This window comes from Gossypium raimondii, chromosome 13, assembly GCF_025698545.1.
Source record: "Gossypium raimondii isolate GPD5lz chromosome 13, ASM2569854v1, whole genome shotgun sequence".
Classification (NCBI taxonomy): Eukaryota; Viridiplantae; Streptophyta; class Magnoliopsida; order Malvales; family Malvaceae; genus Gossypium; species Gossypium raimondii.
In genome coordinates this window covers 10,044,821-10,116,909 of record NC_068577.1, presented here as the reverse complement: position 1 = coordinate 10,116,909, position 72,089 = coordinate 10,044,821, and the positions used below count along the sequence as shown (strand labels likewise).

At 33.9% G+C, this 72,089-nt stretch overlaps 1 protein-coding gene and 1 non-coding gene across 2 annotated transcripts; one reads left to right on the top strand and one right to left on the bottom strand.

Moving 5' to 3' along the window:
- The first annotated feature begins 20,370 nt into the window (after positions 1-20,370).
- On the top strand, positions 20,371-20,476 carry LOC128036353 (small nucleolar RNA R71). The gene has a single exon (XR_008193150.1). It is a non-coding gene; the product is annotated as a small nucleolar RNA R71 (small nucleolar RNA).
- A 26,995-nt stretch (positions 20,477-47,471) lies between these two features.
- LOC105784458 (probable pectate lyase P59) lies at positions 47,472-48,586 on the bottom strand. The gene is given in 4 exon segments (XM_012610346.2): positions 47,472-47,537; positions 47,627-47,931; positions 47,934-47,971; positions 47,973-48,586. Coding segments are annotated over 4 exon segments (906 nt in total). The 5' UTR covers positions 48,470-48,586.
- Between the last annotated feature and the right edge of the window lie 23,503 nt (positions 48,587-72,089).

Here is a 72,089-nt window from a genome sequence, read left to right as displayed (position 1 = left end):
TCGTTCCCATTTGAAATATGTTTATTTCGGTAACAGTTTTACTTTGCCTGTGATTTTTTCGGTAGAACTAATAGAACACCAAGCAGAGTAGCTGATCGAAGTCTTAAAGAAATTTAAGAAAGCGATCGGCTGGACCATAGCTGATATTCGAGGAATAAGCCTTTCTTTCTGTATGCATAAAATTATCTTAGAAGAGGGTGAGCGAGCTAGAATTGATGGGAAAAGAGACTCAATCCTATCATGAAGAAGGTAGTTCGAAAGTAAGTTATCAAATGGTTAGATGCGGGAATTATCTACCCTATAAGGCCCTGAAAATATGTTTAGTAGTTTCGAGTATGTTTACCGGGTTCCGAGTGAAAATTAAGAGTTAATCAGGTTTATTAGTGATTTTTAAAAAAATTTAGTTAGGTTAATTTCATTTAAAATAGGTAAATAATATTTCATAAAATAAAAATATTTTAGAAATTTTAATTTTATGGTTTTAAATAATTTTTGGTAAAATAAATATATTGGGTCTAATTAGAATTGAAAAATAAATTAAAATGAAGGTTTAATTGAGAGAATTTAAAATATTAACTAAATAAGACCATTTTGCAAAACAAGAGAAATATAAGAGTGGTTTTGTAGCAAATTATCCTTATTTTTAGAATTTTGGAGGGAAATGAGTATTTTGTAAAATAAGGGAAATGTGGGAGTGGCCTGATGGCAATTTTCCCAATTTTTGAAAATCAGGTGGGGGTTTTCTGTTTTAAAAACACTGCAACTACCTCACTTTGCACACCATTTTCACCCGAATTAAAAGCTTTTTCTCTCATTTTTTTTGCTCATTTTCATAGACCACATATCAAAGAATAGATCTAAACTTTTACTCTCTTAAAATTCTCTCTAAAATATCCATAAAAATTTTCCAAAGTTGAGCAAAAGTCATTCGAAATTTCTTCAAGGATCTTGATTCAATCATCTAAATTGATGATTTGAGATCAATTGAAGGTAGTTCTCAACTGTAAATTCATTTTATAGTTGTTTTCAATCATTATTTGCAATTTAAATTGATTAAACTGGATTTTCAAGTTTTAATTTCTTCTTTCTTGAACATGGAACTCAACAATGGTCAATCCATGATTTTGAGTTGGAATCCAAGTTTTAATGGATGTCTAATCTCAAAATATGTTTATTTTTTAATCATAAAACAAGAGATCAAACTCGTTTGGTTGATAAATTTTGATAAATTCATTTTTAATAAAGAAGATGAGTTGATTTTTCGAAAAATTAACACTTAGGTTTTATGTTAGTGGACTAGGAATGAAGTTTAGAAGTGGTTTATGGTGCTAAGAAGGTCGTTTAGTTGATGAATTTTATGTTTCGACTTAATTATGCAATTTTGGTTAGGTAGATTAGAGAAACAATTTAAATCCGTATAGTTTATGAAATTTTGACTTTCTTGATGTTAATGTTAGTTTGTAATGCATATTTTATCTCTGTTAAATCTTCTCACCGAGAGGAGGATGATGCTAATTGGATTTGAGGCTCAAACTTACCTACTTGAACACACTTTTGTTTTAAAAAACAAAGTGTGGAGGTGAGTGATTTTAAAGTCAATTGGTAAATTTTTCTAGTTATGTGTTAAATAGAAGTTTTAAATAGTGTTTTTAATGACTTAATTGCATCTTATTTGGGTGGATTTGCAAAAATTAATTTTCTTTTACAAGAGCATTATTGCAATTGGCTTTTGGAAAATTTTGTGTTAAGCTTTTGGCATGATTAAATTGGATTGAATGGATTGTTAATTAAATCACAAGTTACTAAATGTTTTAGCACTTGATGTTGGTGTTATGATTGGTTTAAGATTCATGGACAAAGGCATTTGTTGTGCTTAATTATATTAATGTTGAAATTGTTAATCTACATGCTTTTAATGGCATTTTTACATCTTAAATTAAGTGCTTAAACATAAGATTTTATGCCTTGTATGTATGATTATATTGGCAATATTGCATGGTGGATCCATTGGACATAGTTGGCATGCCATAGGATTTGTGAGTACTCACCATTATATGTGTTATTTGTGAACATATGGCTCAAGAAGTTCTGATTTTTTGAGTAAATAAGGGAATGTTAAGCTTGTGTCTCCACTCAACGGGACTGTGACAATATAAGGGGGCGTGTAGCTTCGACTTGCTCACTCGGGACTGTTTCTGATATGAAGGAGTTTAGAGATCTGTTTATCCAATGTATGATCACACGTTTAAATATTGCCGTGGATGTATTATGCCAATATAAGTGTATGATTTCATAAGTTAATTGGAATTTTATTCATGGAATAGAATCTGTTATTATGATTATAATATGTGACATTGTGACTGAAATTTTAAAGCTTATTTTTCCTAGATTTATGCATGAATTGGGTGCAATTTACTTATTGTTTTTACGATCATTTGTGCAGAGACTTTTCCAGCTTGAGGAGCCAACGCAAGGCCAATCCAAGATTAAGGCTTGGTAGTAGCTTAAGGATTCTTCTTTAAAAACAATAGGGGCATTGTGGCACTTATTTGGGACTAGTTTTAATTCAATTGTAATGGACATTGGACATTTATTTTGACTTTTATTTTGGTGATGTTATAATTACTTTAATGCTTGATTTTTTTTTGCTTAATTGTTGTGTGGTTTATGGTATGTTGGTGAGAGTTCATATGGGGATTGAAAATATGGTGTTTGAAGCATGTATTTAACACTAACTTAGTTTAGTTGTAGCTTGCCAAGGACTGGAATGCTTGTGGCTAAGGTATGTACCTTGTGTGATATAATTGATGGTTGCTAAGTATAATTTGGGTAATTAAATTGAATTTTTGACAAAAAAAACTATAGTTGTCTGCACACGGGTGTGTGCCATTAGACACGGGCGTGTTGGTGGTTCAACACGGGCGTGTTGAAATGGGACACAAGCGTAAGGAGGCTAGTGGTGGTCACACATGAGAATGTGGAAATTTGACATGGGCGTGTACGAACATCCTGAAAGTTTTTCGCGATTCGAACACGGACATTTAAGGACACATGGGCACCAAACATAGCCGTGTGGTTCTTTTGTGCCTATTTTTTTAGATTTTGTAATTTAGTATCCTAGTTTGTTTAAATTATGGTTTAGTCGTAAAACTTGATTAGATTAATCGAAGCCTTTAACGATAGGGAAACTCGATAATATTTTAGAATTAGACTGGTGAGTGTTAGAATTTGGTAGAAATATTCTTAGATAATATTTTGGGTAATGTATTAAAAGTTTATAAAATTTACATTTTAGTTCCTATTAATAAAATAATAATTAGACTTAGTAAATGAACTCGATTGAAACTGAAATTTTTAGGGCTCGTATAAATTGACTAAAAGAAGGTTGATAATCATTTAGAACTAAAAACGAGATTGTTTAACTTTAGATGGTAAAATAACCAAAATACCCTTATGGTTAAATAATTAGAAATAGTTTATAAATAGTTCACAAAATTGCTTCTGCATTAAAATTAGATAGTTAATTAGTTAGAATGGAGGTGCTATAAGGTTGGGGTGTGTTTTAGGTGGTCTTGAGCTGGAGAGTCACTTCGGTGGCTATTATGTTGCTTCGAGTTCGGGTCAGTCTGTCCCGGTCGAGTTTGGGGTGTCATATACCCCATCTGAGATAGTTCATGGGTAAATCCGATATAGTATGTAGAAGGAAAGGTGGGATCATGATTTTTGACAATGATCAAAATGAGTTTGTAACACCCCAAACCCGGCCTAGACGTTATGGCCGAATCTGGCGATATCACATTGAAGTGCCTTTCGAAAATTGAACTTGTTGGAAGAACATTCGTTTTTAAGTTTTAAAAACCCCTTACTTCTTATTTAACAATCATCTAGCTAAAACATTTGCCTTGTTGCCTCCTTTTGCTATAATAAGTTGATCTAAAATCGCGGAAGCTTTTAGAATCCTTTTGTTTAAAACTCATGTCTTTGAAAGCAGTAATTATTTTAAAAATTCTTCTTCCCCTAAACTAGCAGTTTAAAGTAAGTAAGCAAAAGCCCAATTAAAAATTTAAACAAACTTAAATGGCCTTATTATAAAAACAAAACCCAACATAAACTTCAAATTTAAATAAAAGCATGTGTAAAATAGCTGTAGTAGTGTGGCCACCTTAGAGTCCCTCACAGCACCAAATCGCCTATGGCTGAAGATTTCCTGTAAGTAAATAAACGAAAGGGTGAGTTTACGAAAACTCAGTGTGCAATCCCCTATCAGTCATTCAAGAACAACATGCGATAACGATTAAGCAGCGCCTAAACCCTATTCAAAGGGATGCAGTGTGGGCCTTAGCCTAATCTGATAATGATATGGGCCTTAGCCCAAGCAGTAATAGTGTGGGCCTTAGCCCAATACAGAATCAGTGCGAGCCTTAGCCCAATACAGTAACAGTGCAGTGCAATAATGCAACCCATCCCAATCTAGCCAACACACCACTCCGTACCACCAACACACCATGTGGGGATAAAATCGACCCACCCAACTAACACACCAATATCGCAGCAAAGCTGCCAATAATAGCATCGCAGCAGAGCTGCCAGCATCAGTATCGCAACAAAGTTGCCAGTAACAGTATATGTGACAAAGCCACCAGTAGGTCCACAGTCGTCTTGGGCGACCCGTGCGACCTTAAAAGTACAATACACTTCCTCCAAATATAACAACCCAACCCTATGCAACATGTCGTGACATAATATCATACGTGTATGCAAAATGTCATGCTCAATCATAGCCATACATATCATAGAGCAAATCAGTCATACATAACATAACGCCATAACATTCATTTTATCTCGTAGGGGTATAATAGTCATTTTACCCTATAGGGGTATTTCGGTCATTTTACCCTATGGGGGTCATTTCGGTCATTTCACCCTATTTGGGTATTTCGGTCATGTTACCCTATGGGGTATTTTGATCATTCTACCCTATAAGGGTATTGTCATTTTACCTTATGAGGGGTATTTCGGTCATTTTATCCTATAGGGGTATTTCGGTCATTTTACCCTATGGGGTTATTTCAATCATTTTACCCTATGAGGGTATTTTAGTTATTTTACCCTATGGGGGCATTTCAGTTATTCTACCCTATGGGGGTATTTCGGTCATTCTACCCTATGGGGGTATTCCGGTTATTTTACCCTATGGAGGGTATTTTGGTCATTTTACCCTATAAGTGTATTTCGGTCATTTTACCCTATGGGGTATTTCAATTATTTTACCCTATGGGGGTATTTCGGTGTATAAATCGACCTCTCGAAAGGTCCGCAGTCGCCTCGAGCGACTTAAGTAACCTAAATGGTCATAATAGTGTAAATGGGCCCAAAGCCTATTACTCAGCCCAAGCGGGCCCACAAGCTCGTGCGGCCCGTTCAGCCCAGATTTTGCCACGGCTATGAGATCTACATAGCCTAGTCCAGTATTTGCCACAAATCGTGGATTTCATCCATGTGGGGCCCACAAGCCCAAAGAGCCCACAGGGCCCATTTCGGCCCAACGTGGCCCATTACGGCCCATGGAAATGCTCATGGAGGTCTCTACCGTTTATCACCCATGATTCGTGGGTTTGGCTTACCATACAAGTGATTGCATGCTCGTGTGGTCTCAAACGTTGTATTATCGGCTTTTCGGCTTGTGCCGGTCTATAGTTACAGTGGGGTGTTTACACACCTGATGCAATTTACAGATTCCCTTTGTTCCGAACACTCTTATTTAGAAAATCAATGATCATCGCACCCTTGGTTCCCAGGCAATGTGCCAATCAACCTTGACCACCACCAGTTAGGAATGGAAGTAATGCAGGTTGGAGAAAGCCACGAAAACCTTGAAAGCCTCGCCGATCTCCCATCGAGAACAAGGAACAAATGAGATGATATATATCTCTCCACAACGACAGACTCTCCAAATCCCAATATTCTCTCCTCAAATCTCTCCAAATATCCCTCCTCAAATCTCTCTGGTCATCTCTCTATGACCAGTTCAAACTCCATTTAGCAGTATTTCAATCTAACTCTACCACCCACATGAATTAGGCAGCAAAATAAATACTCCCTTTTTGATGCGCCACCACTCGAACCTTAGACCCCATGTACACTCCACGCGCCCCTTACCACTAGACCAACAAGTCCTTTGTATCATATTTTAACCACAATAATTTAAGAACCTACAATCTAGATCCAAGGATTTTATTCACTTAAAATAAAAATTTTGCATAAGCCAAGGCTTGAACCCCTGACTTCTCAGACACTTCCAAACACTCCTAAATCACTTAACCACTGAAGCAGACATTCATTTATGTCACTTCCTTGCACAACTAAATATTTATGTGCAGTCTCCTAACTATTCCCTTATTCAAAACGTATTTCTTCTAGGCCCAAAATTTGCGGTGTTACAGATTTAATCCCGACGAGAATAGTCATGGGTTGGAGAATCTGTATAGACTACAGAAAATTGAACAAAGCCACTGGCAAGTAACAAATATTACTATTTCTTAGATCAGATATTAGACCAACTGGCAAGTAACAAATATTACTATTTCTTAGATGTTTAATCGGGATATAACCAAATAGTTGTAGCCCTAGAAGACTAACACGAAACCATTTTTACTTGCCCGTATGGTACATTTGCATAGCAAAGCATGAACTTGAAAGGTTAGTGGAGAATGTTGAATTATTTAACTAAGTTGAGCCAGATGGGACAAATGAACCAGAATCTAATGAGTTAACAACCAAATCTAAACCAAAAGTTGATTCAATAAATGAAATGGAAGAAGTAAAAACTGAAGAGGAACCAAACAACTCTAAACCTAGGGTGGTGCCAAATGCTGTTGAGCCAATGGAGCCAAGTTTTAATCCTAAGTTGACAATTCTTACTTCTTAAAACAATATGAAGAATTTAGAATGTTCAACTATAATGAATATGAGGAAATTCATGCATAATCAACAACAAGCTTACTAGAGATATGCAAAAGTTAGAGATGATACCATATGAAATACTTTTAAGAATATCTCTAACTGTTTTATTCCTAAATTTCCAGATCCTATTTTCGAGACATGGCAAGAAGAGCTTATGGTATCAAGTGAAAAAAAGAAGGGGAAAAGAAAAAGACATGAAGGATGACACAAGTTAAAAAGGGGGAAATTTATTTTTCTTAAGTATTTATTTTAGACATTTATATTTCTTTCTTTAGTTAGTCTTTTGTTTTCACACAATAAAATTGTAAACATGAATAAATTAAGCTCAATGCCTCTTCTCTAAAGCAAAGTAGTGTGGTAATGGGAATGAACATGTCTAGGATTGGATTGTTAAGAAAGACTTAGTACTTAAGTAGTCTTCATTACTCACATCTCTTTCCTTGCAATCCTACCTGGTGTTTAGTTTTCGTTAATTACTTTGTTTTCACAACCAGTCCATGGCTTCTTTTTAAAGGGGGGTAAGCTAATATTTTCATAAATTGTAATTTCTTTCTTAAGTATGATTCAATGTTTATACATAAGTATATCGAAATAAGATAATGTTCAGAAAAGATTTTTGTTCATAAGTTAGTTCAAATGCAAGTATGATTTCTTATTTTATCTGAGTTTTTTTATGTTATCTTGAGTTATGGAATGCTTGTATGTTCTTAGGTCTTATGTAGCAGTTTGCCATGAAAAATAAACTTTATTAGAAATAGCCATGTATGAAGGTTTAAGTCCTTAGAATTGACTTAGTAACTTTCTTGAAGCGAAATCCTAGGAGGCATAAGAATCTAAATATGATTTAGGTACATTTTTCTTTGAATCGTTCAAGCCTTCCAGGCCTACCATATGAATTTAACCCTTGAAACCTTAATTTGGGACTTTAAAGCCTATTTTATTATTATTCACCTACATCGTAAGCAATATTACCATTTTTTAAGTTTTATCCTCTTTTTGTACCTATCTTAACTATATTTGTCTTGGTGAGCAAAGATCGAGGAAAATTCAAAAAGATGTATATGTTCTATGTGTGTTTAAAAAGAAAGAGAGAGAGAGAGGAATCTTTGTTGAAATCTCTCAAAGTAAAAAGAGAAAATACTCAAAATATTGAGAAGTATTGTTAGGAACAAAGCTTCAAATTAAGTTTGGGGATGGTAAAACCCACTAGTAGGAAGGATGTACCTCGAAAAGATCCAAGGAAAAGTTTGGGTTAAGATTATTGAACCTAAAAATTCACTTCTCTGTATCCCTACCTTGAGCCTAACCCCATTACAACCTTATAAAAGACCTATTGATTTTGATGATTATGTCGACTACATTAGTGGAAAGGAATTTCTAAGTTCAAGATACGAGGATCACTTTGATTGAATGGTGAATATTATGTATGAACTTGAAAAGCATGCACTCTATGACTTATGTTAGCATTTTTCTTGCACTTAGTATAAAATTTTTGAAATAATGTTTACATATGACCTACATATCAATAAAAAGAGTTTGTGAGCATAATTCTGTTGATGTATGTGTATCTGCAAAAGTTGATTCTGCTTAAGGATTCTATTTAAACCTATTGCAAGATTGTCTTATCTAAATTTTTGCTTCACATTTCTTGGGACGAGCAATGGATTAAGTTTGGGGGTGTGTAAACTCTAATATATATATATTTTTAGTAGTTTATAATACCTTTTAACTTATAAATAATATTAATCCCGAGTATTTGATCACTAATTGAGTGAATTTTGTTTATATTATAATAACAAACATGATTTAAGGAAGAATGTAATTTTATGTTATTTTGTAATAAATTATTGCATAATTTATTGTTTTTGCTACATATTAATTTTTGAATTTATTTAATGCAGTTGGACCAAGTAAATTATGCATGATTTGTTTATAAAATAAGGTTACATGGATATGCCCAAATTCACTCTACATGGACGACACACACATGAAAAATGAGTCATGAGGTGGTTGCTTTTGATCCAATTGAAAATGGATCAAATTGATGGACAAGTCTGGTAAAAAATTAGGTCACCAAACTGTCCAAACAAGCCCAATTCGACATGACATTTGTTAGCAGCCTAAAAATCAATTTTGGGAGATTTATTGGAGGTCCTTATAATTGCAAATGACTTAGAAATCATCCCACAAGCTTTGGCCTTGAAACCATCCAACCCTTGCTTCATTCAAGCATGATTTCATGCTTGAATCATGCAACCAACATCCATTCCCTTCCACAAAATATGGCCGGCCAAGCAAAGGAGTGAATTGGGGGATTTTCACACTATTGTTATTCAACTCATCCACCAGACTTCACTATAAATAAGCACCTCCATTCCTCATTTCAATCATCCTTTCATCCCTTAATCATCCCTCATTTCATAATCATTTTTTTTCCTTTCTACCCACACATAAGCATCCATAATCCCCTTCTCCCTTAGCCAACAAAACCTCGAGAATATATTCTCTTGGCTGATCACCTTCAAAAGTAACTTGCAAAGGAGCAACACAGGGATTGGTGGAAGCCACTTCAATCAAATTCTACAAAATTTTTGAAACAATCAGAGTTTATCATTCCTTATCCTTATTACTTTTAATCATGTTTGCAATGTGTTTTGTTATCTTGTCATCAACGATGGTACCTTAGATTTGTTTAGTTAGAATGGTTGCATTAATTTAATAAATTTCATTTAAATTGTGTTTATGATGCTTTTTTCCTCAATCGTTCATGTTTTCAATTAAACTCAAGTATGTATTTCATTCATACGTGATTGAATGCATTAGAATTAGTTGAGCAATCCTAACTTGATGACGAGTAATGGGTACAATAATTGAAAAGTGCATGCTTAATTTAGATCCTAACCCGACTAAATTGAAGGTTCATAATAACTTGAAAGAGCTATATTATCTTTCATATTTTTTAGGTTTATATGATTAAAATATTTCAAACCTAACCCATCCCTATTACTTTACATAAATTCTAAGAAACCCTTAGTTGAATATGAACAGTAAAATGCATGTTTTTCTAAGTAGAATATTTTGAAAGGACTTAATTTTGGTTTCAAACTCATGAAAGATCGAGTAGCCTTGGATGTTATTGTTACCATGCATGAATTAAGTTGCTTCTCAGTTGCTATAGAAATAAGGTCATTCGTCATTAACCAACGCGCATGGTGTACCAAACTTAACGAATATGTTCTTTCTCAAGATTCTCACTATTGATTTTGTATCCTTTGTATGTAAAGAGACAACTTCAACCCATTTCAAAACATAATCTACAGCCAAGAGAATGTATTGATTCCGTGAAGAACTTGCAAAAGTCCCATGAAATAAATCCCCTACACATCAAATACTTCTACCTCAATTATCCCTTCTTGTGGCATTTTGTCCCTTTTTTATATATTCCTAGATCACTGACATCTATCACACCCCTATACGAATTCATAAGTGTCTCTATTCATAGTTGACCAATAAAATCCTGATTGTAGCACTTTTTAGGCTGTATTTTTTTCCACTGAAGTGCCCTCAACATGGAGATGTATCACATCGTTGTAAAATGTTGTCTTGACCACGTTCGGATGTACTAATGTCCAGAGTGTGAATACAACATTAAAATATAAATTTATGAGGTGGTATTCGCAAGTATACAGGTCTATTTGTAATATAGTTTTACAACGGAGTGCGTGAGTACTCTAAGAATTGTACCTAAGGGAGGGGAAGGCTAGATCAATCTTAACCTACACACTAAAAGATCTAATTAATACTTTAATCAAGTTATAGTACGAAAATATAAGTACGATATTTTTGGGATTTTTATAGTAATAACAATAAAAACAAAATAACATAAAAGAAAAATAAATTTCAAGAGATTGAAAAAGTAGAAGGAATCAAATCTTATGATGGATGATTATCTTGCTTCAACAATCCTAATCAACTATCATTTCGGGTTCCTCGTCAACCAACTAGTTGCTACCCTAGTAGAATTTTCAAATCTTCCACTAACAATGAGTCAATAAGGAGTACTTATCTTCTGACCTCATAGTCCAAACTGGCTTGGGGTGAAGCTGTTCACAGATGGGTAATACCAATTTTGGGTTAATTCCTACCTTGATAACTTCCCGGGGTTGTCAGCCCTAGGGTTTGTTTCACACACTTCCTTTCTCGAATAGTTGATCCGTTGAGTAACCCTACAAAGTTTAATAGATCATGCCTCTACTCGCTAATCCCCATAAAAGGATTAGTTCCTCATGAATTTCATAAACAACATGGAATAGATGGAAGAATAAAACATGGTGAATGAATTGAAGTGTAGAGTTTAAGAAAAGCCTGATTTATATAAATAATAACACGAATCCTTAGAAGTTGGTCGTCTTTACAAATTAGATCTCTTGAAAGAAAGCCACGAACAAATAAACTAAACTCTGAAAAACCTATGAAAGAAAGAAAATGAAACTAAATCTAAAGAGAGAATCTAGGTTAATGGAATGGTGTCCATATCATGTGCCAAAGGAGCCTCTTTATAGCTTTCAGGTGGCCATCATCCTTAACCCTAGGTTAGCTGACATTCCTGAGCTTTAAGTTTGATTTTCCAAACCAAAACGCCCCTGCTTCATATTTATTTTCCATCCTAGAGTCTATGTCGCAACACAACAGGGCGTGTGTCACGACATAGAAGTCATTATGCTCCTCATTGGGATGCCTTTAGGGGTATTCATGACACCTTTAGTCAATGTCACGACATTGAAGGCAACTTCCTATTTTCTCCATTATGCTCTCCTTGTTGTGACATCAGACTTCTCGTGTTGTAACATAGCATCCAGTATCAACCTAAAATGCCTTTTAATGGTCTCTTACACACCCACGAAGTACGTTAGCTCTCCCCTAGGCCTTATTCGACCCTTAAGATAAAAGACTTAATTTGCAAACTTTATTAGATATAAGTAAAACTAAAGAAACTTAACTAAAATGTAACAGAGTGCTAGTATTCAGGCTCCTTAAGTGGGAAAACTAGTTTAATTTGCTACACTGAATTACGACAGATCAAACTTCCCCACACTTAAGCCATTGCCTGTCCTCAAGCAACATAAAAAAAGACAATAAAATGAGGACTTTTGAGAAAATATGATACATGTATTCACTTTGGAGCATATGACATAGGCATTTCATATTTACAAACAATCTTAACATGATGAGTAGTTGACTTACCACTTCTAACCCAAACACCTAAGTTCAGTATGTTACAAAGTGTACAAGTATTAAGGGTCTCACTTGTAGGAATCCATTAACAGATCATACAAGTATTTTGATTATCCGAGCAGAATACAACTAGTCATTTATGCATATGTTAAATGTGATGTCCATCTATGTATAAGGATATTTTAGGTCACATAGGACTTTTCGGCTTGTAACCTATTGAGGCTTAGGACAAGGATGAAAGTAAAAAACAATAAGCATAAAAAATGGTTACAAACACAAAAATAGTTTGGCACGTTTTATCCGTCCCTATTCTTCCCCCCTTAGTGACCTTTACCCACTTACCTCCTTATTTCTCCTTCTCTCACCTTCCTTATGAATGAGTTATTTGTGCACTAATGAATGAGTTATTCTTTCTTTTATGACTTTATGACTTCTCTCTTTTTCAATACATCTCACTCAAGAATGCTTTTTAGCTTTTCACGTACTTATTCTACTCTTTTTTATTTTCTTTTTGCATTTTTCTCTTGTTTTGCTCATTCAGGCTAACCTATAGTTACCATATCACACTAATCCTTCCTTTTTCACTATATTTTTACAAACTCCGCCAAGATGTATCTACTTAACCCTTAATACATATGGCCAGGCATCTATAATCGTGCATTGCAGGACCAAAGAAAAAGGGAAAATACAAATTAACATTTTCAAGCTCGGGGCTTGTAATAGGGTTCATCAAGAAGTGTGAACAAGATTAAAAATTGGTACTAAATGTGAAATATAAATAGGACAACTTTTTGGCTCTGGATGTGTTTCAAACTGTAACAGCTGGTTTTTAGTGAAATTGGAACAGTGGTTTTGGGACCACAAATCTGATGAGTAAATTATTATTTTATTATTATTTTACTATCCATGGAATGTTAGTAAGTTAGTATAAAATTTTCGTTAAGGAATTTTGACGTTTGCATGCTTGATTAAGTAAAAAGGACTAAATTATAAAAGCTGCAAAAGTGGAGTTCTAGTAGCTAAAGGTGTTAAATAGCTATGAAACTTAAATTTAAGTGGAATTAGATGGTAATTAGACCATTTATAATGTTAGTGGACAAATATTGGCATGAATTAATTGTTTGATGTAGTTAATTAGCAAGGTTAATTTGGTAAATTAATAAATAAGTTAAAGTAAAATAATACAAACAAAGGTATCATCTTCTTTAGTTGATTTTTCAACTAAAATTTGAAGGAGAGAAAGCCATACCTTGGGTTAGACTTTTGGCCAAGCTCTTCCATTTCATGTAAGTGTAATTTTCTCCAGTTTTTAATGATTTTTATGTTTTTGGGATCGTTGTAGCTTAACCTAGCTAGCCCCAGGATCAATTTGCAAAATTGCTAAAAATATAGGGTTTTTCCATGAATTTTCTTGCCTAATTATTAATGTTTAATGAAATATTATGAGTCCTTGTTGATAAATAAATAAACCTAGCTAGCCCCAGTGATTTTTTGTGAAAATGTCATTTAGGGACTTATTTGCAAAAGTAGTAAAATCCTATAGTAAATTTGTGAAATTATAATTGTATGGATTGATATAGGTCCCTAGAGAAATCGTCTAACTTCAAAAAAGAATGAAAATGCTTAGATTTCAGTTTATGAGTTTAAGGACTAAATTGTGAAAAGTTAAAATGTTAGGGACAACATAGTAAATTTGAAAAAAATGAAATATGGACTGAATTGAATAATAGAAGTATTAAATAGATTGAATTTTCCTATTTAGATCATGATAGACCTTGTATGGATTTAGATCCGGGAAAAGCTAAAGCCTTGGATTGATGGACTTCGTTTTTACGCTCACATCGTCGAGGTAAGTTCGTATGAATAAGTATCATTTTTAATGCTATTTTCAATTATATGTAAATATGTTAGTTATTATTTAACTGAATGATAAATATCCAACAATGCCATGATGGTTATCGAGCCCCGTTTGAACCTTAGGAATTCGTAGGATACAAATGACATGTCATTAGGGTTTTAATGTTTCGTGTGCTGGTCTTGAATGTGCTACTGATGGCTGAGGTCCTCCATTCGTTCTGGATACTCCATAGCTTGTGTGAGTAGCATCATGTAAATTACATTCTGACCCACAGCTTATGTGAGTTAGCCCATTTCACAGCTCATGTCAACAACGATGTAAAGGAAAGGTTACGATTATATGTTTAGCACATTTTGTGTGAGCTTTCTCACGTATCTAATGATATTCTAAATGGTTTAATGAGCATGAAAAGGAAAGGAGCGGTAAGTGTTCAAATGAACTACATCATGAAATTATGAAAAGGATTGAAGTGGAAAGCTTCAATGGAAGTCTGTTTATGTTCATGTACAAATAGCTTACCTTATGTTAATTCAAGTGAATTACGTTTGAATGAACTAACATGTGTTATTGATGGTGCTTAGGCTTGTGCCAAGCTTGTGGTTAGATTATGTTATGATTAATCTTAATGTTATGTATTGAAATGGTAAGTTATGTTCATGTTTTATGAACTTACTAAGCATTATGTGCTTATGTAGTTTTCTTTCTTATGTTTTATAGATAATCAAAAGCTCGATCGATTTGGAAGCTCGTCGGAGATATATCACACTATCCAGCGATAATATCAGTAGTTGTTCGTGTTTTGGCCACGGTTATAGTGGCATGTATAAGTGAACTTATGATGATGTTTAGTTGAATGCTTAGATGTTAATTTGGTATGTATAAGTTGGTTGTTTTGGTACCATTTGATGTAGGTTGGTTTGTGTCATTTTGGTACTTATGATGCATGAATGGTATGGCTCAAATGGTAAGTTTATGTTGAAATTGTATAGGTCAAGTTATGGTATGTTTTGAGATGGAAATGAAGTAGATGTGTATGAATCAAATGTGGTCAAGTGTACATATGTTTAGGTAAGTTTGTATATTTACTTTTGAGGTGCATTGCTTGGCATAATGGTTGAATGGTTTTATACTATTGAATTGGTCATTTCATGTTTGTTTTGATCATGTTATAATCCCTTGCTCATGTGCACAAAATGTTTTTAGGTGGTTGCATGAGATGGTGTTGGAAATGGCTTGAATTTCGCAAATTTCATGTCCACACGGCCTGAGACACGGGCGTGTGACTCAGCCATGTGTAGCACATGGCTAGGCAACATGGCCATGTGTCCCTTGTAGGTTTTAATGCATAAGTCAGGCAGTTACATGGCCTAGCACACTGGAGTGTTGCTTGGCTGTGTGACCTAACTCAGAGAGTTACATAGGTAAGGACACGGCTGGGACACAATCGTGTGTCCCTATTTTGATTGTTACATAGCCTGAGACATGGGCATGTGTCTCAGCCGTGTGATGCACACAGCCTAGCCACACAGTCGCGTGACCTACAGTTTAAATTTTCTAACTTTTTCTTATACTTTTTGATTGTTCCAGTTTGGTCACGAACTAGTTCTAAGGTATTTCTAGGGCCTCGAAGGCTAGATTAAAGGATGTTATGTATGTGATTGAATGTAATTAGATTATATTTGCAGTGATGTATGAAATGAATGTTTTAATGTTTCGTTTGTACAGTAATGCCCTATAACCCTATTCTAGTGACGGATAAGGGTTAAGGGTGTTACACAAACAATGACTTAGGTCATCCTTAAATATCTCAACATGTAAAAATTTAATCAACAAAACAAATATAAATTCGAGTATTTATCATTTGTACTAGCATGCTTGTTTCCTTGTATTTTCTATATCACTTGGTACAGTTTATTGCTTAATGCCTATTTACAGTGTAACATATAGAACTTAGTAGTCTAATAGTCAAAAATTTAAAATCACCTATAATTATTCAAAATTTATTCATAACATAAGCAACCTATGTACATGCTCCTAACCAATCATTTGTATTTCTACAAGCTCAAGCATACAAAAGACAAGAAAAATCAAAGAAAATGTAAAAATTTGAAGCAAATTTTCTATGTTATCGCCCACACTTTAGTTGACACATTGTCCCCAATATGTTGCCCATAAAAATATTTGGAAAGTATTTACTTGATTGATCGTAATTATTCTAGCTCCTATTTGTGGGTGATTCCTCCTTTGATCATGTAAAGCTCGAATTCTTTGTGTCTCCTTTGTGTTGGGTTCCTACATAAAAAACTTAAACAAAATACAACATACTAAAAATCTACTTATTAATCACACTCCTACAGAGTATAAATCATCCAAAAATTAATACAAGTTTTCAAAAAAATAATTTCCAATCATTCACTTCGAAATCCATCTCCTCGCTTCCATCATCTTCCTCATCTTTTTCGCTGTTATGCGCTTCTTCTCCTTGTTTCATATCTGTTAGCTAGAACATGTCAGGTGTATAGTTGGCGACCCGTATGTTATTTTGCCTCACAAATTTGTAAAAAATTGGTTTCAACTCTTGCGTCCACTATATCATGCAATCAAGTTTTGAATGACTATTTTCACCGATGTCTTATTGAACTCGTGTTAACCTTTGTGACAAAACCGATGTAGTAGTCATGTCCTGTTGTCGCTTGTTCCAATCCTTTATTTTTTTTGTCTTGTAGCTCTACGTACTGTTGAAACAAGGTGTCACCGTTAATACTTTGGGAACATTTTATTGACTACCCAGTGGATGTCGTAGGTACACCTGCCTTTTTGCATAAAGCCATCACTAGATTAGGAAAAAAGATGCCCACGTTTTGGCCACTAATTCATCTTTTCATGTTCTGTTAGATCCATTTACCGATGCACACCTGTTTTTCCTGCAAAATAGCATAAAGTAATACTGCCCTAAAGGTATTAATGTTAGACACATTTAGAGCATGTACTATTCTCGTGCACTCAAATTGAATCCACATCTTAGCCTCTGGAAACATAATAACTTGATGAAAGGATACAGGAACGTTGGTACCTGAATGATATTTCCATTCACCACTTCATTCAGTTAAAAATTTTATAATGTTATCCATATCTATGTCTCTGAAATATTCTAAATTAGTTTCATCAAAAAATCATTTTCATAGTATGGAGCATTATAAAAGCTGCAAATAATTTGAGGGGTTACTCTCACTTCTTTCCTTCGTACAAGTACCAATTCCCATATATGGCATTCAATATTCCTAGTCTCATGGTCCCATAAATATGCGTAAAATTCCTTAACCATGGGGACCATGACCCCATCTTTAGGGATCGTCCAAAAATGTTCCCACTTATGATATCTGACTAAATGTCATATTTCCTTACACACAATCATAGATGGATCAAAGCCCCTCTCTTGAATGAATGTTTTCCCTTGAAGTTCATTGAAATATATTTGAACATTCATATTTGAGAAAGAAGAGGGATTTTGAGCCATCGATGGCTCCATTTTCATAGTTCACCTAACTTTCCTAGGAGGAATGATATTTCAACAAACAAACAAAATCAATGAAACAGTAAAAAATTTGAATGTAAGAACCTTTAACCTTAGTTATATGCTTGAAGGCCGTTTGGATTCCTTGCTTTCACACGATATTCTCGTTCCTTGGTGCTCTAATGATGATTAAAGAGTTTGTTAAAGAAGAAAAATGTTTAAGAGATTGGGGTTTTAGGGTTTAAGGTTTTAAGATAGTGTTTTTAAAATATGAACGTAAAAGAGGTTAGTATAGGTTTAGTACAAGAGTTAAGGTTTTTTTAAGTTAGAAAATAGGTGTTTTAAAGTGTTAAAATTAGGTAAATTAAGGGTTAAACCACCGAGTTGCGCGATTGGGTCGAGTTGACCCTAAAGAAAATTTTAACGATGTCACAGCACAGGGGTTCCGTGTTGCGACACATACGTCAGTTTGGAGATCTTGAAAAGCTTGTCTGCTTTGTCATGACACGCTGAATCCATGTCAAGACACTTACTCTTTTTCGCTCCAAAATTCCATCTCAAGGATGTTTCGGTCTAGAGATAAACATGCATCAAATAAAAGTTAGAATCTAAGCTATGTGATTAATTAAATATACAGTAATTTACAAATATAATGCAACAATTCAAATATAATTTAAGTTTTACTGCCAAATTCATCCAGTAGTATTGTCAGTTTACAGATGGACAAACGTCTAATTCTATCAATATTAATCCACTGTCCGTCATGCCATTCCACCTTTTCTCGCTTATCCCATTCTTTGAACCTATTTATCCTTTCCGCATGCATAAAAGGAAGTGTATCCCTTGATTTGGGAGCATTACAAACAAATAAATTTTTACACTACTCTCTTAGCTCCCTCCTGCCATCCTTTGTACTTAATTGATGGCAGCATTTAAACATTTCTGTCTCACCATTGATTTTCATAGTTAACTCATTCTTTTCTAAGTCAATGATGGACACAAAAGTAGCCAGAAAGGGTATTCCTAATAAGATCCTCTTCAAATTCAAGCACCACAAAATTTGCGGGTATAATGAAACTTCACACCTTGAGCAACACATCTTCCAGTACGCCTTTCAGATGTACTGAAGACCTATCAACCAACTCTAGTGTTATTTGAGTAGTTTTAAGATCCCTTAACCCGAGCTTTTCAAAAGTTGATAAAGTCATTAAATTAATACTAGCTCCTAAATCACATAGGGCTCTATTAAAGTAAATGTTCCCTATCTTTATAGGAATAGTAAAACTTCCCAAGTCTTTTAGTTTTTGAGGCACCTATCTTGAAATAATTACACTACAAGAAGAACTTAAGTTACCTTATTCTCCTACCTTAATTTTCTTACGCCTCGCCATCATTTCCTTTAAAAACTTAGCGCAATTAGGAACCTTCTCAATTAACTCAAGTAAAGGTAGATTAACATTTAATGCTTTAAATAGGTTCAAGAAACTTACAAATTCATCCTCATCCCTATTCTCGACATAATTTACATCATCATCCAAATTATTGATATAGTGGAAAACCGGTTTGTCTCCCCTATGCATAGATGGTGTAGAAGCAGATTCGATACGGTTGAGTCTATCCACAACTATTGATCATTTGGGTTGACTACGTACATTATGGTCATTTAGGTTGAACCTATATTGGGTTTTCTGCAAATAAGAAGGTTGGTAATTACTGTTTTCAACTTGATTTAAATTACTACCTGCTTCTTGTTTCCCTTATCTCAGATTTGGGTGATCTCTCTAGCTGGGATTATATGTATTTGAATAAGGGTTTCCACCCTTACTCTCGACATAATTTACATCCTCAGCCAAATTATTGATATAGTGGAAAAGCAGTTTGTCAACCCCATGCATAGATGGTGTAGAAGCAGATTCGGTACGGTTGAGTCTATCCACTAAGTACTGATCATTTGGGTTGACTAGATACATTATGGTCATTTAGGTTGAACCTATACTGGGTTTTCTGCAAATAAGAAGGTTGGTAATTGTTATTTTCAACTTGATTTAAATTACTACCTGCTCCTTGTTTCCCCCATCTCAAATTTGGGTGATCTCTCTAGCTAGGATTATATGTATTTGAATAAGGGTTTCCACACCTATTCCTGACATAATTTACATCCTCAGCCAGATTATTGATATAGTGGAAAATGAGTTTGTTAACCCATGCATAGATGGTGTAGAAGCAGATTCGATACGGTTGAGTCTATCCACTAAGTATTGATCATTTGGGTTGACTACATACATTATGGTCATTTGGGTTGAATCTATCTTGGGTTTTCTGAAAATAAGAAGGTTGTTAATTATTGTTTTTAACTTGATTTAAATTAGTACCTTCTCATTATTTCCCCCACCTCAGATTTGGGTGATGTCTCTAGCTGGGATTATATGTATTCAAATAAGGGTTTCCACCCCTATTCCTGACATAATTTATATCCTCATTCAGATTATTGATATAGTGGGAAAGCGGCTTGTCTCCCCCATGCATAGATGGTGTAGAAGCAGATTCGATACAATTGAGTCTATCCACTAACTATTGATACTTATCATCCTCTTAGATTGCTTTTACCGTAGCGGGTTTCTGACCATATATGAATCATTCAATTGGCCACTGAAAGGAGTTTAGTGCCATGTTTTCAATGATTTCGTATGCATCCTCGTACGTTTTGTTCATAAGGGCTACTCTTCCTGCTTTATCTAATCCAAATCGTACATTTGCATCCAACCCATTATAAAATACTTACAGTCGCATCCACTCAGGGAATCCACGGTGTGGGAATTTTTGAATCAACATTTTGAAACGTTCCAACGCCCCACAGAAACTTTCTACCTCCATCTATCTAAAGATATTAATCTCTTTTCTCAACTAAACTGCTTTGCTAATCGGGAAGAACTTTTTTCAGAATTTTCCAACGAATTCATCCCATGTTGTGATAGATCCTAGTGTCTGCGAGTCTAACCAAGAAAAAGCATTATAGATCAAGGAAAAGGGGAACAACCAAAGACGAATAGCATCATCAGTGACCTTGTTATATTTAAAAGTATCGCAAAGTTGAAGAAACCATTTTAAATGTCCATTAGGGTGCTCTGTCATAATGCCCCTAAATTGAAAATTTTTTTGGATCATTTGAATCATATTCAGTTTTATCTCAAAATTATTAGATGTAATATTCAGCCTTGTTATACTTTCTTGAACCATGTCCAGACTTGGTAAGGCATAACCCCTTAAAGTTCTTTCGTTCCAAGCCATATGAATGTTTGCAGGAAGCTATGTGCTGGTGGGTTTCCTAGGGCGTTATCGTCAACATCACCAAATAATGGATTTTCACGAGGTACATTACCTGTAGCTGGTGGTGGTGGATCTTGCATCTGTCGCTGTTGTTGTTGTTGTTGTTGTTGTTGTTGTTGTCGATGATTTATTTGGATTATTCTCTCTGGATTAGAGGTTGCTACAATAGGTGTGCCCCTACTACGAGTCATACACTAAACCAAGGAAGAAGAGATAAGTAACAATAAATAAAATAAAATTGTATATATATGATTCAAATTTCCCAATTATTCTATTAAAGTGAAAAACTTAAAATTAACCTAGTAACGTTGCCTCCCTGGCAACGGCGCCAACAACTTGATTGCCTCTAGACGTACTAATGTCCAAAATGTGAATATTGCATTAAAATATAGAATTACGAGGTGGTATCCGCAAGCATATAGGTCTATTTGTAATATAGTTTTACAACGGAGTGGGTGAGTACTCCGACGATCGTACCCAAAAGAGGGGAAGGCTAGATCAATTTTAAGCTAAACACTAAAAAATCTAATTAATACTTTAATCAAGTTATAGTATGAAAATATAAGTATGATATTTTGGGATTTTTATAGTACTAATAATAATAACAAAATAACATAAAAGAAAACTAAATTTCAATAGATAGAAAAAGTAGAAGGAATCAAATCTGATGATAGGTGGTGATTAGCTTGCTTCGACAATCCCAATCAACTATCGTTTTGGGTTCCTTGTCAACCAACTAGTTGCTACCCTAGCAGAATCTTTCGATCTTCCATTAACAATGAGTTAGGAAGGACTACTTATCTTCTAACCTTACAATCTAGACTAGCTTGGGGTGAAGATGTTCATGGATGGGTAATACCAATTTTGCGTTAATTCCCACCTTGATGACTTCCCCAGGTTTTCATGCCTAGTTTTTCTTTCACGCTCTTCATTTCCTAAGCAACTGATCCATTGAGTAACCCTACAAAATAGTTAATAGATCATGCCTCTACTCGCTAATCCCCATAAAAGGATTAGTTCCTCATGAATTTCATAAACAACATGGAATAGATGGAAGAATAAAACATGGTGAATGAATTGAAGTGTAGATTTTAAGAAAAGCCTGATTTATATAAATAATAACACGAATCCTTAGAAGTTGGTTGTCTTTACAAATTAGATCTCTTGAAAGAAAGCCACGAACAAATAAACTAAACTCTGAAAAACCTATGAAAGAAAGAAAATGAAACTAAATCTAAAGAGAGAATCTAGGTTAATGGAATGGTGTCCATATCATGTTCCAAAGGAAACTATTTATAGCCTTTAAGTGGTAGTCGTCATTAACTCTAGGTTAGTTGATGTTCCTGGGCTTTAAGTTCGATTGTGCAGACCAAAACGCCTCTATTTCGTATTTATTTTCCATCCCAAAGTCGGTGTCGTGACAAAACAGGGCCTATGTCGCGACATAAAAGTCAGTAGGCTCCTCCTTAGGATGTCTTCAGGGCTATGTCATGACACCTGGAATGACGAAAATGTGCAAGTGTACACAACCACAACAAGTAATAAAGTGACAAGTAAATGTCGAGTTATCGTACCCATAGGGACTGTGAAAAGAATTTTTTATGAATGTAATTTTAAAAACACTTTGTTGAAGAAAAATATTTTGATTTGAGGAGGTCATTAAAAACTAGGATTTAAACTAAGTAAAATAAATAAAAGTAAGGCATAATTGTAAAAAAAAACCGCAACGTTTGAGGGCTTTTGGTTTTGTGCCCTTGACCTTTTTATTTTTTGATTTACACCCTCAACATTACGATTTTTTCAGAAATCAGCTCTCTTCTAATGGTCAACATGAGTTGACTGTTAATCAAACTGTAGGTCAACATAGTAGCCCATGTGGCACGCCACATAAGTGCACGACGTCATATATGACGTCATCTATTTAACTTTATTTTTCATTTTGTTTCCATTTTCTTTCTTCTTCCCTCTTTCTCTCTTCCCCTTTAATTGTTGATTCCAACCATTGATTTTTTTATCAAGTTTTGACCGATTGACTCTGTGTTCATCTCTAATTCTTTTGTTGGTTTCCTCATTTTCAAAAACCTAATTTAAAAAACTAATCAGAACTCAAAATAAACCAACAAAACAAACAAAATTTGATCACTAAATAATTGGTTTTTGAAAACCCATTAATAGAAACTAAATAGATTTTAGAGAACAAAAAAAGCTTACACGTGAATGTTGAATAGGGTTTAGCTTTGCTTGAACCCAAAATTAAAGAAGTAACCAGATGTTGTGTTTAGAAGAAGAAAAATGGTGTTTGACAAGAGAGAAAATAAGAGAAAAAATGGTAGCTGACAATGGGGAAAAATGATTTTAAGTTGCAAGTGTGGTATGGGTTTACAAAAATTGCACAAAAGCATGATTATAATCATGGTGATGGAAATTCTTGTAGATGAAATGAGCCAACCATGTGTTTTGAAGAAGAAAAATGGTGTTTGGCAAGAGAGAAAATGAGAGAGAAAAAATGGCAGCCGACAATGGAGGGAAAAAACCAATAATTTTAAGCTGAAAGTGTGGTGTGGGTTTACAAAAATTACACAAAAGCATGATTATAATCATGGTAATGGAAATTCTTGTAGATGAAATGAACCAACCATATGTTTTGAAGAAAAAAAGTGGTGTTTGGCAAGAGAGAAAATGAGAGAAAAAATTTTGTTACATAGATGACGTCATCTATGACATCGTGTGCTTATGTGGCATGGCACATGGGCTATTATGTTGACCTACAGTTTGATTAACGGTCAACTCACGTTGACCATTAAAACTGGGTTGATTTTTTTAAAAATTGTAACGTTGAGGGTGTCAATCAAAAAGAAAAAATGTTAAGGGCACAAAACCAAAAGCTTCCAAACGTTGAGGGTTTTTTTTTTACAATTATGCCTAAAAATAAAATAAAAGTTCCAATGCACGATTTTGAAATATGATTTTAATCAAGATGACATAATTGTGTTAGATTAATTACATTTCTTAACTTAAAATTATTAAACTAATATTCATATTGTTACGAATAAATTCACGGCAACTCGGTAATTTGCTAACTTATGAACAGACTCACCTACCAAAATTCATTTATCTCTTAACTATATCTCTATGTCAATTCAACCGATTATACAAATTTTAATAAGCAAATGTGTTAATGCACATACATACTTATGAAATCAAAATAATCTGTTGTACATATCTGTATGCCAATTCAAACAATTAATTCAATTTTCATAAGCACATAAAAGATTAAGTGAGGTAACAATGCATTTCTACCTTAAAACATTTTAATTACAATAATCTTGCAAGTTATGCAAGACTAATGTATCGTTAGATACCGTTGCTAATTTAACCCTCAGCTACCTTAGTTGATTAAACATGCACTGATTAAATATCGTGTCAATTAATTAAAATTTCAATCCATTTAAATAATTAATTCATTAGTTACCTTACAATTGTAATGTAAGAATAATTTAGTCATGGTTTTACTTAATCGAACATCTTAGCAAGGCCTATAACAACCCAAACACAATTTTAATAATTCAAGTAGACGAATGCAATCAACCTAACACGAATTAAATTTAATCCATGTTAATTAAATTAAACATATCAACATAAAAAATATCCATACACATGTTCATAACAATAACAATAAAATTAAAAGGATAAGGAAAAAGAATCAAATCCAGTGTTTCTCCGAGGCTTGACTAGTTTGCTTCGTTTCTCCTTCTCCGCTTGTTCTTATTGAACTGAGGCTTCCACAAACACTTGAATGCTGCTCCAAATGGTGGTTGAAGGACTCTTTTTCAAGAGGTGAAATCGACAAGGGAATGGGGAAAAAATGAAGAACAATGAAGAGAAAAAAGTGAGAGAGAAGTGAAGAATGAATGGTTTTGAGATGAGTTTCAAATGAGCAGCCAAGGGGGGTTTTTATAGGTTGAGTAGGCTGCTAAAAATAGCAAAAATCTGCAGCCATAGAGTCCCCCCATGTCTGGCCACACATGTGACAAGTTTGAAGGTTTTAAACTTGCTATTTTAAGTAAGGGAAAATCTAGAAAGGCATGAATAGTGAAGGCGTTTGAATGCAAATTCAAGGAGTCTTTAAGGGATACTTTGCCAGCCAAATAATCAGCCAAACAAGCTGATTGGGTGAGCATGTGGGACAGTTTTGGGATGCCCAATGCTTGATTGGATTGGTTTTCTCGGTTCAGCTCAACTGCGCCTCTTTTCATAATTAATTAATAATAATTATTTAACCCAAAATAAATTGGATTAAAATTAAAATTAATTATATTATGAATTAATATTCATAATTTGGATCGTCTTCAGCTAAAAAATTAGTTCGCCTCGATGATTCAAAAATCGCTTCTCGGTTTTGTGCTTCTAGCAGTGTCTGCCGAGCCAATTTTTGCCCTTTGTGCAAATCTGTCAAAAATGATAAATTTATTATAATATTAATTAAAATTCAACATGTTAATAATTTAGATGCAATTTAATTGTTTTATAATTATTATATATTTTTCGACAAGAATTTTATCGAAACTGCATTAATTTGAGTTAAAAAGGGCATGAAAAAGTGTGTATATTTTCGTGTTTCCAATGCCCTTAGTCAATGTCGCGACATCGAATGCAGTTTCATATTTTCTCCATTTTGCTTTCTATGTTGCGACATCAAACCTCTCGTGTTGCAACATAACGTCCAGCATCGGCTTAAAATTCCTTTTAATGGTCTCATGCACATTCACGAAGTACGTTAGCTCTCCCTTAGGTCTCATTCGGCCCTTAAGGTCAATAAAAGACTCAATTCACACATTTTATTAGATATAATTAAAACTAAATAACCTTAACTAAAATGTAATGGAAATGCTTGTATTCAAGCTCCTTAAGTGCGGAAACTAGTTTAATCTGCTACACTGAATTACGACAGATCATGTCTTTCTCTTCTTCCACTATACACCTCCGAACTAATTGATCCACACATTGTCGAAACATATATGGTTCCTTCCAAACATAATTTTTATTGATGGGCTATCCTCTTTTTTTGTTGCCAAGATGTCTGTGCGGGAAAGACCCCTCTTATAATATAATTGACATAATTTGCATACCATGATTTTATATGCTTGCCAAAATTAGTTTGATGGATGCCTACGGTCATTCATGCACATAACTCACTTTATGTTCATGCTATCCTCAACGATCATTCATGCACTCATTCATTTCTTCTGGAACTTAAATTATAAATGAATTATCTAACAGTTTTATAGGAGTCCTCATGAGAGAGCTCATATTTGCCCTGGCTACTTATTCTTTAACTTAATATTAACTCAATCCCCATTCTTTCACAAATATGAAATTGCCAGAATTCATATCCTACACACATACCTTCATCCCATTATTTGTATAAGTATGATTTCCATACTATCCATGATTTTAGATTCATAGTTTAATTAATTTTATATAGATATATTTCAGTATGAACAAAAAATATATAGAAGGGTTAGTGTAGAAACTCACTTGATCCTCACCTATTATCGTTTAAAACTCCAAATCCAACCATCTAACAAGAAATCACTTCTCAAGGAACACAAAAACATCGTCAAACCCATTCACATACCTTTAACCATTTTTCAAACATGGACAACCCCATACAAAGCCCTTTTTTCTTTAATCTTAACGTTCAACCAAATTTAATAACTTACTATTCAGAATTCCACCTACATAACTAAAATACTCACCAGAATACGAAGTAATCTTATACTTTAAGTACGATCTTTAGTTACAACCCAATGGCAGCAAACCGTAGATGGCTTCCAAAGAAAGCCACAACAACATTTTTAAAGGAAAGAAGAAGATAAAACATCTCCCTCTCTCTAGTCAATTTAACTAATATTCATTTACATATATGATCCATATTCCCATAGAAACTTGAAACGTGTCACACCCTTTCAAAATATCTTCATCAATGGTCTACAATTGTAAATACAAATATAAATAAGATTCCAATATGGACAAAACCTGGTTACCCTAAATAGAGGGGTCCTAATTACTATACTCACAATGAAACTAGCATTGGTACTTGATCTGTTGTAATTCGTTGTAGTAGATTAAACTAGTTTTCACACTTAAGGAGCTTGAATACAAGAATTTTCATTATATTTTCGTTATGTTTTGTTAGCTTTAGTTACATTAAATAAAATATGCAAATTGAGCCTTTTATTGACCTTAAGGGCTGAATGAGGCCTAAGGGAAAGCCAACATACCTTGTGAGTGTGTAAGAGACCATTAGAAGGCATTTTAGATCGATACTAGATGCTATGTTGCAACACGAGAGACCCGATGTCGCAACATAAAAAGTAGAATGCAGAAAGTACAAAACTACCTTCGATGTTGTGACACAGACTGAGGGTGTCACGACATACCCTTGAAGACGTCTCAAGGTGGAGTATACTAACACCTCTATCGCGGCACAGGTCCTAGTGTGTTACGATATCAACCCTTGGACAGAAGTTAAACATGAAGCAGGAGTGTTTTGTTCCATACGATCAAACTTAAATCAAGGAAACTTTAGCCTGCCTAGGGTTAAGGATGACGACCAATTGAAGGCTATAAATAGGCTCCTTCGGCACATGTTATAGACACCATTCAATTAGGTTAGATTCTCTATTTAGTTTTAGTTTTGTTTTATTACTTTCTTAGGTTTTTTTTAGGGTTTAGCTTATTTGTTCTTCGCTTTCTTTCAAGAGATTTGATTTGTGAAAGAGATCAACATCTATGGATTCACGCTTATTATTAATATCAATCAGGATTTTCTTAAACTCTCTACTTTAATTCATTCACTATGATTCTTCCACCTACTCCATGTTGTTTATGAAAGCCATGAGGAACTAATCCCTTTGTGAGGGATTAGCGAGTAAAGGTATAATCTATTAATTATTTTATAAGGTTACTAAACGGATAAACTATTTGGGAAAGGAATAACGGGAAACAAACCCTAGGCCTCACAACCCCGGGAAGTCATCAAGGTGGGAATTAACTCAAAATTGGTATTGCCCATTTTTGAACACCTTCACCCTATGCTAGTCTAGACTGTGAGGTTAGAAGATAAATAGTTCTTGCTGACTCATTTTTTTGATGGAAAATCAGAATTTCCTACTAGGGTAGCGATTAGATGATTGACGATGAACCCGAAGCAATAGTTGATAGGGATTATCGAAGTGAGCTAATCACCCATAATCGAGATTTGATTTACTCTATACTCACCTCCCTTGGATACGATAATCAGAGCATTCACTTACTTTTTTGTAAAACTATATTACAACTCGACTCGTATACTTAGGGACACTGCCTTGTCGTTATATATTTTATTGTAGTATTCACACTTTGGACAGTAGTACATCTAGAGGCGATCAAGTTATTGGCCTTGTTGTTATGGAGGCAACAATAGAGCGATTTTAATTTTTGCATTTTAAAAGAATAATTAGGAAATTTGTAGGTTATAGTTACTACTTCCATTTTTTTTCAATCAACACTTCTAACATTTGTTTTTTGGAATCTTAGACATCATTAACCAAATAATCAGGCAGGACAAAGTCATGGATGACTTTTATTATATGTGGTCTATTGAAGACTTCAACTATGACGAAGATATTTACGAACAATGAGTCTACGAAGATTGGAAGATCCAAGAGAATCAATGATTACTAGTGCTTGAATTAATTCAACTCCGAGGAGAAACCCTGGTTCTCTCCCAATATGATAATGACCATGATGATATGCCATCAGAAATGTACCAAGAAGTGTTAAGTCTAGAATTGAATAAAGAAGAGAATGTCGCTGTTGATGCTTTTGAAAAAGGAGAAATCCCACACTACTATCTATCTCAGTAGACAGAAGAACATTTAGACAAATTAAATGCAACTAATAAAGAAAAAGATATAGAGCTAGTAGAGGAAATGGTCAGCGAACCACAAAATTAGATCAGCATGTAACTCATTATCTCAGAAATTTTAGGTTCCACTCGTAAGGTCCTAATACAATAGCAGCACAACGTAGACCAACCAATTGAGACCATGGTAATTAAGGCCGATCTAGTAGAAGAGTGTCAGTCGATTCGGGAATTTTCAGAGCAAAATATAAAGATACTACTAGACCAAACTGGTGAACATAAATTGAATACCCTTTGTATAAAAGTAGTCCTAAACTAGGTACCTTAGAGATTTGATGGCATAAAATTTTTTTAAATGCTAAACAAAATTGGAGGAGTATATATAGACAAAATCCATGATCGTATAGCAAGACTGGGTCGAACGGGGCAACTAATGAGCATAGGTCTTGACTTTCAAGTATCACGTAATGTTCGGGCATTACAAGAGCCATGCAAGGAAGTTACCTGTAAACACATGGAGAGACCACAAATGAACGAATTAAAAAGTCTGCAAATTTAGAATCTAAAAGACTTAGTGAAAACACCTTTGCTAATCCTTTCGTCAACACCGGTGCCAATCATCATCTCAAGTACACCTGAAAAACTATTCTAAAGCGATGAGATGAGCAAAGACATAATAAGCGACAAGTTTGAACCATATTTTTCAACCTTTTTGTAAAGTAAGAACGCTAAGTGCATGCTAAAGTGGTTGTATAATTACGTGGCTTTCTAAATCATTAATAGTTATGACTTGTGGACAGAGTCGTCAATCGTTAAAGTAGGCCAAAAAGGTAAATTTAGAAAAAGAAACAACCATAGAAAAATAGAATGGCATGATGGGTGTTGGACAAATATAGACAGAAACAAATTAAATGGAGCTCATTGGTGCAGATTGATTGAGCTGACGGACGAGTTCGGCAGCCAGACCTAACATTTTCCAATCATTTGATTATTACTAACTATACTAATGGTATATTCCGCTAACCTAATTGTTAATGTAGGTTAAAGACAAGTCTACCAAGATCTAGAAAGCATTTTGAAGGTAGATATTTGGGAAAAAGCCTAATGTCGTGACAAAGACAATTCTATGTTGCAACATCAAGAGCAGCAATGAAGAAAGTTCATACATCGACCCAGGTCACGTCATCACTAGCCTGTGTCGCGATGTAGAAAATAGTTTTTTAGAATTTCAAAACTGTAGGGTACGTTGCGACATCGAGCTCCACTATCGCGAAAAGGGTAATATGCTAAGGATGTCACGATACGGAACCCTTCTGTCGTGACACCACTGTAATTTTCTGTATGGTTAACCCAACCCGGTTGTGCAACCCGGCAGAATAATCCTTAATTTACTTAACTATTAACACTAAAAAAGCACCCTATTAAAAATGAAAACACCTTTCTACCTTAATCCAACTTCATTCTAACACTTAGAATCCTCTAAAACCTCTATAAAATCCTTAACCTCCAAAACTCTTCTCTCCTCAAAACTTAAGCCTTAATCCTTCATTCCCAATTCAAGAAGCTACATTAGAAGGAGTTATCATCAAGAGGTAGTGCAAAAAAGTCTAAAAGTTGAGGGTCAAGTATTCCCAAACTTTTCTAGTGTATTATTGATTACTATTCATATTATTAGAAACATTGTTTATACTATGCCTCCTAGAAAGAACAAGAGAACTCATGTTCCAGAAACCCCACATGTTTTCAACCCTACATGTTTTCGACCCCATATGATTCCATAATTCCAATATTGAAAAATATTTTCTTGACTCACAAGGGAGACAACTAATTCGGGAATAAAGATTTGAACCCTCAATGATCCACTACAAAGAAATCTGGACTTTGGTCTGTTATCATCAATGGGAGCCATTTTGCATTACTCCCACGAATAATGCAAACGGACTTGTGGTTAAAGAATTTTATGCATCCTTTAAGGACCAAATGACTAAACGGGGCTATAATGTAGTAATAACTAATGTTGAAGTACAAGAGGGAAGACTTTCCAATCTCCCCTAATCATATATGTGAATTTTATAACATTCCATTTTATGAGAAGTATTTTATTAATAATACGGACTTAAAAAATTTTATGAAACATTAACATGGAAAATGTTATAAAATTGTTAACACAAGGCAGGGATAGCTAGAACTATAGGCCAGACACTAAAGTTCGCATGAGTTGTACCCACATTGAATGTTTCTAATATTAATTTATTTCGAGCAATTTTTTATATAATATTCTATAGTGTAGACAAGTCTATGTAGGTCATTGCATCTTTTGAGAAATGAAGCAGTGTCTACAAAGCCAAAGAGTAAGACTTTTCTTCCCCCACCTCATAACGGCTCTATGCCGCCAAACATAAGTGCCAATGAACGAAAACGAGCATTTTATGAAATCTACGAGAAGTATCATCGGAGATACATTACATACCCAGTATGTTGAGCTTCAATGGAAGCAAATAATTGTATGATATCAAAGAAGGAAGAAGAAAATGGATGTACCAACATCACTCAAACAAAAAGATCAATCGAATGGAGTACGCGGAGACATAGATGAAAAACTTGATGCAATTTGTTACACTAAAAGGGCCTCTTATACGAAGTCCAACTCGACATGTGCCTTCAACAAGTAGGAGCTCTCGCCAAACATATGTAAAAGGAAAAGGCAAAGCTCTAATAGAAATGAGGCGACCACTACAATGGGATGAGGAGGAGAAGGATTAAGCATTTTTATTTTGTTTTTAGAAAGAATTGTATTAATTTCTAGATGATTTTAACTTTTTAAGAGTAAGACTAATAATAGGTTTCAGCTTTATTACATTTTGTTTAAGTTTTCTATGTGGGAACCCAAAAGAGACAAACAATTTAAACTTTATACTAGCAAAGGAAGAAGCACCCACCAATAAGAGTTGAACCAATCATGATTAGTCGAGTAACTTCTTTCCTTATCTTTTCATAGGCTACACATTGAGGACAATGTGTCAACTAAAGTGTGTGGGCTAACATAGGAAATTTTTTTCATTGATTTTTTTTCTTTTGTGTGCTTGAGCTTGTAAATATACAAGTGATTGGTTAGGAGCATGTACATAGGTTGCTTGAAAGTTGATTTTTTTTCTTTTGTGTGATTGAGCTTGTAGATATACAAGTGATTGGTTAGGAGCATGTACATAGGTTGCTTAAAAATTTACAAATAAATTTGGAATAATGGTAGGTGATTTTAAATTTTTGAGCATTAGACAACTAAATTTCTATATGTTACACTGTAAATAGGTATTAAGCAATTAGTTGTACCAAGTGATATAGAAAATACAAGGAAACGAGCATGATAGTATGAATGATAAATAGTTGAATTTGTAATTGTTTGGTTGATTAAGTTTATGGATGTTGAGCTATTTATGGATTACCTAAGGTATTGTTTGGAACACATCCTCAGCCAAAAAACTGTCCGATTTATATTTCACCTTTAGTGCTAATCTTTGAGCCTGTTGACACTTCTTGACGAACCTTAGTACAAACCACCAAGCTTTAAATTTTAATTTGTATTTACCCTTTTTCTTTGGTCCTGCATTGCACGACTATAGACGTCTGGCCATACGTATTGAGGGTTAAGTAGATACATCATGGTGGAGTTTGTAAAAATAGAGTAAAATAGGAAAGATTGATATGATATAAGAACTATAAGTTAGCCTAATGTGTGGAACAAAAATAAAAATCGAAAAAGGAAATTGGCACGAGTAGAAAAAATTCTTAAAATAGTAAAAAAACAATCATAAGTGAGATGTATTGAAAAAGAGAAAAGTCACAAAGTCACAAAAGAAAGAAAAACTCGTTCATTAGTGTAGAAAAACTCGTAGACAAGGAAGGTGAGAGAAGGAGAAATAAGGCGGTAAGGGTAAGGGTCACTAAGGGGGGAAGAATAGGGATCAATACGATGTGCCAAACTATTTTCATGTTTATAGCCCTTTTGATACTTATTGTTTTTTAATTTCATACCTGTCCTAAGACTCATAACGATACAAGCCGGAAAGTCCTATGTGACCTAAACATCCTTATGCATGAATGGACATCATACTAAACATACGCATAAACGACTATGTGACCTAAGCATCCTTATGTATGAATGGACATCATACAGGTGAGACCCTTAATACTTTTATATTCTGCAACATACTAAATTACAAGTTTGTGATAAAAAATGGTAAGTTAAAGACTTATCATGTTAAAGTTGTTAGTAAACATGAAATGCTTAAGTCATATGCTCCGAAGTCAATACTTGTATGATATTTGCTCAAGGCTTGTCACATTTATTTCTTATGTTTGCCTATGTTGCTTGAGGATAAGAAATGACTTAAGTGTGGGGGAGTTTGATCTATTATAAATTGGTGTAGTAGATTAAATGAGTATTCACACTTAAGCATCTTGAATACAAGCATTTTTGTTATATTTTATTTAAGTTTCGTTAGCTTTACTTACATTCAATAAAATGTGTAAATTGAGTCTTTTATTGACCATAAGGGCCGAATGAGGCCTATAGGAGAGCTAACGTACCTTGTGAGTGTGCAGGATACCATTAGAAGACATTTTAGATCGATACTGGAGCTATGTCGGAACACGGGAGGCCCGATTTCGCAACATAGAGAGTAGAATAGAAAAAGTACGAAACTACCTTCGATGTCGCGACACACTGAGGATGTCATGACATCCCCTGAAGACTTCTCAAGCAGAAGTATACTGCCACCTCTGTCATGACACAGATTCTGGTGTATCACAATATCGACTTTTGGATTAAAATTAAACACGAAATAAAGGCATTTTGGTCCGCACAATCAAACATAAAGCACGAGAACATCATATGACCTAGGGTTAAGGATGACAGGCACTTGAAAGCTATAAATGAGCTCCTTTGGCACATGTTATAGACACCATTCAATTAGCTTAGACTCACTATTTTGATTTAGTTTAGTTTTCTTGCTTTCTTAGGGTTTCTTTAATGTTTAGTTTATTTGTTCTTTGTTTTCTTTGAAGACAACTGATTTGTTAAGGAGATCAACTTTTTTGGGTTCGTACTTATTATTAATATCACTCCTGCTTTTTTTAAAACTCTTTACTTCAGTTCATTCACCATGACGAATTTTTCCATCTACTCCATGTTCTTTCTTGAAGCCATGAGGAACTAATCCTTCTGTGGGGGATTATCGAGTGAAGGTATGATCTATTAATTGTTTTGTAGTGTTACTCAATGGATCAACAAAAAACAAATCATGGGCCTAACAACCCTAGGAATTCATCCAGGTGGGAATTAATCCAAAATTGGTATTCCCTATTAGTGAAAATGTTTACCCCAAGCTAGTTTGGACTTTGAGTTCGAAAGATAAGTAGTAATTGTTGACTCGTTATGTTAGTGGAGGATCAAAAGATCCTATTAGGGTAGCGGCTAGTAGATTGACGAGGAACCCAAAGCAACTGTAAAAATAAAACGTCAGTAATGACAATATATCGCAAAGAAAAGAGAAATAAAAATAAAGAACACACAGATTTTTACGTGGAAACCCTTTTGGGAAAAAACCACTGTCAGAGGAGAAGAAAATTCACTATGTCAAATTCGAAAGATTACAAGAGGAGTTTCGACTACGTCTATTTATAGGTTGAAAAAACTTAATTCTAATTAAAGTTTCGACTTCAGGATTTTCATGAGTACTAATTTTGCTTAGAACAATATCACCACGAGCAATAATATCACGAACAAAATGATACTGAACATCAATGTGTTTTTTCTTTCATGAAACATTTGACCTTTTGTGAGAAAGATGGCACACTGACTGTCACAAAATACTGTACTGATTTGAAGGTCTTCATTGAGTTTACTAAATAGTCCCTTCAACCAAATAGCTTCTTTACAAGCCTCAGTAATCGCCATGTACTTAGCTTCAGTGGTAAACAAAGCGACTGTAGTTTGCAAAGTGACTTTCCAACTAATTGCACAACCTACGATTGTAAAGTCATAACCTATGAGAGATCTTCTTCTATCAAGGTCTCCAGTAAAATCAACATCAACATACCCAATGACTCCATCCCTAATTCTTCCAAACTGTAAGAAAACATCAGTAGTACCTTGTAAGTATCTTAAAATCCACTAAACTACTTTCCAATGTTTTTACCGTGATTCACCATGTATCTACTAACTGCACTGACTGCATATGATAAATCTGGACGTGAACAAACCATAGTATACATGAGAGATCCCACTGCACTAGAGTATGAAACATGTGACATGTACTCAATCTCATCATCTCATTGTGGAGTCAAAGCTGATGAAAGTCTGAAATGGGCTGATAAAGGAGTACTAACAGGCTTAACACTCTGCATATTGAACCTGCAAAGAACTTTCTCAATGTACCCCTTCTGACTTAGGTACAATTTACTTATTTTTCTATCTCTGAGAATCTCTATACCAAGTATCTTCTTTACTGGTCCCAAATCTTTCATCTCAAATTCTTCACTTAGTTAGGCTTTGACCTTTATTATCTCTTCTTTTATCTTTTGCTGCTATCAACATGTCATCAACATAAGAGAGTAGATACACAAAAGAACCATCACTGCTTTTCTTAAAGTAAACACAATTGTCAAAACTATTTCTTTTGAAATCATGAGAAGTCATAAAGGAATCAAACCTCTTGCACCACTTTCTTGGTGATTGTTTCAAACCGTAAAGGGAATTTTGCAGCAAGAAAACATAGTCATCTTTTTCTGAGATTGTAAAACCCTCCGGTTGTTGCATGTAAATATCCTCCTAAAGTTCTCCATGCAAAAATAGAATTTTTCCATCTAACTGCTCAAGCTCCAAATCATGCATGGCCACAATACCAAGCAAAGCTTGAATCGAACTATGCTTCAAAACTGAGGAGAACACATCTGTGAAGTCCACTACTAGAATTTTACTGTAACCCTTTGCAACAAGTCTTGTTTTGTATCTAGGTTCTTCAATTCCTAGAGTCCCTTCTTTCTTTTTAAATACTCATTTACAACGGACAACCTTTTTACCTTTAGAAAGTTTTACAAGATCCCATGTTCTGTTTTTGTGGAGTGATTCCATCTCCTCTTGCATAAAAAAACATCCACTTTTCTAAGTCTTCACAGCTAACCGCCTCAAAATGATTAGATGAATCTTGGTTTACATCTATATGTTCAGCCACATTTAAAGCATAAGCAACTAGATCAGCCATGGCATAGTTCTTTGGAGGTTTAATTTCTCTTCTAGTTTTGTTTTTGGTGATAGAGTATTGTGGTAAACAAACAACTCTATTCTGAATTTTTGTACTGGCTTGATGAGTCGACTCTATTGTAGATTCTGGATTAATTTGATGCTCCACCTACTTTTGATTTTTTTTATTGGAAGAGTCTTTAAGAGATAAGTTAGGCAGCATAGCAATTTCATAAAAAAAAACATCTCTGCTAATCACAAATTTTCTATTTTCAGGACACCATAACTTATCCCCTTTAACATCAGCTTTATAACCAAGAAAAACACATTTAATGGATCTCGGTTCCAATTTTCCATTATCAACATGAGCATACGCAGGACACCCAAAGATCTTTAAATCAGAATAGTCAGTAGGATTACCAAACCATACCTCTTGTGGAGTCTTTTTCTCAATGGAAACGGATGGAGATCAGTTGATTAAAAAACATGTAATAGACGCTGCTTCGGCCCAAAACGACTTTGGTAAGTTGGAATTTGACAACATACATCGAACATTCTTCACGATCGTTCTGTTTATTCGTTCTACAATGTTGTTTTGCTGTGGAGTATGACGAACTGTCAAGTATCTCACGATCCCTTCTGACATGCACAATTTATTAAACTCATCAGGACAGAAATCTAAGCCATTGTCTGTGTGGAGGTATTTTATTTGTTTTCCTTTATGTTTTTAAATCATAGTTTTCCAATACTTAAATGCAGAAGACACATTGTTTTTCTACTTCAGGAAGAACGCCCAAACTTTTCTCGAAAAATCATCAATAAGAGTTAGCATATAATTAGCTCCACCTCTCGAAGGCACTTTGGATGGCCCCCACAGATCAGAATGAATATACTCCAACATTCCCTTCGTGTTATGGATTCCTCTAGTGAATCGAACTATCTTTTGCTTCCCAAAAATGCAGTGCTCATAGAACTTTAGTTTACAAATTCCTTGCCCATCAAGAAGTTCTCTTTTGCTCAATTCCGCCATGCCATTCTCACTCATATGCCCTAGGCGTATATGCCAAAGTTTAGTAATATCATCATCTGACAAGGAAGTGGAAGTGACAGCTACATCACCAGTAACAGTAGAACCTTGCAAAATATATAACTTGGCAGTCTTTCTCTGCCCTTTCATCACAACCAGGGAACCTTTGGAAATCTTCAAAACCTTACTTTCAGCTGTGTATCTGTACCTTTTTGAATCAAGAGTACTAGACAAAATTAAATTTCTCTTCAATTCTGGAACATGTCGCACGTCTCTAAGTGTTCTGACAACTTCGTCAAATATCTTAACTTTAATCGTTCCAACACCTGTAATTTTACATGAAGCATTATTTCCCATCAAAACAACACCTTTAGACACTATTTCATAAGTTGTAAACCAATCTCGATTAAGACTCATGTGGAAGGTGCAGCCCGAATCAAGGATCGACTCCTTGCTCACTTTAGAATTGTTGATAGAAGCGACTAGAAGTTCACCATAGTTGTAGTCTTCTACAACATCAGATTCACTGGAATTTTTTGGTTGTTTTCCCTTTTGATTCGCAGCCTCCTTTTCGATCTTGTTCTATAGCTTATAGCATTCAGATTTAATGTGCCCTTTCTTCTTATAGAATTTATAAGTTTTACCTCTGTTTGAAGACTTCGATATACCCTTAGATTTACCGCAAGGATTCCGTTCCTATGTTCTTCCACGATCATCATCAGCATTCTGATCTTACCTCCCACGAACAATAAAACCCTTGCCCTTAGATTTGGGTTTAACCACAAGATGTTTCATCTTATCATACGAGGTCAAAGAATCATAAGCCTCATCAGTTGTCAGAGACTCGCGGCTATATAAAATCGTGTCTCTACAGGTTGGATAAGACTAGGGCAATGAACAAAGTAGAATCAACCTTAGATCTTCCTTATCATACTGAACCTTTATGGCCTCCAAGTTTGAGAGAATTTCTTTAAACACTGTTAAGTGTTCGTGCACATATGCACCTTCCTCCAAATGATGAGTATAAAGACGCTGCTTCATATGCAACTTGTTGCTTAGAGTTTTCGACATGCATATTTGTTCGAACCTATTCCATAATACAACGGCGGTCTTCTCCTTCATCGCATCCTGTAAAATTTTGTTAGAAAAAAATAGATGTCATTGTGTTAACGCCTTTTGATCCTTACGCTTCTTCTCTTCACCCATTAATGTCGAAGGCATCTTATCTATCCTTAGCAGGGCATCCTCCAGATCCATCTGCACAAGAACTACTTACATCTTAATCTGCCACAACGCAAATCTAGTGTTACAATCCAATAGCAGAATTTCATACTTCAAAGATTTCATTACCATGATCGAGATGAAAAACCCAGAAGCTCGAATACCAATTTGTAAAAATAGAATGTTGGTAATGATAATATATCGCAAAGAAAAGAGAAATAAAAATAAAGAACATAGATTTTTATGTGGAAACCCTTTCGGAAAAAAACCAAGGGCAGAGGAGAAGAAAATTCACTATGTTGAATTCGATTGATTACAAAAGGATTTTCGACTACAGCTATTTATAGGTTGAAAAACCAAATTCTAATCAAAGTCAAATATATTACGTTAATAAATGCTAAATATATTATATGCATAAATACTAATTCTTCTAGAAAGAAGATATATTTTGTTTAACTTGACTTGCAAGCAATCTCTTAGAATTTGGGTTACAAACTTTAACAGTAACAGTTGATGGGGATTATCGAAGTGAGCTAATCACCCATAATCAAGATTTGATTTACTCTACTCTTGTATCTCTTGAATTTGATTTATTTTATGTTAGTTTTTTTATTACTCTAATAACTTTAAAAAACTTTCTTTTATGTTCTCGTACTATAATTTATTAAAAGTAATAATTAGATCTTTTCTTTTTTAGGTAAGAATTGATCTAGCACTAACCTACCTTGCGTACGGTCCTCGGAGCATTCACTTACTTTGTTGTAAACCTATATTACAACTCGACCCGTATACTTGCGGACACCGCCTTGTCGTTCTATATTTTATTGCAGTATTCACACTCTGGACGTTCGTACATCTGAAGGCAGTCATTACTGTAATAACAGGGGTACTACACCTTTTGCGAGCACTCCTTTTGAAATCCTCTCTTCACAGGTTGTTATCTCATTAAACAGTAACTAAATACCAGGACTTTGTCAGGCAGGCTATTACATACTCGATAACTCTTGAAAAATATTTCATGTTTTTAGATCTAGCTAATTGTATGTACTTAGGTACATTTAGTTTCATTTTAGGACATTTCATTAGTATTTTTTTTGTTTTAACATTACATTAGCAGCTTGGACTATACTTAAATGTTAGTTATTCTTAATTGCTTGTGGAAGGGTTGTGTGTGGTGGTGGATTGGCAGGTGCAGGATAAAGAACAAGAAGTGAAGGTTTGTCGGGAAAAATGTGTGGAAAGTTTGTTAACACGGATGCCGTGGCAATTCAAACAAGAAGACTGAGTCAATACTCTACGCATACCAGTTTCAGCCCAACTATACTTGTACCAAAAAAATCTGCCTAAAGAAGAGGGAAGAAAATCATGGGCTGTTGGATTTACCCTAGGGATAAAGGTTATAAAAATCCAAAGGATGAAACCCTAAAGAGGGCAAACAACAAAAAAGGGAGATCCTTAGGAAAAAATAAAGGGTAGTAGCTGAGCAAAGTCGAGAAGAAGAAGATGAAGGTAGCCGCTCTCAGCCACCAAGGACATTGTATCGCTATAGTGTAGGCTAGATAAGTGAAAGTTATCCTCCCGAAGTTCTTCCATTATTTCTTGATTGCTCTTTATAAATTGACTTGTTAAAATGATGGTGATTGCTCTTTATAAATTGATTTGTTAAAATGATGTTGAATGATACTTTGGATTTGAATTTTAACTGCCAATCCATGAGCTAAATCTCATAGGGTTGGGATTACTTGATGAAACTCTTATTTTCTTTAATGACTGAAGCTTAGATATGATTTAATACACTATTTCATTCAATGGTTCTTTATGAAATTACATGTTTGCAAACTCTAGACATATATGGATGTACAACATGTTCATTAAATTAATCTAATTTTGACAATGTTAGGTTAATAAGATTGAAATTGAATGATATGAGCGAGTCTTCGACTGAAGACTTGTAGCAGCCTCTAGACACAGAGCAGCATTCATATGGAAAGAAAACAAAATAGTGCAGGGTACCAAACTAATGGCCTATAGACATATATTTCTTATGGCAAGGTAACTTGAGGTCTTATTCTCGAAAGAAACAGACAATCTTAGAACTCTTTTGAGCAGTAGATTGAGTATGGTTCTGTCAAGGCATTAATGTCAGTAAGGGTAGATTCTTAATAATCTTGACCTTCTAAATCATTATTGTAGATCTTGTATCCTTTGCATTAGTATCTTCTCCATAGCATTTTTAGTTGTTTACTTGTTCACTTACATATTATTCACGTGATTATTCTCGAATTTGCCATTACATTCTTCTTCTTGTTTTGTCATGGCAATTTTCCATTATTTATTAGTTATTCATATTACAACACATCATTATTCCTTAAAACTAATGTTACATTCTTATCATTATTTTCATCATAATATTAATCATACTTCATTATAATCACTCAATCATTTTATACCTAACCAATCCCTATAGAGATGATCTCACTTATCACTTTATTACTTGTTTCGACGTGTATACTTGCATAATTTGCATATCATTTCTCACGCCAAAATAATGTTAACCACTTAGCACAGACTTCTCCTTAATATATGGTAGAAGATCAGGAAATCAAATTCTTACTTTCTTTCGTAGTAGTTACTATACACCCACACGTATACGATAAATAATCATTTGGGCGAATTGCACTATGCTAGATAATCTTTTTACTACTATGCGCCAAAACTTTAAACTGGCTAGAACTAGGGTGTTAGACCAATCATATGCTTTGAGCATCCACTATCAAGGTACCATGATATTTTGCTTGAATTGCCCACCTTGAATCAATACTCCTCTTCCTACAAACATAGAATTAAACTTTGATAGGTGCTAAAAGTAACATATTTTAATCTTATTCTTAATGTGCTTTTGGATGATTATTCGATGTTAATGGTAAATTTTATGCTCCTAATCCTTTAAATTCATGTTTTTATACTTAGAAGAGCATTTGAGAGAAAAAATGGCAAAAAAAGTGAAAACTAAAAAATCAGAGAAAGGCACAAGGGCCACACGACCTAGACACACGGTCATGTGAGCCACAGTGTTGCCACACGACCATGTGGTAGGTCGTGTCGATTTCACGAATTGCATTCTAAACAGCAAACAAAAGCAATTTTTAAGGTATTTTTGGGCATTCTAGGACCTATATATGACAAAAATAATAAGACAGGAGTGACCCGTCATAGAATACTTAAGAAAACAACTTGGAAAACACCATTGAAGCCAATTTTGAACCAGATTCCCTTTTGATTTCTTTGGATATTATTATAAGTTTCTTTGCTTTTTGTGGTTATACTACATTTTGGATGTTTTTATTTACAAGAATGGACTAATTTTCTAAATACCTAGGGAGAGGAACACTATGATGAATTTTGTCTTTTGATTTTTATTTTTCACAATAAATACTTAGATCTTATTCTCAATTATGTATGTTTAATTCTTGGTTTAATATTTCTAGACTATTGAGCCATGTGATGTGCTTAAATTAGAGGAGGAATATACCCTGTTTATGAGTAGATCTTACGTAATTGAGTGGAGTTGCATTCAATCCTAGAAATAAGATGACATAAATCTATTGGATTAGAGTCAAATCTAATATTGGAATCCATAGATCGAGTTAATGCTATAATATGGGTTTCAAATATAAAAGAATTTCAATTAATCAACCTAGAGCCAGTTCCTCTTACTTTGAAAAGAGATATTAGCATAATTTAGGGATTTCTATTTATTAAGATACTTAGTGAAAAACTGCATAATTTAGATTAATAGCGACAATTGAAGTCTAGGTGAATTCTTTCCTAGATATTGTTTCACTTTTGGTTATTATTCAATTATTTTCTTGATTTTTCCTTTGTCGCGTTAAGTAGTTAATTAATTTAGTTAATTTTAGTTTTAATCAATCACTTGAATTTATCTATTAAATAATAAAAATACGGTAATTACTGATACTTTTAGTCTTCTTGGGAATAATATCTTTGCTCACCATAGCTATATTATTAACTGATAGGTGTACTTACCTTAGTCAAATTTTTGGTTGGTTTACGATTGTATCAAACTTTGATTTTTGGTACCAAAATTCTTTTGGGTCCATAAGCATTAGTTCCTATAATTCTAGTCCTTTTAGGTATCCATTTTGAAAGGATGTCCTTATATTGAGTACTTATGAGTCATTTAGGGACTCACACACTTTTAATAATTTTTCCTTTCTAAAAACTTGGGGGACCTCTATGTTTATAGAAATTAAAACTAGTTTTATCAAAGTTTTGGTTTGAGCTTTCTCCTCTTAGAAATCTTTTTGGTAAAACTTTGTTAGAGTGAGCTTTTTCACTCTTAAGCAACTTAAGTTGCTTTTTGTGATCCTCATGAAATTTAGAAAGTAAATTATACAAGTCACTATTCTTTTTCTCAAAATCATTTATATTACTTTCAAGTTCATGCTTGACTTTAGAGAGTGAATTACTTTCATCTTTTAGTTTTGAAATAGTTTTACTATATTTTGAAATCATTAATTCAAACTCCATGCCTAATTCATCATAGACATCTTGCAACTGATCAAAAGAATAAGAATTTGAAATAGGTGAGTTAGAAGTTACCTTAGGATCATCAATGGTCATAAGGAAAAGGTTGGCTACTTCTTTTTCTTCATTACCAGATGAATTCTCATCAGTTCAAGTAGCAACAGGAGTCTTCAACATTTGTTTTCTTGACCCCTTTTCCTTCTAGTAAGGACAATCAAACTTGCTGTGTCCCAACTTATTGCATTCATAGCATATGATAGGGTCCTTCTCCTTGGTAGATTCAAGTTTGATTCCTTCATTGTTTTAGAATTTTCTCTTTCTATTGGACCTCATAAACTTCTTGAATCTCCTAACAAACATGGTCATTTATTTGTCCTCATCCACCTCTTCACTTGATTCACTATCTTTAATGGTAGTGGATTTAAGAGCAACACCAACCTTCTTCCTCTCATTCTTATCTTCTGCTACCCCTTAATTGATCCCCATCTCATATGTAGGAAAAGAACCAATGAGCTCATCCAAAGTCAACATTTCTAAATTCTTTGCCTCTTCAATAATGGTCACTTTGGCTACTCATGATTTCGGCAAGCTTCAAAGCATATTTCTCAAAACTTTTTTATTGAGATAGGTCTTCTCGTAGGATTTTAGTCTGCTAATGATGATGTTGAATCTATCGAACATTGTTTTGATGTCCTCCTCGGGCTTCATCTTAAAGATCTCATAATTGAGAGTAAGGATTCCCACCTTTAACTTATTCATTTGGCTAGTTCCCTCATGAGTTACCTCAAGTTTATCCCATATCTCATTGGCATTCGAACATAACGATACTTTACAATACTTATCCGAACTAGGTGCACAAATGAGAGTGTGCATGGCCTTGGCGTTGAATACTCCTTCTATCTTCTTTATTCCATTCTTTCTTACACTTTGGAACTAAGAGCTCTCCTTCTTGCTTTTAAAGGTCATCCATGATAATGTCCCAAACCACAAGATCATTTGCTTAGATGAATAGCATCATCCTTGTCTTCCAATATGAATAATTGGAACCATTGAAATAAGGAGGCTTGGACTTATATTGAGACTCACCAAGAAAATTTGAGTCGGAAGTAAACGTCATTGTAGGAATTGAGTTGATGATTATTGAGCTTCCTCAAGAATCTACTCTTTGGTTGTTAAACCATCTAACATAGACTAAATTTGATACAAATTGTTAGCTCGATAATTCAACTTGAAATCACCAAGAGGGGCATGAATTGGCCTCTTAAAAATTTGTGGTTGCTAAGAAAAGTATAGAGACAATAAACACTTCGATTTATAGTGGTTAGACCCCAATTTTCTACTCCACTACCTTAGCTTTCCACAACAAAGGATTTTCCTAAATTCACTAATTTGATAACCTTTCAGGAAAGGTTTAACCTTACAAACTCTCTTAAGGTTTCTACCCCAAACCATAAGACACGAACCCCCTCAAAGAGGTACAAAGAAACAAAAAAGAAAAAAAGAAAATATCCTTACAAGATCAATGTGTTTGCAAATTAAGCTCAATTACAAAGAAGAAAATTTTAGCTGGTGAAATAATAATGAAACTCACAAGTGAATGAAAGAAAAGTATAGAAAATTTTGGCACAAAGGTTGTTTGATTGATCTTTAAGCTTGAATATTCTCTCTTGTTTTTGTAGGATATTTGCAAGCTGGTATTTATACCCTTAATTAATTTCCAACCATTGTGGTTGTTGGAGAAATTAATAGAGCCATTGGGGATGTGAAAACCAGTGCATTTAATTCACCTACAACAGTGCGTATCGATACTAGATAAAATGGTATCAATAATTTTTGCATTAAATGCAAAATTCAGTAACCGCTGGAGCTTAAATATCGATATCAAAAAAAATTTATTGATACCATATGAAAGGTATCTATACCAGATCAATACTTAGCTAAATTTGTGAAAAACAGAAGGTCAATTTGCTATCATTTTTCAAAAGGGTATCGATATTTTGAAAACTATTGATACTTGGCCAAAAGGTATCAATAGTTTTTGCCTGGAGCTTTTCTAACTTATTTTAAAAATAGTTTGACTAGTTAAAATGGTTCTTACTTGATTAAAAATGATTAAAATCATTTTAACTTGATTTTAAGGTTGATTAAAGCGGTTACCCAAATATGTCATTTTATTGTAATTACGATAATTACACCCAAATTCAATTACTAGATGCCTTTTCAAACACTACTTTACGTTATATATATGTTTATTTATGGAGAACGTCATAAATATGATTATACAAGTTGAGGATTAGATATGCACTTCAAAGAAATGTATATAAACAATAAATTTTCAGTTTTAAAATTAAAATATTTTTCAGTTTTAAATCAATTAATTTGATATAATTGATAATTTTATTCATATTACTAATTTTACTAATCATTTAATTATTTTCATAATATAAATTTTGATTAGAAGTTCAAAAGTGTTGTCAATAATATCTATAACAATTTAATAACTATTTTGAACAAACTACCATTTTCGATGATGATGGTGATAATATTTTATTCCATTTACCGAATAAATTTTGGTTCCAACTTTTGTCAGTTAAGTTTTATATCATAATTAGTAACATAGTATACCTAAAATTTGATATTATGAATTTTCAAACATTTTCATCACAAATATTGAAATTATGCAATTATTGTTATTAAATTTAAAAGTTACAATAAAATAAAATGATCATGTTTTCAGTTAATTAAATATACATTTATACAAAATAAAACTTAACATCATGTTAATATTTTTGAGGTAAAAATAATTGTGAAAGAAAAATATAATATAAATAAATCTTCAAAATTAAAATATAAAAATAAGCTAAATTTGTAATTTTGGGTCAATAAAATTATTGTCAAAAAGTAAAGTATTTTTAATGTAGATATAACTACAAATAAGGTTATAGTGCGGCTCAATAACAACAGTGCAATGATGTCGTAGAACACACTAAAATATAAACTCATTTGAACTCAATCATTGGCACCTGCAAATTAAAAAGTGGAATTAAACAATTTACTTACACAAAACAAAGACACCAAATTATTAATTCTATGTACTGTTGGCTTTGCAAGTTTGTTTGCTTCAATATTTGACTCTATATTAGTAAAAGTAACACGTCATGTGTGGAAGCTCAAACCTGCCAAGTGAACTTCTTGAAACAAATCTTTCGACAATATTAAGGGCCTTGGTTGGATTCTCAAATCACATTGAGCCTTAAAGCAATCAAACTCATACACCACCGTATATATATACTTGATCTGTCCATTTTAAATGATGTAGTAAAAACCTAAGTTTAGTTTATGGTGATGCAAGTACATCGGGAGGAATCACCATTACCATTGCAGCAATAAGAATATTACTATATCAAGAACACTCATAATTTTTCTTTCTTTCTTTTCTCAAAATGATGTGTTTTATAAAATAGCCGAATACCTGAATATCTAAGTTGGGACATGCCAAATTTATACAAACTTATTGGTCTTAGTCCATGATTATTGATGAATGTTAAAAATTTTAGTTAATTAGACAACTTTAAAATGATTGGTGACACATGGCAAATTCTAAACTCAAAACTTAAGGTTTCCAAAAATGCAAGAAAACCTTGTAATAGAATATATATTAGATATATTTGATTAATGTATTTTATTGGGTTGATGCCAATATTTATTTCAACACCATTATAATTAGTGTTATTATTTATTAGTTTCAAACTATTGTTAAAACTTGCTTGAACATGAATAACTCCTTTCGTATTCTACGTGCACTTTTCCGTGCACTACTACGCCCATTCCTACGTGAACCAACTTTTGGTATAGGTTTTGCCATATTTTATCATTTCATAAAGATAAGTGAGAGATATGTGGATATATCCATTTTAAGTCAAAATAGATCTTCTATTTTTATTTGTTTATAGTTCTCTTTCAGATTAGTTTCTTTTCATTCAAGAGTTCTTTTTAGAATAGAAAGATTATCCTAGTCTTTGTTTATGTCTCAGGTTAAAATTGTGGTTTTCACATGTACACGTGTGATAAGAATTCTAATTATCTATTAAAAGTAGAAAAAAAAAGATAGGGTGGAATCAAATAATAACATTTCCTGATAATCATTCCCAATAAATCCCAAATGTACAATGCACGGGTATCAAATGTTGTACATAACAAAAAGAGAGGACGTATGCATATCAAAATAATGTTTTTAACAAGGCGACCAATTCTGCGTGGAGTGTTCGGCATACCTTGTGAGTTTGGGGACTAATCGACCGAGTTGGAAAGGCATCATTTTTTCAAAGACCGAATAGCTTGCTAGCATTCGGATCACCGGATGTAATAAAATAGGCACCGTTAATGAAGTGGTCACCTGTGATACCCAATTCCATTTATTCCATTTATTCGGTGATAAGTAGCCCCTACTAGTCACTTGCTTAGTTACGTAGATGCTTGACGCGATATACCTATTGCCTGGCCGATAATTGTAGGGTGGCTCTGCCGCCAATGGCATACATGAACCAATGAGTGTAGTCATTGTTGACAACATGAAAAAACCTAATCGACACCTAGGCATCCTGTCCACCAATCCTTTACCGAAGCGGTTCAAAGCAACGATGATCTGCATCTTCTCGTCGACAGCGTGGTTGTCGCTTGCTCAAACAATAGCACCTACAATTTGTTAATTTCAATTATATTGTTTTGTCACTAAAAAACACCTTTTCGAGCTTAGTTTCAAATAGAAAAGAAAGTAAGATTACCTCGTTGTGGTCAGTGAAATGGCAGTTTGAAATGGTAATGGCAGTGGAACCCTGAATAACATCGATAAGACCATCAGAGGAATCATAAAGGGAAAGATGGTCAAGCCAAATATTGGTTGCTCCAAAAAGAGAGATCGCATCTCCATCGCTGGCAGTCCTTAACCCAATGTGGTTTTCAGCATCCCTAATGATGCCACCAGTAGCGGGTTTAATGTGATGGATATGGAGGCCATGGATAATGACATTCCTAGAAAAGCGGACGATAATACCAGCACCATAGCAAATATGCACATTAGCTCCCTTGCATCAATGGTCTTGTCGCTTGTAACAATGAGCTCTGTTTGACTTGATGATCATGGATTTTTTGAAAGTGATCCAAAGTGGCCTGAGTTGAGTGACTGCATGACGTAAAGTTCCGGGCTTGGGGTTAGCAATATCATCATTAGGGTCAGTGACCACGTAAAACTTGCCGTCCTTTCCACCGGTAGTACCACGAGCAAATCCAGGGGCACAGTCGGCCAACCTCTTCCTGTTCTTTACCCAGTTAGGATCACATCGCCAACAACTATCAACGGGGTTAGTAATCTCACAGGGACCGTTTTTCTTTCCTTTCAACACCCTTCTGGTGTTATTATACTCAAGCATGGTATTGACAAAGTGGTCATTGTAATGCCGGACCACCTCCTCCGGATTGGGGTGATAAGCCTTGTTCAGGTTCTCAATGGCTTCCAATTCTCGTGCCTTCCAATACTCATCATATTCAGCGATGTGAGCTCTTAGTGTTGGGATTAGGGCGAAAAATGACAACAAAAACCAACTATAACTATAACCAGCAAAACCCATGGTGGTTTTTATTTTAACTATCAAAGCCTAGGTCCTGGAAACAACTAGTTGGATGCAAACAGGACCTTGATAGGATTGGAGAGACAAGCTACGATTCCAAATTGTGGAACTCGAGCTTGATCTGCATGGAACACCACCATCATGTTGCTATTTATACTACACCAGGAGTCATTAAAATTACAAAATTTACAAAACACACTTGGCTATCAATATTTCTCGCGCCTAAAAATATTGAGATTTTTTTTATAAAAATAGTTAAGAATTTTCCTGCATTTTTTATGACATTTTGAACAGCTAATTTTGAAAATTACAAATAAATTTTGCTCTAATTCTTCTCCAATCCCTCTACTCTTTAACATTTTGATATTCAATCTCTTTACTTTCAATTTCAAGATTTTAGTCCTTCCACTTGGTTGATTTAAAACTAAAAGTTCAATTCGTAACATTGTTGGTTGATTTCTATTAAATCAATATGTGATATCAATTGGACTTTAATTTTTTAATTGGACCTTTCAATATAAAAATAGTAGGTATTCAAATTTAATGAAAGTTTATTTCTTGTGTTACCAATTAGAATTTTTTTTGGAAAATTTTAAATTGGATAAGTAAAGGACTAAATTCATGTAAATTTAAAAATATAAGGATTGAATTTTAGTAGTCTAATGAGTATAGAGATTGGAGGCATAATTGAACCCTTACGGTGATTTTTAATGAATATTTCTTTATCTGTACTAGCTACACTTACTATTATTTAAGTCATTAACTTTACTATGACACCAAGTTCGAACCAATATAGAAACAACCACTTGATGTACTCTTCCTATCATCAATGTTACCAGCCCTGTCAACATCACCATAACCATCTAGACCCATAGTGTTATCCTTTGACAAAGAAATTCCCAAATTAGTTGTTTCATGGACATATCGAATAATCCTCTTCATAGCTTTAACATGGGACTCTCCTGGACTTGCCTGGTATCTAGCACATACTCTCACTCTAAATGATAAATTAGGTCTATTAGTAATAAGATATAATAGACTACTAATCATACTTCTATAAGTGGTCTCTATAGGCATTCCCTTCCCATGTTTAAACAATTTCTCACCAATAACCATAAGTGTCCTAGCCGCTTTAGCATTTTCTAACTTAAACTTTTTCACCACACTTTTCTTACGAAAGAAAAGCTCCATCTTTCATTTGCTTAATTTGGAATCTAAAGAAGTAGCTCAATTCACCAACCATACTCATCTCAAATTAACAGAACCCTTTTCAAAACCTTGAGTAATAAGGAATTGACATAGCCTTTCATACCATGCATAAGGTGTCTATTTGAGACCATATAGGGTTTTACCCAATTTGAACACATAGTCATGATAATGATATAAGTGTTTACTTTTTAAAATTATGAAAGTTGGTATTAAGATCAATATAAATTAAGAACAAAAAATTTAATATTTAAAATAAACTTGAATTAATTATTTATATTCATCAAAATGATCGAAACTTTGGATTTAAAAAAAAGAATTCATGATGTAAATGTTTTATATTTTCATTCTTTACTTTGAATAGTTGTTTCAAAATATTTTCATAAGTCTAATTTAAAAAAGAACTAATACTTAATTAACTCATGCAATAGTTTGAAAAGGTTGGTAAGTGATACATAAAAAATAGAAGAAAAGAGAGAAGGAGGAAGAAGAAGAAGACTTTAGAGAAGAAGATGAAGAGTAGAGCAGGCTAGAATTCCAGTCTGTTCATTCATAAACGTTCACTGAGCCTCATTGGTGCTCAAATAAGGACAAATGAAGGGTACAAGATAATAATCAGAAAAAAGTTGTCAAAATAGTTATCAGCTACGCACTGTTTTACTTACTAAGCTAGGATTGAAATAATGTGTTTTAGCTATTCCTTATACACACTGTTTCTCTAAAAAAACCATAGAGGTTTTGTGTAATGACCCATTTTTTAGTGGTGTCAGAAATAGTGGTTTCAAGGCACAAATTTGATGAGTAAGTTTGTAAATATTATTATTTAATATTTATGAGTCAAATATGATTTCCAAAAGGTTTTTGATATGGTAATTTATGTTATACATATGATTTATTAAGTTCAAGTGGTAAGACCCTAAAGTCAAGTGGTTTTAGAAAATGAGATATCGGGCCCTCGTTTCTATAAACCTAGCCGTAAATATTTTATAATATTTATGGATTTTTATTAAGGTTTTATTAAAGTTTCGTTAAGAAATTTTAATGTTTGGATAGTTGATTAAGTAAAAGGACTAAATCGTAAAAAGTGTAAAAGTTGAATTCTACTAACTAAAGGTTTTTAATAGCTATGAAAATGTAAATTTATAGACTAATATGGTAAGTATACCATATTATATACGAGTGGGTGGTTGGTGATTATTATTTTGCTAGTTTATATGATATAATTTAATATTAATAAATTAAATAGTAAGTAATAACTAAAATAAAAGAAAGGAAAAACATTTTTTTTCTATATTCTTCTTCCTGGACGAGAGAAACTACTTTTTTGGAGCATGGGAGGTTCGGCCAAACAAAATTTGATGCATGTGGGAGATTTTGAGGTCCGTTTCTAATAATTTTTATGTTTTTAATATCGTTGCAACTAGGTCCAGCTAGCTCGTACTTTCGTTTTTGAAACTGTTAAAGATTTTGAATGTTTTAATTAATGATTATTTGTGATTTTAGATGTTAAATGATGAATTTGAGGTATGATTTGCTATTTATAAGTATTTTATTAAGTGATTTTGATGAATTTAACGATTAGGGATTAAACTCTTGAAATAATAAAAATACAAGGGCTAGATGTGAAATTTTTACAAATGTGGGCTGTATTGAATGCTAGTAACATACGAATATTATGAATTTTCAATAAAATTCGTTTATTTGCACGATTAGGACAGAAGAACTAAATTGAATAAAAATGAAAGTTGAGGGCAATTTTGCAAAAATGTCAAAAAGAACTAAATTGCATAAAATGGAGTGATTTTATTATATAAATTAATGAATTGAATGAAATTATTAATTTAGATCAATAACAAGTGGAGAATCGAGGAGAATAGAAAATTACCAAATAGCCTCTGTTCTCAGTCATTGGTGCGATTTAGCCAGGTAAGTTCATAGTCTTTGAACTCAAACTCTATTTATTTAATTTAAATACTTAATTATTACTTTGATATCTTAATTATATTTACATATATGCAAATGACTAAATTATGAAATGAGAAATTGTGTATTATATACATAAAATGTGACATTATGAAATGAATCAATAAATTATTAGAATTTAAATTGATAGTATGGAAATGTTATATATGGAGATGTATTGCCTAATGATGAGATTGAAGTTGAACAATGTAGGTTAATGTATGGAGTTAAATAAAATCTCGAGTTTACATGCTAAGTAAGTTCGTAGTCTTGGAACTCGAACGTCATTTACTTAATTTAATTAGTTAATTGTTAATTATTATTTAACTATGTTTTTATTTGTGTTTGGTTAAGCTCTATTGAATGGATATTGACAAAATCATAAATAGATAGAATGTGGCATTATGGAATAAATTAATGAATGATTAATAGATAATTGAAGTGAATGTGATACTGAGTTGATTAATAGATAATTGAAGTGAATTTGATATTGAGTTATGAAATGTGATATTGAGATTATGAAATGTGATTTTATGGATTTGCGAATGAGTAATTGATATTGTCGGTTCATTCGACTAGCGTTGGGCGCAACTTTTGTCAGATTATATGAATAGTGTTGGGCACACATTCGTCGATTTGTCCAACTAGCGTAGGGCACAAATATCGTTTGTTTATCCAACTAGAGCTGGGCTCACTAATTATTTGTCGATTTATCCAACTAGCGTTGGGCGCAACTTTCGTCAGTTTATCTGACTAGTGTTGGGCACACATCTATCGGTTTATCCGACTAGCGCTGGGAGCAAACTCTTTCGCGGTTTATCCTTTAGGCATCGGGTGTCGTGTATCAACTGACTATACAACAAGGTTTTATGAATCATCTAAGAAGGATGGTTGTAGGTATTACTAAAGAATATTATATTTACTTATGTATATACATTTATTCATTAGAAGTTATGATATATTCTTCAGTTAGATTATTAAAGTTGTGAAATAAATTCAAATGCTTTAGATATACTTGTGGTTATTCGAATAAGTGAAGTTGCTTAATGTGGATTGGTTTGTGCCATAATATAAGTAAGTTGTTGAATGATCTCTGCAAAGCTATTTCTATAGCAAGTGATGTAAATTGAGATATATGTTCAAACCAACTAAAGGTGAATACTTGTGAAAATTGGGTATAGCATGAAATAAGGTGATGAAATGCATGAAATTGAAATGGTGATATCTTGTAATTGTATGTTTAGATAGTAGTATGATGATATAATTCAATTTGTGCATTCATGTATCATATCATGTCTTAAAATGTTCAAATTATATAAATATCACTAAGTTTTACTAAGCATGCAATTTTGTTTTTCGTGCGCAGGTTAGGTACTCTCTTTTGATTACCAACTCAGCATCCAACAACAATCCCGATCTCAAGTGTGGTGATGTTTTTGTAATGGCATGTACCTAGGGTGTCTTTGGTTGTTAGTTGTTTTATGAATGTGATGTAAAATAAGTTATAAGTATATGTTTATGTTTGAAGCTAAATGTTAGTATGTGTTTTGACCAAAGGCTTGATATGTGTATGAAACTTAAATCTTGATATCTTAAGTAGCTTTACGTTAGGCTAAATTGAGTGCTTTTAGCATACTTTAAACTTTTATTTGGATGATGCATTGTCTATGTGTTTTGATGATATAAAATGTGGTACCAATGAGGGTACATTGGTTAAGCACTTAGGATGATTGTTTTGGCATGTTTTGAGTATGTCTAATCGTATTTTGAATAGGATAAATGATTGATATTTGAATTGCTTAAAGCCCAAGTAAGCTTGAAATGGTAAACTTATTGTTTAAGGTACATTTTAAGTCCACACGACCAGAGACACGGGCGTGTGACTCGGTTATGTGAGACACACGACTTGGCGACATAGCCGTGTGTCACTTGTTGAATGCTTAAGGTGCAAGTCAATGTGTTACACGGGTGAGGACATGGGCTCGGACACGGCGGTGTGTCCCTAGTTCGAAGGTTACACGAGCGTGTGTCTTAGTTGTGTGAGGCACACGGCCGTGTGACCCCTGTTTTCAATTTTTCTAAATTTTTCCAAGGCTTTCCAAATTATTTCAAATTGGTCCCGATTTGTTTCTAAAGTATTTTTAGGGCCTTAAGGGCTCAATTTAGGGACGATATGTGTATCTAGGAATGGTTTAAGTTATGTTTATGATTTTCGAATGAAATTAATTCTAAATGTTCCAATTGTACGGTAATGCTCATAACCCTATTTCGGCAATGGATACAGGTTAGGGGTGTTACATTTAGCATTAACTAAACAAACATTAACAGAACATCTAATTAACGAAATTAATAGTAAATTAAAAAAATTAAACCATTGTGTTGAAGCAACATTTTGTCCCATATCAATTACTCCTCCCTCGAACATGATCCTTATCCTCAAGGATCAAAGTCTGGAAATTTCTTGTGAAGTTAATTGAAATTCGCCCATGTTGAGTCCTTAGGAAAAGTGTTCGGCCATTCCACTAAAACCTCGATGGTGGTCTAGTTACTCTTTTTGACCACAGGTTTATCCACTATCTTGGTTGGAACTTTCAGTAGATCACTCTTAGATCCTACTAAAGGTAGCAATGGAGATTGATGTGTTTGGCCAATATGTTTTTTTAGTTGTGACACGTGGAAGGTAAGGTGAATTCTCGAGCCAATAGGTAAGGATAGTCTATAAGTAACTTGGTCCATTTTAGCTTCAACAGGATATAGGCTAAAGTATTTAGAGGATAGTTTTTGATTCACTATTCTTCAAATAGAGTGTTATCGACAAGGTTGCAATCAAAGATAAACCAAATCTCCCACCTGAAATTCTCTATCTGATCTTTTTTTATCAGCCAACTATTTCATTCTTGCTTGAGATCTTTTCAAATGAAATCTGAGTAGTTGTTGAGCTGCTTCTCTTGCTCGTAAGCTACAATCCACAATAGCCACTGGTGAAGAGCTAGTAAGAAAATGTTGGTGCAAAGGAGAGTCTTGACCATAAAGTGTTTTGGCAAGGGGAAGAGTGTATGACTGTGTGATATGTGGTATTATACCCCCATTCAGCTAAAGGTAACCAATTGACCTAATCACTAGGTCGCGCACCTGTCATATGCCATAAATAGCCTTCTAAACATCTATTTAATACCTCCGTTTGACCATCCATTTGTAAGTGGTATGCAGTGGAAAGATGCAACTTGGTCCCCATAAGTTTAAAAAACTCCTGCCAGAAGGTACTAATGAAAATTTTGTCTCGGTCAGACACAATGGACATGAAGGCTCCATGTAGTTTGTAAATGTGACAAAGAAATTCTTGGGCAACAATGATTGCAATGAATGAGTGAACTAGTGATAAGAAGTGTCCATACTTAGCCGGTCAACCATAACCAATATTGTGTTCTTCCCTTTGGATGTTGGAAATCCCTCAATGGAGTCCATGCTAATGGTCGACCAAGCCCAATCAGGGATAGGCAAAGGCTAAAGGAGACTAGGGGACACTACGAGGTCTACTTTGCATCTTTGGCAAGTTAAACATTCTTCCACCCCGTTTTTAACATCCTTAGATAGACCCTTTCAGTATAGTAAACTGTAGATGTTGTGTCGTATGGCATGTATTCCAGAGTGGCCATCCAATGGACTATCTTGGAAATAGTGGAAAAGATCCCTTTTGAGATCTTTATTGCTGCCAATAACCACCTTTCTCTTTATTTGCAGTACTGTTCCATCCCAACTATATTTAAAGTGAGCATGGGGTTGCTATTGTAGCTCAGGATTAATTGTTGCAGTTGTTGGGTCGTTGGGACCCCCGTGGCGTAGCAGAAAAATTATTTTGGTGATCCAAACCAAGAAACCATGCACGAGAAACGAATAAGAAAGAAGATGTTTAAAAAATATACCTTTTGTACTCTAAAAATAGGAAGGAACCACTGTTATTTTAATCCCCTTCGCATGCTGCTGATCCAAAGCCACAATAGAATCATCCCGGCCTCTTGTAGTCCACCCTACTGTGAACGAACGAAGAAAAACTCTAACTGAATGTTTCAGAGAGTTTTTCCGAAAAAGAAATGCGGCTGCTAGACCTAGGTTCTTTTCTTTTTATGATGAAGTTAAACACTCTTCTGCACCCTAGGGTTTTATTTTATGATTCCTTTCCTTTTATTTTATATTCCCCAAATAATAAAACGAAATCCCTTTTTTGGTGCCATAATATATGAAAATATCATAGTATAATATCATTTCCAAAAGGATATTAATTTCCATATATATATTATGTTTGATCGAATTTAATTATTATAATACTTTATTTTAATAATATCGGTAAATAGATCATAATTAATATTTTATATGAATCAAATTCATATATTTATTTTAATTATGTTCTCTATTCTTGTACAACAAATTTGTACATATATTGTGTTTATTATTTAACTGTCAAATTAATTTCATTTAATAATTAATATAATTCTTGTGACAGTTAAATTTAATACCAGCTGTGTTTAGGTTCTGTTTGTTTCAACCATAGGGTGTGACCCTGAAGACTCTTGTAACCTTGGTAGCAATACTAGAACACTTCTAACGTTACAAGAAATGAGTGGCATCTAGCAATGCATCATCGCTACCCAAGTTATAAAAAGTCGTGGTTCAACATAATCTTTCCATGATAAATTTTCATATATTATATCCTTTTGTCCTTTATATCTCGGTTGGACACAAGTCATTGAATAGTCACACTTGTAAAGTCCAATCTCATGTTTCTTGATACCCGAAGTAGACTATAATAAACAAATAAGTGTAATATCTCATATTAACTTACTTGAGCATGGTCTTACATTTCTAGTCTCACTTCATCAAGTGGCCTAAGATATTTCTCACATTTTGTAGGAGGGATAAATTCTATCTTGATCAATCATATCTCACTACATAGATTGTGGCATACCCAACATCAGTCTTTATAGCATATCCCACTACATAGATTGTGGCATACCCAACATCAGTCTTTATAGTACAACCTTTTACAGTAGACGTTTGACTATATCAAAATATACGACTCACTATGTTGGGACAATGATGATCTCAAGTCTATGGATCATATACATAGTTATCACTATGAGTAATGTTGTAACTATTATATAATAATCCAAGAAACATACTCATAGAAGGTCAGTCCAATATGTCGTTCTCTAACATATACTCATGTATTGATTTTGACATCCCTATGTCAATGACAACACTTTGTCATCAATCAACTACATGTTAGTCTTAATGCATTAATGTTATCCAAGCCCACAATAATACTCGAATAAGGAACTTTTAAGAATAATCATATTCTTCTCAGGACATTATTATAAAGCAGTTTATTTATATACATAGAAAAGAATCTAAAATAATAATGGCAATGGCTTATATTAATAAACGATGTAAAATAAGTATGTTATTACAATCATCTCATTATTGGTCTTTGGGTATACTTAAACAGTCTCCCATTCTCACTAAGACTAATCACTCATATATCTAATACCAAGTAAATTAGTGTGACGATCATGCTTTTACTGTGTCAGAGGCTTCGTCAGTGGATCAACAATGTTATCATCTGTTGGTACTCTGCAAATTTTTGCATCTCCTTGATGTATGATTTCTCGAATGAGATGAAAGTGCCTAAGTATATGTTTGGATCGCTATTTAGATCTGGGTTCCTTTGCTTGTGCAATGGTTCCATTTTTGTCACATTGAAGTTTTATAGCATCTGATATGCTAGGCACAACCCCTAGTTCAAATATGAACTTCTTGATCCAAACAGCCTATTTTGAAGCTTCACTAGCTGCAATATACTCGACCACTGTTGTAGAATCAGCAATTTTACCTTGCTTTGAACTTTTCCAGCTCACAGCGCCACCATTAAGGCTAAACACAAAACCCGATTTTGATCGTGAATCATCCTTGTCGGTTTGGAAGCTAACATCAGTGTAACCTTTTACACTTAGCTCTTTCTTACCTCCATATATAAGGAATCTATCGTTAGTCCTTCTCAAGTACTTAAGGATATTTTTAACTACTACCCAATAACCTTCACCAGAATCTACTTAATACCGACTCATCATGTTTAAGCATACGATACATTTGGACAAGCACATAACATGCTATACATGATAGACCTAATAGTCAAAGCATATGGAATTTTACTCATTTGCTCTCTCTCTTTTGGAGTTGAAGGACACATTTCCTTCGAAAGTGATATACCATGTCTCATAGGTAAGAATCCTTTCTCAGATTCTTCCATACTTAACATTTTCAGTACTTTATCAATGTATGTACTTTGGCTTAAACCTATGAGTCACCTTAATCTATCTCTATAGATCTTGACTCCTAAATTGTAGGTGGATTCATCCAAGTCCTTAATAGAAGAACAACTTCCTAAACAAGTCTTACCAGACTGTAGGGTAGGTATGTCATCTACATACAGTACCAAGAATACAATAATGCTCCCACTAACTTTCATGTAAACACAAGGCTCATCTTCATTTTCGATAAAACCAAACTCTTTTATTGGATCTTTATAGGTTTTATATCTTTCTAGCATCTTTCAGATCAACAAAACCTTCAGGTTGTGTCATGTACACATCCTCTTCCAGTTTCCCATTAAGTAAAGTTGTTTTGGCATCCATCTGCCAGATTTCATAATCATGAAATGCAACTAATGCGAGCAAGATTTGGATGGATTTAAACATAGCAACAAGAGAAAAAGTTTCATTATAGTCGACACCATGAACTTAGCAAAAACCTTTAGCGACCAATCGCCCTTTGTATGTTTGTACATTACCATCCATGTCAGTTTTCTTTTTGAAAACCCACTTGCACCCTATGGGTTTAACTCCTTAAGGTGGGTCAACCAAGATCCATACTTGGTTTTTTTACAAGGAATCCATCTTAGAACTCATGGCCTCTAACCATTTCCCAGAGTCTGGGCTCGCCATCGTTTCTTGATAAGTCCTATGATCATCTTGATCCATAAGAAGAACATCAGCATGTGTTGTAACGAGAAATCCATATCTCTTAAGTGCATGGCATTCTCTTAAAGATCTGCATGGTGGTTGTATTTCTACAGTAGTTACTTGGTCGTCAATTTCTTGTGGAACCTACTATTGTTCTATCTATGGTTCAGTGGTATTTTGTGGTTCTCGAATTTCTTCAAGTTCAATCTTTCTCACTTCCTTTTCTAGAGACAAATTATCTTTCTAGGAAGACACCAATCTTAGCAATAAACACTTTGTTTTCATTAGGATTAAAGAAATAATATTGTTTGGTTTCTTTCAGATATCCTATAAATATATATTTTTTGGATTTGGGTTCAAGCTTAGTAGACGTCTGACGTTTAACATAAGCTTTACAACCCCAAATATTCATAACAGACATACTAGGATGCTTCCAGTCCACATCTCATATGGCATATTTTGAACTGATTTAGATGGAACAAGATTTAGTGTGAAAGCAGTTGTCTGAAGTGTATGTCCCCAAAAAGAAGCCGGTAGATCAGCATGACTATCATTGATCGAACTATGTCTAACAGAGTTTGATTTCTTCTCTCAAAAGCTCCATTCCATTAAGGAGTACCAAGAGGAGTAAGTTGTGAGACTATCTTACATTCCTTCAAAAGGTCATCAAACTCTAGGCTAAAAAATTTTCTACCTCGATTAGATCAAAATGTCTTGATAGTTTTTCTAATTGATTTTGTACTTCATTTTTGAATTCTTTTAACTCTTCATGGGCTTCAGACTTATGGCACATGAGATAAACATGCCCCTATCAATTAGAATCATTAGTGAAAGTAATGAAGTACTGAAATCCACCTCTGGCATGTGTGTTCATTGGTCCACATACATCAATATGTATTAGGCCCAATAAACCATTAGCTCACTCACTTTTACTAGTAAAAGGAGCTTTAGTCATTTTTCGCAATAAGCAAGATTAACATACTTCAGCTTGTTTGAAAACAAGTGAATCCAAGAAGCCATATTTATGGAGTTTGGATATGCATTTCTCATTTATGTGGCCCAAACGCCAATGTCAATGATAAGTTTGATTTGAGTAATTTATTTTAGAGCTTTTAGTATTTGTGTAGTAAATGGGATTAACATGATCTAAAATATAGAGGTCATTTACCAATTGTGCCGAACCATAGAAAACATTATTGAGATAAAAGGAACAACAATTATTCTTAATTATTATCTCAAAACCAATTTTGTCTAAAGAAGAAATTGAAATAATTTTCTTAGTCAAACTAGGCACAAAATAACAATTCTCTAAACATAAAACAAGTCCACTAGGCAAAGACAAAGTATATGATCCTACAACTAATGCAACAACTCTTGCTCCATTTCCAACTCGTAGGTCCACATCTCCTCTAGCTAGAGTCCTACTCCTTTGTAGTCCCTGTACAGAAGTAAAAATAGGAGAACCATAATCAATATCTAATACCCAAGACGTAGTAGTTGATAAATTAGTATCAGTAACACAAATACCTGAAGCAGACGCCCTGCTTGCTTTAGCCTTCTTGACTTCCTAAAGATAGACAGGGCAGTTCCTTTTCCAATGTCCAGTCATACCACAATGGAAGCAGTTTCCCTCTTCAGACACCCTCCTTTGGGCTTCAATGCAGCCCTTCCATTTTTAGATTTGGGCCTGCCTTTGCCTTTGGGCTTTGTCTTAGCTTTAACGTTACCCTTGCCTTTCTTTTTATGGACCATTAGAATAGGCTTGGGTCTAGTAGTTTTTATGTTATGTTTAGCAGTTTGCAACATGATGAGTAACTATGGTAGAGTCTTGTCAATTTCATTCGTATTGAAATTGAAGACAAATTGGCTATAGCTATCAGGAAAAAATTTCAGAATAACATTAGTGGCGAACTCTTGGCTTAGTGGAAATCCAGGTTCAGTTAGGCTTTCAATATAGCCTATCATCTTAAGAACATGATGTCCTACTGGGCTTCCTTCTGCCAGCTTACATTGGAAAGGGGCCTTAGAGGTATCGAACCTCTCTTGCCTTGCTTTCCCTTGATAAAGTTCTTTCAAGTGCTCGATCATATCACAAGCAACCATGTCTTCGTGTTGCTTTTAAAGCTTAGGATTCATAGTGGCAAGCATAAGACATCCAACATCTACCATATCAATGAGGTGCTTCTTGTAAACATCTCTATCATCCCTCAAGGCATTAATAGGCGGTTCATTAGGAAGGGGTTGTTCAATGACATATAACTTATGTTCTTGTTTGAGGACAATCCTCAAGTTACAGAACCAGTTAAGGAAATTCAAACCATTCAATTTGTCCTTCTTAAGGATCAATCGCAATGAAAGTGTATATCTGTTTGTAGACATAATATATCTACAAAAATGAAATATGCGAGTGAGTAAATTTACCAAGTTTATATTAATCATTAAAAAGACTTTACTAAATGATGCTCCCACAATTTTATTCAAAATTAATAACCCTCATATTTTAATTTCGGAAAGGCTTTCTCGAAAGTTTTTCTAGTGGGTAAAGATCCATATTTCACCTCCTTTTAAGTCAGTTTTGGCTTTTCTCTCAATATTATGGTTATTTAGGTAAGCAACACTTACTAATTACATCACATGTAAGTCTTAAATATTGGGTGAACAACTCTTGTCCTAATCATCTTATGATTTATCCAAATTACTTGCCTCTAGGTTTCTAATCCTATTAGAGTAACCTAGTTAAGTCACAAACCAATGTTTTAACCAACGAATATCACTTTCTTATTCTTCGCGTTTAACCAAGATAGATACTAGTACTTCGCTTTAGCAGAACCTACATAGTATCGATCGAGGCCTTCACGAGGGTAATGATTAGAATGAAATGTTGACTTAATATTTTGATTGAGGGATTTTTATTAAGGTTGCATCTTACCAATTATGGTCTACTTTAATCTATTTATTCCTTTAATTGATCTCATCAATTAATCTTATTTATAGTTATCAAATTTTAACTTGCTTAAAATTTGGCATGTTTTAGACATCCATAACATCTTATACATGAATAAATAAAGCAGTAAATAAATGTAATAGTTATAGCCCATAAACTAAGGTGGTTCCTCTCAAGCTAAAGGAGAACCAAAAGGAAACCTAAAGGTGTAAGCCGCTTTACAAGCTTCTTCTCTACTTTAATTGGCCTATCTTTCTTCTCGTCTGGCCCACAACAACTCATGCAATTTACAATTTGTAGAAACTCATTTTACATACGAGAGAGTGAGATGAAAAGAAAAATACAAGAGAAAATTAGTAAGGCACGACAAGCAGGTCATATTTATAAGATTTTCAACCTTTTCAATTAATAAAATAAAAGGGTTATTGGGCTATAACCATGCATTTCCAAACACCGTGCAAATCAACCATAACATACAACATACTTGTAAAATAAAATATGTTATGTTTTATTCTTTAGTCAATTGTTAAAAGTAGAACAATGGTAAATCTGGGGATCTGTGAGGGCTGCGAAGGCCCGAGGTACGGACCTTTTTGCGTAAGTAAAATTCCGAATAGGATTACTGGAACAACTATTATTCCCTTTCAAAAATTCCAATAAGTTAATTGTTAACTTCAATGAAAACCCCATTGCTCCTAAACATATTCTTTAACCCTTATCAAACAGTGTATTAATCAACCGTAATTTTTTTTAAACAGATTACATGCATCAAATATACATATAACAGATTGAACAAATCGAAAGGAACAACAGCCATATTATACAATTGCATCAACCATTGAATTTAATCATAGATTCGTATCGTACAAGTGGCTCTAATACCACTATTGGGTTGCCAGGACGCCCCGTGGCGTAGAAGAAAAATTATTCGAGAGATCTAAACCAAGAATCCATGCACGAGGAATGAATCGGGAAGAAAAAGTTTGAAAAATATACCTTTCGTACTCTAAAAAATAGGAAGAAACCACTGTTATTTTAATCCCCTTCGCACGCTGCCGATTCAAAGCCATAAGAGAATTTTTTCGGCCTTTACGTAGTCCACCCTATTGTGAAGAAATGAACAAAAACTGGTCGAGCAAATTGGACCGATTGCTTATCATTTGTTGTTGTCGTCAGAGCTAGAGCATATTCATGACATTTTCCATGTTTCTATGTTACAGAAGTACGGATCTGATCCTTCTCACGTTGTTCCTGCTAGGGAGATCAAGGTTTGATCTGAGCTTTCGTATGAGGGGGAACTGATTACGATCCTAGATCGTGAGGTCAAGGTGCTACACAATAAGACAGTTCCGTTTGTGTTATTTTTGTGGCACAACCACAAGACTGAAGAAGCCACGTAGGAATCAGAAGATGTGATGAAACGTAAGTATCTGTATCTGTTTGATTCAGGTTAATTTTGCGGACAAAATTTCTTTTTAAAGGGAGAGAGTTGTAATATTCCTAATCCGGGCCTAGTAGTTTTGGGTATATTTTTCGGGTTTCGAGTGCAAAACTAGGAATTTATAGGGTTCCAAGTAATTTTTAATTTAATTTAGGAGGTTAATTTCATATAAAATCGATTAAATAATAATCTAGAAAATAAAAATATTTTTGGAATATTAATTGTAAAGTAATTAAATAATTATTAGTGAAAATAATTAATTTGGGTCGAAAATAAATAATCGGTTAATTTGAGTTAAATTTAAATATGAATTAAATTGGGTTTAATTGTAAAACAAGGGAAAATTTAGATTACTTATTTGGAAAAGAAAACTTAAAATTTAGAATTTTGAAGGGAAAAGATCAATTGGTAAAGTAAGGGAAATGTGGGAGTGGCCATTAGGCAAATTCCCTAATTTTTAAATCATGGTGGGTTGCTTCAGTTTTAAACACAATGCATCTAGCCTACTTTTCACACAATTTACATCATATTAGAGAGCTATAAATTCTGTTTTCTTTGCATGGTTGTAAATATCTATAATTAGAGAATAGATCCAACTAATTTTGTTCTTAAAATACTCTCTCAATTCACCCAAATTTATTCTCAAAAGTAGCAAAAAATATTCTAAAATTTCTCAAGCATCCTAAATCAAGATTTTCAATCAAAAAATTTAGAGTGAATCAAAGGAAATCTTCAATCCTCAACTTGTTTTTATGAAGATTAGAAACTTTTTTACATGATTTGAGAGTCAATTAAAGGATTTTTTACCAATGTCATCTTCTTCAAAAGCTTAAGGTGCTTTAATGGTGGATCTTAAATTTTGAGAGGGAATCCACAAATCAATGGATGTTCCAACTCAAAATGGATCTATTAAAAGGTTTTTGGTCTTAATTATCAAGATTAAACATGATTTGAGAGGTAATTTGAAGAAATCCAAATTTCATCATCTTTATGAATCGATTTTCTAGATTTTTGTGAAATTGATTTAAATGTGAAATTTATGCTTAGTTTATTTGATTTAGTATTGATGTTTGGAAGTGATTAGGAGGGCTGTAAAGATAGATTTTGTGAGGAATCGAGTTTTTGACTTGATGTTACAAATCCGGTAAGGTATTTTTGTGAAATGATTTCGATTAGCATAGTTAATTAAAATTCGTGTTTAATATAACTTTAGAAAGGTGGTAATGCCTACTTTATCTCTATTGAAGCTCCAAAACTTGAAGAGGATCAAGATAACTGAAATTAAAGCTTGGTATTGCCTAGTTGATCAGTTGTTGTGATAGAATAAAATTGTATGGTGAGTGTTTCTAAGGGTGATTTGGTAAATTAACCCTCAATTATGTTTAATTAATACCTTTATTAATGATTAAAATTAATTAATTATGGATGATTGGTTGATTTTGCAAGATTGGTATTAAATGGGCAAAAATTGAATTTGTATTGAAAAAAAATGGCAAGTGAGTTTTGGGTGGTGGTGTGCTATTTAATTAGATTAATTTTAAGGATAATTTTAAGCATGTGTACTGAAATTTTTTATCATGATATGTTGGTGTTACAGTTGGTAACTGAATATAGGAAATTGATGAATGAATTGCTTGATTTAATTGGATGTTAAATGGCTATGTTACAAGTTATACATAATCATTTTGTCACATTAAATTGAGAAAAATAATGACTGATTTATATGATATGTTTGACTGAATATATTGGCAACATGTATGGTGGATCCATTGGATATAGTTGGCATGCCATAGAATTTGTAGGTATTTACCTTTATTTGTGACATTGTGAACATATGACTCTAAGTGGACTAATTTTTTTGGAGTAGATAAGGAAGTGTTGAGCATGAGTCTCCACTCAATAGGTTATTTGTGGTATTATAAGGGAGCGCATGCTTCAGCTCACTCAACTCGGTAGACTATATTTGATATTTGTGGGGGTTCAGAGATTCATTTATCCAATGTATGAACACCCGATTAAGCCATGATAAGTGTATGCCAATGTATTTATGTGTGATTGTTCTTATATCAATTGATGATTGAAAGCCATGAATAATTGATTTTTGGTGTTGAAAATGCTTATGGAAAATTTAAATGACATGTTTCATTGTTTTTGTTGATAATTGGTGATCGACTGGTTGTGAATTAAGCATGAATTGAATGTTAATTTACTTTTCATTTTTATTAGCATTCACTAAGCTTTTTAAAGCTCACGCCCTCACATTCGTGTAGATAATCATTGGGATTGAGGAGCTGAGGACTCGAGCAAGAGAGTTCCAAGAGATCTAGGCTTGATAGAGACTTTATTATAACTTTGAGGTATGTTTGAGTTTAATTATTGAATGATTTGCGGTGTTTTGTTGCTTAATAACACGGAGATTGATAACACGATGTGTGAAGCATGAAATTTTTACTAACAATTGATTAAATGAAGCTTCCACGGAGTGGTTTACTATTGACTAAGGTATATCACTTGTTTGATTTATTCGATGTTTGTTATGTCTGAAACTGATTGTCTAATTCTATTTAATTAAGGCTTAATTAATGTCCATAAATTCAATTGAGGGTGTATGTATATATATGTTAATTAATCATAGTTAAATTAGGTTTAATTGGTCTTTAAAATATGCAAAATCAGGTTTTAAAACAAGTTTTTCAAAAAAATAGGTGCAGAGGTTTACACATAGGCATGTGCCTATCCACATGGGCATGTAAGGGGTTGCACACGGGCATGTGGGTAAGTGACACAGGCGTGTGGAAACTGGAGCTATCACACACAGGTGTGTGCGATCTGCCAAAAAGTTTTTCACAATAATAACATGGGCATTTAATGACAAATGGTCTAGGGGACACAACCGTGTGGGTTTTTGGGGGGTTTGAATTTTTTTACTTTTTAAATTGGTACTCTAATTTGTTTAAGTTACAATTTAGTCCTAAAAATTGATTAGTCTAATTAGAGCCCTAGGTGATAAGGAAACTTGGTAATAATTTAGGATTAGTCTCATAATGGGTATAATTCGATAGAAACACACTTAATTTGTAAATTGGAATAGGCCGTGATAGTTGGTTTTCATTACAATTTAGTCCTTAATAGTAAAAATTGAATTAGACATAGCAAACGAACTCAATTTAAGCTGAAATTTTTAGGCTTGCATAAATTTGACTAAAATAATGTCAGTAGACATTTAGATCTAAAACCGGATTATTTTTACCATAGTTGGTAAAATGACGAAAATGCCCATAGGTTAAATTACCTAGGAAAAGTTTTAAAATTGGCTCATAATTTTCTTCTGCATTAATAAATAACTAATAATTAGATAAGATTGAGGTGTTATAAGGTCGGGGTGTGTCTTAGGTGGTCGTTAACCGGAGAGTCACTTAGGTGGCTAATGTAACATTTCGAATTCAGGTCGGCCCGTCCCGGTCGGGTTTGGGGTGCTACAATTCCCAAAACCCTATTGTTGCTGCCACTTTCTTTTCCATCTTACCTTGTTGCCCAAGCCACCCTTGTAGCTATATTTTTGTTACAAGTTTTCCCTAATTTACTACTATATAAACCCCTTTTTACCACCATATTTTTTACAACCATTCAAGCAATTAGCTTAAACCCTAGCCACTTATTCTTTTTCCTCTTAGCCATTGACCTTAAATCCTAAACAATCTCCCAAATTTCCTTCGCTTGTCGCAAAACCCTCATTATTTTCACAGCAAGTCTTTTTTTCGGAGCCTTACTATCGTCACCGTATAGCTCTTTCCGCAGTAACTTATCGTTACAGCAGCCTATCACCATCGCAAACCTCTTGCTACTATCCATTACCGATTTCTTTTCCTTCCCTTTTTGTAATATCCAATTTTAGCCCGAGCTCACAAAAAAATAATAAACCCAAAATAATAAAACAAAGTCTAAGTTCAATACAAAATTATATCATTTGGCCCGATCGGAATGGCCCATTACCTGAAAAGGTTGAAGGTCCATCTACAAGCTTATGGAAACATAATCTTCAAGGATATGTAATCTTAGATATGATATATGCAATCTTAGATATGATATGCAATCTTAGAAGATATGATTTTGTAATCTTACAGATTTAATTTGTAGATACCCTTTAATCTTAGCCGTTGATGTAATTGATCTGTACAGTTGGATTTGGGGAGGCTCAACTATAAATAGAGGCCTCTCCCTTCATTGAAAACGAGAGGAAAAAATCAATAAAAAAAGGGAGAACGATTGGCAGTTTTTTAAAGGTGGCTTACTCTTTTCTTTTTTCGATTATTTTTTACTTACTTACGATTTTAAAAAAGGGAGAAGGTGATACCACTGCGAATTTTATTTATTTTTTATTTAGCCCTAATAAAGTGACGCGTTTCAAATGATGGGGATATTTTCCCATTCGAGCCCTATGAGTTATTCGCGCCTTTTAATTAGGCCCTTCATTTTTTTCCCTTTTAATTTTGTTTTGATTTCAATTTCAATCCTTATTAATTCAATGTGCTTGATTTCTTACTCCACTATTTCTAATATATATATATATATATATAAATATATTTAATTTTGAATCTAATACTATTTTAATGATTAAGCTTAGTATTTTCCATTTCATTTTACGTTTTATATGTATTATGGCTATAAGTTTATTGAATTATATGTATATATTACCCTTTTAAAAATTATAATGTATCATTATTTTGAAATTCAATATATATTGCCATTATTTGATTTATCACACTTTTTATATTTTAGGTAAATTCAACATGATTTGTATATATTCTTTGATATTCCTATTTTGTAATATATTTTCAAATTCACTTTACATATTTATATGTCTTAAAGATTTATATGAAAATGTTTTATACAATATTATTTTATATATACATATATAATTTGTAATAAATTATTTTTATTCTATATATTTTTATTTCATATTATTTTAGCTATTACCTTTAAATTCTCTCTTAAATAGGTTTATGTATTTTCTTTCAATTCATTTATTATTTATCATTCATTAGTGTATTTTTATTTACGAATTATCGCTCCATGTTGTATATTATCATTTATCGCATTCTATTCGCTTAAAAGGCTATGTTCGATATCATTCAAGCATCAAAATCATTTTATTCAAAACTTTCCAAAATAAAGATAATACTCGTATTTAGGATTTTCAAGAAAATTGAGCCCTAACGTATTGGGTTCCGATTTTCTTCGTTAAATCTAATAATCGAGAATTGGTCTTTGATCAAAATAAAAATGAAAAAAGCTTATTGTTGGGAATTTAATATGTTGTGTCCTAACGTATTGGATGTGACGTATTGATTTCTCGAGACAAAGATTTTTTAAAAATATATATATTAATAAAGAAAATATTTAATGTTTGGGATGTTGAGAAATTGTGCCCTAACGTATTGGGCTGTGGTTTCGTCATAAATCTTAAACACTTAAATATTATTTTAAATTTTATCACACAAATCTTTTGGACAAACTCATCTTGAAAAAAATAAAATATCGTGCCCTAACGCATTGGGTGTGACATTTTCTTTTTCAAAATGAGAGAGTTTTAATAAATAACTTAATTTAATATTTCACTGGGGACATTTTTTTTAAAAATAAGATAGTCGAGCCACAAAGTTGATTAATTTTTGTTTTATGGTCGAGAAAGTATTTATTTTAAAAAAATTCATGATATCTTTTTGCATTCATTATCTTCTTGCTTAATGTATTTAAGTATTGTTTGCATACACATTACATGAGTTGAATGATTTTACCCTTTAAGTGGGAGCGAGAAACTAGTCCTTCATGAGGTTTTAACCTCCGTGCAGGGTATTGGACCGCTTCCGGGATACATCCGTACCTATGTCTTCACGAGATTTTCATCTCCGTGCAACCATAGGGAAATGTATTCCCCTAAACTGAACTCGGTCCATATGAGCCTATAATGCGTGAGGATTGAGGAATCTGCTAGTTCGGGTACCCTTGCTCTAGAAGCCAAACCTCATATAATGAACCTTAGGAACTTACCCTAGGTAGAACTATGCCAAACCCCTAGAGGTCACCCGAGTAGGTACTTTATTCATTTGCTTTTACTTTGTACTAACTTGTTTTTTATGTTGGTTTTATTATGATTGCATTGCATTTGCATCTTAAAAAAGAGGTGTTGATTCACGTTCAGTTGCTAAATAGAGAGCTTGTCATAAGAAAATGGGTTTCTTGATAAAGTGAATGACAATATGGTTGTCTGAATATGGTCCAAGAACACATGATAAGAGAAGAATGATAATTTAATGGAGGACTACACGACTATGGCTCTATTGCCCAAGGATTCAAGATGGCAAAGATTATTCGAGAGCTACTAAACCTTCTTAAAGAGAAGCCAACGAGCATCACGAGGATGAGTGAGCAACAAGTTACGGCCTGGATCGAGCAAAAAGGAGATAGAAGAGATTTTTTTGAAGAGTTCGTTAGATTTATCTTAACACTCGAATGAAGAAGAGGATCGAATATCTCCGCCTATGAGGGCAAGGCCATATAAATATCCATTTTATGTAAATAGATTTGTTTTCTAGTAAAGTTTTCTAAATGGAATTGAATCAGAATCAACATCTCTTTATGCATTCATTGCATGCATTCGCATTGCATGACATCATAAACATTAAAGTCCACTAAAAGAGCCTAATTGATTAAAATCATTCCTCAGTTAATCTTGAAACCAACCAACTTGCCAAACACTGCTACGGTACTCGATCAAAGACTAAAGACATGGACCAAATGCTAGAATAGTTCCAAAAAGAAATGCAGGATCAGCTTCAACAACAAATGAATGAGCAACTTGAGAAGATTCAACAAAAAATGATAGATAAAATAATGGAATCCCAAAATAATATGATGGCAAAGCTAACCCAACTGTTGACTGGAGGAGGTGATAAGGGAAAGGGTCCTATGGCTGATGTCGAAGAGGGTAATGAGGATGAACCACTCTATCCTCCAGGCTTTACTCCTCCACATGTGCGAGCTCAAGCTGAATATCCGCACAAACCTACTGTCACAATCAGGCCTCAGCAGTCCCAAGCCGGTGCTTCAAACTTTCAAGCTGGATTGGGCTTTAACCCCGGAACCAACCCTACTAACTCTTCCATTCCTGACTTCGATGAAGTGGCTGAAAAGGAAAGATTAAAGGAGGAGTTACCAAAGCAGTTAGAGGAAAGGTGCAAATGGCTCGAGGAGAAATTCAAGGCGATGGAAGTCACTGAAAGCTATCGCGGGATTGACGCTAAAGAGCTAAGCTTAGTTCCAGATTTGGTATTCCCTCACAAGTTTAAGATGCCAGAATTTGAGAAGTACAACGGGACAACTTTCCCAGAAGCTCATATCACCATGTTCTGCAGGCGAATGGCTGGATATGTTAGCAATGACCAGCTATTGGTACACTGTTTCCAAGATAGCCTCGCAGGGGCAGCATCTAAATGGTACAATCAACTGAGCGTAGCATGATTGGTTCATGGAGGGATTTAGCACAAGCATTCATGAAACAGTACAGTCATGTAACAGACATGGTACCTGACAAAATCACCCTTCAGAATATGGAAAAGAAGTCGAACGAGAGCTTTAGGTAGTATGCACAGAGGTGAAGGGAGGTCACCGTCCAAGTTCAGCCACCACTCTTGGAAAGAGAAATGACAATGCTCTTTATAAATACATTGAAAGCCCCGTTCATCACACATATGTTAGGAAGTGCTACAAAAAGCTTTTCTGACATAGTCATGAATGGTGAAATGATTGAAAGCGCCATAAGGAGCGGAAAGATTGATGCTGGAGGAAATAACAGAAGGCAAGCCTTAAAGGAAAATGAGGTGAACAACGTAAATACGTACAGCAAGCCGATTACAGTGAACCAGCCAAGAAAGGTGGAGCTAGTCAGCAAGGTTCATTGAGACAAGAACTTGGAGTGAAACAAGGTACTGAGAAGCTCCAGTTCACACCAATACCGATGTCGTATAAGGAGCTGTATCAAAGGTTGTTCAATGCACATGTTGTTGCCCCTTCCTACTTAAAACCTCCATAACCTCCGTATCCCAAGTGGTATAATGCAAACGCACAATGTGATTACCATGCGGGAATTACGGGGCACTCAATAAAGAATTGCATTACCTTCAAAAAGCTAGTTGAAAAATTTATCAACATGGGTATTGTCAAGTTGGATGACTCATCTAATGCAAAAAATCCGCTACCCAATCATGATTGATAATGGGATGAATGCAATATATGAAGAGGTGTTAGGAAGTGTTCACATCAATGTCATATACAAAGACACAATTGAAAATGGACCTTGTTAGATGTCCGCCCTTATAAATTTGGGAGTGTTCTAAGTAATGGGACTGCGAAAGAAATTCCTGTAGTTTTTAGAGGTTATTTAGAGTAATGTTCAGAACATTTTTGTTGTTTTTAGCCTAAAAATGATAGAAATTCCTTTGTGGAAAAAGGCTCATGTCTGAACGTTATTATTCTAATAAAATACATCTTTGCATTCATTTTTGAGCCAATACTTTTTTCTTCTTTCATTCTTTTGGATTTTCTTCCACATCATTCTTTCATTCGTAATTATATTGTACAAATAGTTATTCATAAATGCATTCTTTTTTATATTCTTTTATATTGGGTCCCTAGATATCAATGACATGAGTGACATTACTACAGACTTAGAATCTCCTTTTGAGCGAGATATGTGTTTAGAGGGATCTCATAACTTTGAAGATGACATAGATTATAGCCTATTTCTGAACTTGTTAAGGATGGTAGAACAAGTCGAGAAACGGATCTTACCCTAAAAAAAAGTCATTGGGATACACGACTTCTCCTTATGTGGGGCATGAAGGTCATTTGGTCGATCTCACCAAAAGAGTCTGACGGTCATCGATTCATCTTTATGATCATCAATTACTTTACTAAATGGGTGGAAGCTGCTTCATATGCTAATGTCACAAAGTCGACAGTTAGCAAATTCTTGAAGAATCATGTGGAACG